Source organism: Falco cherrug, chromosome 7 (genome assembly GCF_023634085.1).
Source record: "Falco cherrug isolate bFalChe1 chromosome 7, bFalChe1.pri, whole genome shotgun sequence".
NCBI lineage: Eukaryota > Metazoa > Chordata > Aves > Falconiformes > Falconidae > Falco > Falco cherrug.
Window position 1 is genome coordinate 35,343,770 of NC_073703.1, and position 70,319 is coordinate 35,414,088.

General features: G+C 54.3%; 2 protein-coding genes across 5 annotated transcripts; both read right to left on the bottom strand.

Annotated features, from left to right (window-relative positions):
- Positions 1-1,857: 1,857 nt before the first annotated feature.
- On the bottom strand, positions 1,858-28,177 carry GNG2 (G protein subunit gamma 2). Of its 4 annotated transcripts, none has more exons than XM_055716655.1 (4): positions 27,959-28,177; positions 7,025-7,091; positions 5,696-5,811; positions 1,858-4,664 (listed from the first exon to the last, which is right to left on the bottom strand). In XM_055716655.1, the coding sequence occupies exons 3-4, from the start codon at positions 5,780-5,782 to the stop codon at positions 4,536-4,538; spliced, it is 216 nt and encodes a 71-aa protein (XP_055572630.1). In that variant the 5' UTR covers positions 5,783-5,811; positions 7,025-7,091; positions 27,959-28,177; the 3' UTR covers positions 1,858-4,535. The 4 variants fall into 4 exon arrangements, with proteins under 4 accessions (XP_055572630.1, XP_027659324.1, XP_027659323.1 ...); XM_027803523.2 differs by lacking the exon at positions 27,959-28,177 and adding an exon at positions 13,823-13,970; XM_027803522.2 differs by lacking the exon at positions 27,959-28,177 and adding an exon at positions 7,349-7,524.
- Positions 28,178-32,946: 4,769 nt separating this feature from the next.
- FRMD6 (FERM domain containing 6) lies at positions 32,947-53,383 on the bottom strand. The gene is given in 15 exon segments (XM_055716877.1): positions 32,947-35,942; positions 36,063-36,154; positions 36,868-36,993; positions 37,110-37,445; positions 38,326-38,419; positions 38,421-38,501; positions 38,683-38,751; positions 38,860-38,925; positions 39,736-39,891; positions 41,085-41,271; positions 41,974-42,050; positions 42,763-42,842; positions 43,112-43,202; positions 43,980-44,155; positions 53,265-53,383. Coding segments are annotated over 14 exon segments (1,839 nt in total). The 5' UTR covers positions 44,079-44,155; positions 53,265-53,383; the 3' UTR covers positions 32,947-35,657.
- Positions 53,384-70,319: the final 16,936 nt, after the last annotated feature.

Below are 70,319 nucleotides of genomic sequence, written 5' to 3' on the forward strand. Positions count from 1 at the left end.
CGCAGCCAGAGCCCATGAGCGCTTCGGCTCGTCGCCAACATGCGTGTGAGCGGTGATGTGCGAGGGAGCATTAAAGGCACAAAGGCTTCGGCGTGGTTAAGAGCTTAGGGCAGAGTCCCCGGGGTGTGCAGCCATCTGAGGGCACGTGCCCACAGCCACATGAGTGTCAGTCACACTGTCCACCCCAGCAAGGGTGGCCAGCAGGCAGTGAAACCTCTGTGTAGGGGTTGGGGGGACAAATAAAGAGCTGGTGGCTGGTGTGGTCCCTGCCAGAAGCAGGATGTGGCTCTCCACACTTCTTCTGCCTCCCCTGCCTTCATCACCCTCAGGCCAGCCCTTGCCCTTCCTAATCCATCCTGTTTCACCCCGGGTTTTGGAATCTTCCCCTTCCCAGGTGGATCTGACCCCCCCTGAAACATGCTACAAGTCCCCCAGGGCAAAGCCATCACCAGGAGCTGTGATGAGGGGTTGTGCTTCTCCTCTTCCCACTGCCTGCTGCAAATCTAACGTGCTTGTGTCTAACAAATGCAATTAGTGCAAATGGGTTTATTCTCATTAACGAGCCATACAGGGCCTTGCACCAACGTCAGGGTGGGCAGCAGTATAGCGTGCGGGGAGCAACATCTCGCCTATGCTTTCCCCGGGTGTTCCACACCTCCTCCGGCTTGGCAGATGCTGCTGGCTTGGCGGTGCCACTGCCACTCTGGAGCTGAAGCCTGGGGAGGTGAGGATGAAACAGAGCAAGCCTTGGAAATGGAGGAGAGCCAGCGAGGTATGACAACAGCTGAGTGTCGCCTGGCTTGGCACACTGAGCCGGCAAGACATTGCAGGAGTGGCAGTTGGCTCGTTCCTTTGCAGTGGCACCGATGCTTTTCTTTTCAGCTGGCCCAACGGACACAGCCAGGGATGGGGAGCTGAGAGTTGAGCCTGCTGGTGCAGGAAAGTCAGGGCATGCTGCTGCTGTCTCCCTGGAGTGGGCAACATTTGCCAGTTGCTGAGATGCTCTTAACGTGTGCAGAAAACTTAAATAGCTATACAGCATCTGTGCGGGGCTCAACGGAGGTGGGTTTCATTGCTGCCACCTTGCCCCAGAGATGATTTAAGACTAAGCAGCCTCAAACTTGTGGCCAGCTGCTTAGCCAGGAAATCATTCATCTGTGAGGACCTATGAAATGGGAGTGAAAATTCAGGATGCAGTAAATTTGGTAGGAACAAAGCATCTTTCTGGAAAGCACCAGGGAAGGGAGGTGGGTGGGAGGGGGAGCCCATAGGATGCTTTGCTTTGCTGCAGCCCAAGTGCAAGCTGGCCATGGGGCTGGGCTGCTCTCCTGCTCTCCATCACCCCTTCCCCAGCCTTCCACTGCAGCAAGGATGAGGCTCATACCCTCAGCCTCCCCAAAAGAGCCCCAGATGAGTCATTGCTGCTCTGGGCAGCAGGCTGGACCACAGTGGGCTGGATCCTGTGCTGGGCATGGTGGAGGTGGCACTGAGGAGAGCCTGGACTTGCTGCCAGGGGTGGGAGAAGGAAAGCGGGGGGAGAAGGGGTGGACACAAAAGCCAGAGCTTTTAGGTTTCTCTCCATTTCTGAACAATGGTGATTTTGAGCAAGGAGCAATGTCCCACCTTGAACTAGCCCTATCCCTCCTGAGCTGGCTTGTCCTGTGGTAACAGAAAGCTGCAGCTCAGCAGGGGCTGATACCGAAGAGGTTTTGCACCGACAGGCACCAAATCTCCTGCCAGACCCCACACCCCAGTGAGGAGACCCCCCAAACCCATTGGGAACAGGATCCAACCACAACCAGGATGGGAACTCACCTCCCCAGAGGCTGGCACATAGAGAGAATGATCTCCAAAAGCTTGAAACAAATCAAAAATTTTATTTCCAACAAATACACAGACCACGTGGGATGGGGATGCGCTACATCACAATGCCGACCTCCCCGCACTGGCTTTCGGTTACAGCCACCCCCTCCCCAAAAGCCTGGCAACAGCAGGTTGGCACCAGAGGGACAGACTTGCCCCGCCACCAGCAACCTTGGCAGAAAAAAAAAAAAAAGTCCTTTTCCAGTACTCCAGATATTTTTCTTTAAAAGCCTGGGGGTAGAGTTGAATGTCATTTGATACCACGCTGGAAATACAGCATCAGGATGGAGAGATGGCTGGTATTTTTGTTGCGGGGGGGTGGGGGGGTGGGGGAAACGGTCTTGGCAGGTGATCTCTACTTGGCTAACAAGGGCGTATCTGTGTAAATACAAATACTGGGGTGAAATACCTGGCAGCACACCAATGTCAACACCATTACCAACATAAAATAAAGACCAGCAACGTAAAACACCTTCAATGAGTAGTTTAGGCTAATTCAAAATTCCTCCCCCCTTCCCCCCTGCCCCATACTCTTCATGCAGCTTTATTTCTTCATTTATTTATTAAGAATTCAAGTTGTAAAATATGCAAGTAGTTAAAAAAATTATTACAAACCACTTCGTGACAGCATTTGAGAAGGGTTGGGGTGTAAGCCCCGGGTCAGACTGGCTACGCTTCACTCTCTGTGACGGTCAATCAGCATTAAAAAGAAAAGACAAACCCAGGACGGGGTATTTACACGTCTGCCTTGTAACACCAAGAGTGAAACCAGCTGTAGAGCAAATGACTTCATCCGTCCTTCATCCTAAAGCTACGTGAGCTGTAGTAAAAAGATTGAAACGGGGCGGGGCGGGGGGTGGGGGGAGGCGCAAAAGCCACCATGGGAAGCCAGGGACCATCTAGGCTATTCGTGTCATATAAACATTCCCAGATGCCAAAAGTTTTGAGTCCAGTTTAAGAACAACTGGTCTTCTCTGTAGAAGACTAGAAAAAGAGTATGAAAAGGTAGAAAAATCAAAATGCACTTGTTACGGGCTAGAAAGATTCACCGAAAGGTACCTAAAGACTATTGCCCTCTTGAATCCACAGGGATTTTTAAGCTGATACCTGATTCAGAACTACAGTTTAGTGGGGTCACTGCAGACCCCAACCCCCCTATGTGATACCCACCTAACTTTGTTCGCAGATCCCCAAGTTATGATTCCCAAAGTTTCCCAGGAGTGTGGACGAGCAGGGAAAGCCAGGAGGTGTTCAGCAGTGGAAAGGAGAGGCAAGCCACGTCCGCAAAATTATTAACCTCAGGCGGACCCAAAAAAGGTGGCATGTGTCCCCCCAAAACGCTGATGGTGGATGAACTGGACCTGGGAATAACTCCCCAGCCTGACGCAGAGTTCAGGCTGCATGTAAACAGGGTATCAGGCACCTCCGTGAAGGGGTGGCCCCACGGCTCCCCACGCTGCTCCCCTGCCCCTACCTATTGTGGCAGGGTAGCAGCAGGAACAGGAGAGCTGATGGGTGCAGGAAGGGGCAGAAGCATTCCACCACAGGGCAGCATCCCACTGCGGGGCAGCATCCCATGGTAGTATAGCATCCACCCATGGGGCAGCATCCCAGCCCAGCCCCAAGAGGAGGAGATGCTGCTGGGAAGCTGAAAGGGCAGGACACAGACCAAGCGAGGAGGGCAGAGGCACAGAGGTGTAGGAGAAGAGGAAAGACCCGGAAAGAAGTGGTCGACTTTGATTTTCAGATTTCTAGCTACCCTGTGACACCTGGGGCAAGGGCCACCCCGAGCCACCGTGCCTGGGGGGCTGGCACCTACCCTAACACAGGAGGTATTTCAAGCACGTCTAAGGCATCGCAGGAGTTGTCTTTGCTTTCAGAATCACCTTGGTTTCCTCCCTACAGCTTCTTCCACCAGCACGTGGTGTCAAACAATAGAAAAGAAAAGTCTGGAGCAGATGAACAGAGATAAACGTTCATGCACTACCACCGAACGTCGTCACAGGAGTATGAAGCACCAACCACAACACATGATTCACTTTTACTTGCAGAGCGAAGCTAACCATATACAAAATGTAAGAAAGTGGGGTTCACTAGAAACATGGAGCTGCCAGCACGTGGGGGGCAGGCAGGAGCTGCCGGCGTCCTTGCTAACCCACCGTGGGACTGCTCAACCCCTGTGCTACCCTACCGCCAGAAATTAAAAAGCACAAGACCGAACATTGAGTAACATCATAGTCATCTAACCTGTCGCTATATATCTGACAACTTAAATAAAAAATAATATTTTGGAAAGAAACCAACAATATCATTCCAAGAAGGTTATACACATCCTTAGCAGTTACTTTGCTCAGCACAGCTCTGGTGCTTTAAATATGGAACAATTGAACAATTTTGTGAGCAGAAAAGTGACACAAATTTATTCTTTACATGTTTTTTTTTTCTTTCTAGGCAACTCTACAGACTTCAGATCTTTTGCCTCGCAATGCAGATCATCTTATTCCCCCAAAGGTGGCCAGGTTCTTTAAACATGCACATCTCTGTAGCTTCCAGGCCATGTATTTTTACTTATTTTTGTTTTAATTTCTGCAGACTAGCAGGTTGTTCCCATTCCTAAAAACTCTACATCAGTGTTCAGGGTGGCCTGAGTGCCGGTCAGGCTTCTCGAGGGTTTACAGGATCACGCAGAAGAACTTCTTCTCTCTAAAGGGATTTTCTGAGGCTGGGACAGGGGTCAATAGAGGGTCCTCCTTGGCGTGGGCTTCACAGTACGCCATCAGGTCTGCTGCTGCTTTTGACACCTGGAATAGAAGGAGCCCCACATTAGGGACGGGCTGTTCTGGGGACATCCCACCTCAAAAGATTCCATCACTGGGTCTGGGCTTGCAGCATCCCTGGGCAGGTAACATCATACCCCCACCAAAAAGCACATCCCTGGTGAGGCTGGTTTTTCACCTCTGGGCTCTAAGCTCACCCGTCAACATGCGCTCCCGTGAGCATCCTTCATATCACCCATTCACATCCTTCACCTGATCCATCATAGCGAGGACCGACTTTAGTAGGCACCGCATCCCTGCCAGCTCTCCCCCACACCCCTCGGCAGGGACATCCGCAGCTGCTATAGCAACATTTGCTGCCCTCAGCCACGGACCTCACTATTTATTCAGGACACAGCAGCAGCTCCTGAGCTGCCAGAGCTCACCCTGGCCTTGAGAGATGAGGTTTTACTTGCAAGCACCCTGACGTGCCTGCAGCCAGCAGCCAGCCCCAGAGCACCTCTCTCCCTGGGACCGGCTGTTGTCTGAAACAACCTCACTGGAGAAGATAAATCATCTGGGATCTCAAGCTTGAAGCCAATAAAGCTTTTGCATGCCCAGAAGCATCAGTTTCAGTGCCGCAGAGCAGAAGAAACATTTCCCAGGAAGGATTGGACTTGCAGTAGGAAAGAAGCATCAGGACAAGGCTGCTTTCAGAGTTTCCCCGCTAACCTCAAGCCTGAGCACCAGGCACTGCCCAAAGGACAGTTTTAAGAGCAAATGTGACAAATAGCGTGGGTTTAACCTGTTTCCAAGAAGGTGAGATGCCTTGGGGAGAGTCACAGCTTCCCACCCCCCAGCAGGGCTCCAGGTGATGCTTCCAGCTGCTTTCCATGGGCGAGCATATCCCGCAGCCTTCAGCCACAGCCATTGGGATCACTCAGACGAGCATTCTCCATAAACACTGCCCGCCACCGCATTCCAGCTCCTGCAGCATGCTTTTGGCAGCTGCTCAGCAGCAAATGCCACCTCGCAGCATCCCTCTGAGCTGACAGCCAACTCCCAAGCCACGCTACCTTTATCCTGTCGATGTTAGCCTCCATCTTCAGCTGCTCCACCAGCTTGCGGGCTTGCGCTATGCTAGCAGTGTTGTTGCTAGCCATGGGCAGGCCAGGTGTGCTCTCTGGATGGGCTGCGGACACAAATGCATGGGGGTGAGCTGTTGGTCTGGGCAGAGAGCTGCTCCCAGCCCTGAAACCCCCACCTGATGGGCTGGGGTTGCGTGACTAGAGCTGTTCGAGCCGAGCCATGTGAATGAGGTGTAAGGATGGGAGATGCAGACCCAGGCATTTCAGTCAGCGTTTCATTCTATGTTTAGACCCTTGTCTAAACCCAGCAAGCTGGCAGCCTTTGTGGGTGTGTGGACAGTCACATGCTGCCTGTGGTACCCTGCTGTGCCCTCCCCATCATCCTGCAAGCCATGCTTAGGGGACACTGGGACCTTCTAGAGCATAACCTGCAGCAGCAGGACCTCAGCTGAGCTGTACCTCAGCTTCTCCTGTTACATTAAAGGCTGTGGTGGCAACAAGGCAAAAGGAAATCAGAGAACAGGCTCTCCCTGAGCAGCCCCACACTGCCCAGAACTGCCGTGCTGGGCTCATTCCCCTGCCACAAGCCAGGCACATCACCCAGCCCTGAGCCGGTGCCCAGCCTTCGTCCGGTGTCCCTTGGCCTCCCTTGCTTTGTCCCTGCTGCCAACTTGAATATTGAGATGCTAAACAGGATGCTGGAGTTTCCTGTTTCTTGAGATTTCGAGCCCAGGCAGGCGGGGAACGCTCATTAAGTCCACGCCGTCTCAATCACGGATGTTCTTCCGTTACCTTATAACAGCCGTGAGCTCTGGCAGCAGCGGCCAGAAACCCAGCGTTCAGCTTCTCCAGCAAGTGATGTTTTTACAAGCAGCAAGTATTTCACAGTGGAGGCACAGCCATGCTGCACCAGCCCCTGCCTGGCTGGGGCTGCCTGTGAGCTCAAAAATGGGTTTTTTTTCAGGGATGTTCAGAAATAGCAGGGTGCAGCGAGCCCACGCCCCCCCCCCCGGCCCCTTGGGCGATAGTCCAAGGATGGCACAGCCCTAAAATAAGGAGCTTGTGGCATTTTAGGGAGGACACGGAAAAGCTGTGGGCATGTTTAGCTCAAGCCCATCTCGGGGGATATAAGGGTGTTTGGGCAGAGGCTCATCCTGGGACCTACAGAAAAAAGCAGCCTGGCACTGAGCAAGCTGTCCATGCTCGGAGGTGACTGGAGAGCGAGTCGTGCTGGGGTACAGTCGGAATTTCAGGATGAGAGCCCCTTCCCAGCCACCCCCTGCCCATTGGGGAGCACGAGGAGGAGTTATTTTTTACCAGAAGCAGGTCTCTCCGGTGATTTGTGCCTCTAGGGGAAGATCTGCTCCTCTTGGCTGTTCGCTACCTTTAAATAAAGAGAATATAAAAAAAAAGGAGTCAGGTTAGGTTGCTGCTTATGTGATGCCAGTCAACACAACAAATACATTTTTTATGGCACCAGGAAACCCAGAGCCCTTGCAGACACTGAGTCCCATGCCCTGCTAGGGAGGCCGAAAGGCTGTGGGTTTCCTTCTCTATCCCCCCCGCCCCCACCATCCATTACCCTCCAAGCACAACCACCCAGCAACATTATGTGTTCACATGCAGCAAGGTTTTCAGCACAGGAGGAGGTTTCAAGTCAGCGGGCAACTATCCGAGAGCTGTTGGCAGCCAGGCTTTTAGCTGTTCCCCAGCTTGTGACGAGCCCTACGGTACATCCGAAGACGCTGTAAGAATGCACTGTGAGTGGGGATGCAATTTAACTGTCTGGTGCGCAGAGCACGTGGCAGGGCAGAAAGGGCATCCCCTGGGGAAGGCTGCCAAAATCCTGCCCGCTTCACCACAGCCTAGCTCCCACCGAGCACCTCTGACAGCCTGATCTCCTGGCTGGGTCTGCTGTCATCGGGCAAAGCTCCGTGCCATTGCTTGAGGTTTCACTAAAGCATGTGCACTGTTCCACGCTGGTTTTTTCTCAGCTCCCTGCCACATTTTGTTTTGCTGGAGACGCGGTTGAGCAGCAAGCTATCAGGGTGCCCCTCTCCTGCTTTCGCTTTCAGTTCTCCCTGCAAAGCCACGAAGCGGATGGCAGCGGTGATGCCACCGCGTTTCTGGCATGACAGCCGGTGCTGGGCTGGTGGGAAAGCTGGTGGCCATATAGGTACACTGAGGCGCACATCAACCAAGACACCATTGTGTGGTTTGGATGCGGCAGAGACTTTTCTAATGCAGCAAATGTTATTCTTGGTGATGCTGTGTCATATCATACAGAGGACTGTGGTCTGTTGGTGTGCCAGTAGCAGGGAGTCACTTGGGACTGAAGGTTAATGTCACGGAAGGGAGCGGGGAGGACTGCAGAGAGCTTCTGTATGAAGCAGAGAGGCTGCTACAGTCCTGATCTTTTTTTTAAAAAACATATATATCCAACCCTGCTACCACGCTGATGCAAGGAAACCCTCCCATGCTCTTACTACACGTAGCCCTAGAAGCACTAAGGTGGAAAAGACAGCTCCAAAAACAAAGCCGGAGAAGACCAAGACCCTGCTGGGACAGAGGAGGGGACATCTGTGTGAGCACTCTGCCACGCACAGGGCTGCAGGGCTGATGCTGGGGATCCGGTGGCAGCTCAACCGGCTCACAGGACCCTGGCATCGCCAGGAGCCAGCCATGCTCAGCCCCTCTACAGGTACTTCATGGAGAAACTTGAACCAGTTTGGGGCTAATGATGGTTTTACAGTGTTTCCACGCTGCAAGCAGCCAGGCATGCTTCCTTCAACATCAATAACAAAAAAATAGCATGTGACATTTTGAAGTGAGCTCATGAATATCCCCAGCTGAAAAACAACCCCTCCAACAGCGCAGGCACCACCTGGGCAGCAGCGAAACTGTTCAAACAGGGCACCCACAAAAGCAGCTTTTTTAGTCCCAACATGAGGACACCCTGCTGTATCCCCAAGAGGGTGTGGAGCCACCAGGAATAAACCCCAGGCCTCCATGCCTTATCGTTTGGATTTGATTCAGGCCAAGCCCAGCTGCTAGAGCATCCACTTCTCCTTCCACCCACAGTGCCTCTGTACTACTAACTGCAGTCACCAAACCACCCCATGGCAGTTCCTCTGCAGCACCAAGGTGACTAAGATGCTTGCAGGCAGCTGCCCGCTGCACTCACCCAGCTGCAACGCTGCCTCACACCAAAGCAATATGTGTATTTAATTCTTTTCCCCAGGACTCAAGGAGGTGCGGGGCTGCCTGCCGCTGGACTACATGCTGAACTAGCAAATGCTTGTTTAAGTAGATAGTGAGTAGATGCTGAGAGCGTCAGACTTCAGACAAATTAAAACCACCCCGGAAAGTACATAAATCATCAGACTGGAGGAAAAATGCCAAAATATTTGAGAATGGCTGTTAGAAGGAAATTTGCTTTCCAAGGAGCTGATTTCCTAGCAGTGTCACATCCCTCTGTGGGCAGGCACTGGGACAGAAGCTTTCAGAGCCAGGGTTGGAGACACGGTGGAATGCAGCGAGCCCGCCTGACCCCATTCAGGGAATCCCGGTATTCCCAGCATGGCGGGGTGACGGCAGCCCTTGGACACAGTGGGTTTGTACGGGGACTGATGGGGCTGAGCAAGCGCAAAACGAGCCATCACACAGGAGGGACACATGCCGATGCCTGCAACATTGCTCCCATTTACCCTTAGGTCCCCTCCAGCTGGCAGAGCCTGGCTCCTGAGCCTAGCCATCCCCTGCACAAAGCTAAAAATCACTATGCTTCCCAATATTTCCCCATCCCCCCATTGTCACGGGGCTGTTCTCACACCCGATGCTGTTGTGCTAAACTTTGTCTGCAAAGAAAAGGGTTTAATGACACTGACAAGGGAATACAGATGGCATCTTATTTCACCCACTTAATGGCATGTGTGCCTGGATAATAGGATCCCTGCCTTGGAGCCAACAGGTTAATGAGTAAGGATGCTATTTGATTTTCATACTAATGATGTTTAGCATGTACAGTACATGAATATTGTCTCTTTTGGGTGCTCTACTGTAATTACAACTCAGGATGTTGCCAGGTTGTTTTGATACTTGTCTGTTGTGCAGAGGGGTCATGGGTTATTTACTGCATGTGGCAAGAGGTTGAATTCATTTAAAAGGATGCAAAAGTGCTTGTAAGAAATGTCTGGGCTTGGAAATTTTACTGCTACGTTTTGCTAGCTGTACCTGTGCTCCAAAAAACCACCTAATTTGTCATTGCCTCTGTTTAACGAAGAGCCATTGACATATTTGAATGACATTTTCTGCTTTCATCAGTGGCACCCAGCCAAAACAGGCACCAAAACTTGGGATTTAGTTGGGCGAAGGCTAAGGGATGCCCCTGATGTCAGGGCGCTGATCCAGCATTAATGGCTGTGTCTGTTCTTGGTCTGTTTGGTCTGGCTTTGCTGAAATCTTCAGCTTTTACCCACAACGGAGCAACAAAACCGAGCCGGCAAGATGCCCACTGTTGCTGTCCCAGCGTGCCCACAGCGAGCTGCTGCATGATGGGATGAGACTGGGGTTTAACTTGCTCTACATTAAAAGGCACCAATGCTTTGGGACAAGGGACAACCAGCCCTCCTCCATCCCAGGAAGCTAATCACATCTACCTTGCTTTCTGGATGCATTTCTCCCTCCCAGCACATTTATGGATCTTGCACCCCCCTTCAATATTCTGCTAACCCAAGGGAGGCCGTTGGCTCTCCTCCCATGCCCCCCCATCCTCGAGCAAGCTGGCACAGAGGCACTGACCCCCATCCATCCTCCCAGCACACAGCTCAGCCTCCAGAGACTCGTTTAAGACAGCAGTAAATTCATTTACTAAGTTGCCTACTGTGCCCTATCCAGCTCCAGCCTGGTGAGCCACCAGCACTGCCTTCTGGCATGAGCTGCATCGCCACGGCACCACCTCAATTGAGAAGTGAGGCAAAATGCCGAGTACAACCCAAAAAACCCACTGCAAAAGGAGCATTTCTTGACACCGGAGCAATCGTGCCCTCCTGCTAAGCTGCCATGCTCCTCCTCCTCCCTCCCAAACAGGGCTCCTGTGGGGCTCTGGCATCCTGCAGCTGCCAGCCCTGCTTGCAAGAGTAATTAGCCTTCCGTTTGCCAGCTCCCCATGAGCACAAGCTGCCGCCTGCTTTGCACAGGGCTGTGCTGAGAGGCTGCCGAGCAAGCACCTGGGCGGAGGGGTTTCCAGGCTCCACAAGCCTTGCAGCAGCCCCATCGCCAGCCCCAACCCCACAAAATCTGACCAAACCTCCCCCCTGGCATTCTTCCCCCTTTCAATTGGGTTTTATCTCAAGTTGCACGTGGGTGGAGACCAGAATTCTCCTGAATGTTTAAAAAAATGGCATTTTAAGGGTCCAGTAACCTGAAATAGGCAGCTATCATTACAGAAGGGGTATCTTGAAGCACATTTTGCACTGGCTTGGGTCCGTCACTGTTCAAAGGCAGTGCTAACCCTGGCTGGGACACTGGCACCCTTGCAAAGCATTTCTTAAAGATGCAAATGGGCATTGAGTGAGGTTTTACTGGTGTCACAAGATACCTCCTGTGTCCCTGGGCGCCTGCAGCCTTTGCCCACTCAACTGGGGTCCCCTGCATTTTTAAACCTGTGGATCACATCCTCTCTTGGCACCCAATTTTGCAGACTTTTTCACCCCCCAGCGGGTTTTTCTCTGCTTTGCAGAAAACCGTTCTCCCCACACCTTCCAGCCGAAACGAAAGGAAAAGCAGTGGCTCCGCAGGAATAAATCTGAAAGTGCTGACATCTGCCAGGGCAGAACTCGCCATTCCTCACTGTAAGGACTGAAAGCAGCTCCCAGAGCACCGCACGGCATCACCCACCACTGAGAACGGCTCCTTTCCAAGTGAAAGCAGGAGCCTCCCTGCTTCTTGGTTTCCATTGAAAAGTCATGCTCTCCATCACGGCTGCACCAGCATTTTCCACCCAATTAGTAGCAAAGTGGGTGAATGCCACCGGCGCTGCCAGGATTGCCCCCATGCCCTGACAGGCTGGAGAGGTGAGCCCATGCAAACCTCATAAAGTTCAACAATGCCAAGTGCACATGGGTCAGGACAATCCCAAGCACAGATACAGGCTGGGCAGAGAACGGATCGAGAGCAGCCCTGAGGAAGGCTCGGGGGTGTTGGTGGACGAGGAGCTCAGCATGGCCCAGCCCGGAAAGCCAACCGTACCCTGCGCTGCATCACCAGCGGCGTGGCCAGCGGGTCGAGGGAGGGGATTCTGCCCCTCTGCTCCGCTCTGGTGAGACCCCTCCTGCAGTGCTGTGTCCAGTCTGGGGCCCCCAGCATCAGGGGGACATGGACCTGCTGGAGCGAGTCCAGAGGAGGCCACGGAGATGCTCAGAGGGCTGGAGCCCCTCTGCTGTGGAGACAGGCTGAGGGAGTTGGGGCTGTTCAGCCTGGAGAAGAGAAGGCTGCGGGGAGACCTGACAGCACCTGCCAGTACCCAAAGGGGCCGACAGGGAAGCTGGGGAGGGGCTTTTTACAGGGGCCTGGAGTGCAGGACAAGGGGGAATGGCTTTAAACTGAAAGAGGACAGATATAGATGAGATATGAGGAAGAAGTTCTTTACTGTGAGGGTGGCGAGGCGCTGGCACAGGCTGCCCAGAGCAGCTGTGGATGCCCCATCCCTGGGAGTGCTCAGGGCCAGGCTGGATGGGGCTGGGAGCAACCTGGGCTGGTGGGAGGTGTCCCTGCCTGTGGCAGGGGGTTGGAACTAGATGGTCTTCAAGGTCCCTTCCCACCCAAATCTTTCTATAATTCTATGAAAAACCAGGTGTGATGTGGCATCCAGAACGGATACCGGAGCGTATGGCCGTGCTGTCACTCCCTGTAGCCAGCACTGTGGCTCACCAGCCGGCTGGAGCATGGGAATCCCTTGCACAGGGCTGGCTGGCTTTTCCAGCCATCCTGTTGCTTTTGCTAAAAGTCATTGCTAAAAATAGGTGACTCAGCTGAAAACCAATTACTAAACATATACAGAAAAATATAAAATTATTACAGACAAAAAGAAAATAGCAAAGCCATGCTTCCAGGGGGTGGGAGCTGGTGTAGTCACATTGATCTCAACAGCAGTTACAGGCCTGGCTGGGAAAGGAGCCTTAATACGCCCAAATTACATGTGTTTCGTTATTTCCTTAAGCAAAGAAAATGATATGAGCTAGATTTGTGCCCATGGGCTCCCATAACTCCGCTTTGCTGGGGCAGAGGACCCCAATCCTCAGTGGTGGCTTCAGCCACAGCTCCCACCAGCCATCCACAGGAATTTTATTCCCTTTTCCAACATCCATTTTTTATGCTCGACGTCCAATACAGTGTTTAAATCATCAAAAAGCAGCTTGCAGGTCAAAGACATGCTGGCCAATAAATAAATAAATCGGAACACACTGGAGTGGAAAACGAGCCAGTTTCCATGGGAACAGCTTCGTTATCACACCAGCATCCGATCTCTCCCGCCAAAGAGGGGCGAGGTGGGATGGGTGCCCGTGTTGGCCCTGATGCCAGTGTTTCGGCCAGGTCAGCAGGTTTCAGTGCCTGACCTCCCCCTGCTTCTGCGGCAGTTGGGGAGGATGCCCAGTCTGTTGCCTGTCTTAACCTTGTGCAGCCTTATGCAGCCATATTTCACCCCAAAAGCAGCACCAGAGTCAGACCCAGCCCGCTGGTGGCTCAGCCAGCCCTGGCTCCCCTGGCAAATCTCATTATCAAGGCAGTGCAAAGCATACGGAGCGAGAGGGAGCTGCAGCAAAGATTTTCCTCTTCCCTGATTTTGCTGGGGCATTAAAAAAAGAGCTTGGTGCTGGAGCTGGCTTTGCAGAGAGCCTGGTTCGGGATGTTCACTCCATCCACCTCGTGCTGGTGCAGCCAACTGCAACTGCAGCCCAGACTTCATTAATATCTGCAGTCAATAGTATGTTTTTCCATGAAGTTTGCAAGCAGTAAAGGTTTTAGCATCCGTCTGGAGAGCTGAGCGTGTCCCAGCACAGCCCGCCTGGGCTGAGGCTCCAGGAGAAACCTCCTTCCCAAGAGACACATACAGACCTGGAGAGGAGTGGCGGGGGGCAGCTGTGATGGAGCCAGGCAGTTCTGACCCTATGGGGACATTTTGGGTCTCGCAGGGCCGTTCCTTTTGCCTGGAGAAGTCACCATGCCGTGGGTGTCACACATAAGTGAGAATCTCAGCTTTTTGTTTTCTCACAGGCATCCTAACGGCTCAAAATGAAGGCAAACAGGAACCAACCTCAACTTCCTTTTTTTAGCTTGGTTTTTTTCATATTTTTTTTAAGAGGTTATTTGGGTGAAGGGCCAGCCACCAGACAGCACAGCCTGGGGCATCTGCTCTGGAGCCTCCTGCCATCATTCATAGGAAATAGTGTCTCTCTCCGGCTGGGTACCGCAGGGAGGGAGCACCAGCCTGCTCCGGGGTCGGCACAGGGCTCCAGCACCAGGGGAACAGTGCCAGGGTTGCTGATCCTCGTGCTGCAGGTCAGGGCTTTAACAGCAGCATTGTTACCCTGGCTGAGAAAGCTGGAGATTTCGCGCATGCCAAAAAGCTGTGCGATGCCCCACCCCGCCCTGTACCCAGGCGTACCCCCGGGAAGGAAAAGCTGCCCCACCATCATCTGGGGGAAAACCCTGGGAAAAAGCATTTGTTTTTAATGCACGAGGGACAAACCCAGCAGTGTGCGCAGATCAGGCACTGGGAGGATGGGTGCAACTGGGAGCTTGGCTATATACTGGGGCATAAGGATGCCCAAATATGTGGTCCAGGGGTCCAAGCAAGTAAAGCTGCAGCTGAGCATCACCTTCTTCCCACAGCCTGAGTTTTCATTCAAATTAAAACCACTCGTTGTTCCGCTGACTCACTTCTGACCTCTGGTCAGCCCCTCATCATGCTCTCAGAGCCCACACAGGCTCACGGGGATGCTGCCTGGGGACAAGCAGGGGCAATGCCTGCTTGGCTCCCCACTATCTGCTTATGCTGCGGCACGGAAAGACAAAGGCCTTGGCTGTCACATTTTGGTGTGACACACCAGAAGGGACAGATAAGGGCACACATCCTGTCACACCATCCCCAGCCCTGCCTGTCAGGCTCTCCTGCAGCAGCAGGTTGAAGCACAGACTACACTTCTGCGGTTTCCACCAGAGCTGAGCAATGCCACCGCTGCACTTCACTGAAAATGAAAATGATTTAAGGGTTAGGTGGGGTTTTTTTTTGTTTTGGGTTTGTGTTTTTTTTTTTTAACAAAACTTTAAAACATACGCAGAGGCCAGCAGAAAACTGAAGGCTCGCTACAGTGCACATGATCAGAGGAGTGGGAACACAGCAAGCCCCTGCCCTGCAAGTGAACGACATGGCTGCCCCCTGTGCAAGCTGCAATTAGCCTTCATCCTGCCCATATTTTAAAAAAACACTAACATGTTGCATTTTATTTTTATGCAACTTGCCTGAGAGGAGAATATGCAGCTTCAGAAATTCCCCCCAAACACTGGTGCTCCCCAGAAAACCTGGGTTTTTCAGAAATGCTGCACTGGTTACCTCCTGCAAAGCAGCACCCACACAGCCTAGGGCATCCCCAGCCTCTGTGTCACGCTGGAAGATGGAGACATCTCTCAATCTTTGAAGTTCCCTGGATAGACAAAAGTGTCTCCAGCACACAGATGGCCCAAGAAAGACGGGAAAGAGAAGGAGGGAATCAGGCAGAGAGGAGAAGTGCCGAGGAGGGACACACGGATGGGTCACACTTTGCCCTGCAGTCCTGCAGGTGGTTTTGGGAGCCCCCCAACCATCACCCACCTCCCCTTCCGACATGCCTGTTGTCCCAGCACAGAGATCTCACTTGCCCTCCTCCCCCCACCATGTGTGGGGCTCCTCTGTGGTCCCACATCCTCCCACAAGTCAGACACCCAGATTTCTTCCCATCAGGTCCATGGAAGCCTTGGAAACGCAGCTGCTAAGCTCTGGGGTACCATAAGCCTGCAGGTTTCTCCTGTGCTCGAGGGTCTCTTCCCTGCACAGTGTCAGCCCAGGCTGAAGAATAATGGCACTACCTGCAGCCCTGGCCAATGCACCTTTTAACATTGGTTAAAATACTATGCAGATGTCCTTGAAAATATTTGAGTATATTATTTTGCATTTCTACTGCAGGAACGGCCAAGGAAAAGACTAGTTCCTCTTCTATAATGCACCGTACCCATGCTATATAACACAGCAAAGCCTTCCTTTAGAATTATTCCTGATTATTATTAGCATTATATAATATAGGATATTATATTATCTATTAATATATAATAATAATTATTAGGATTATTATTATGCCAGGCTGACTTGGCAAAATACCAAGGGCATGACTCTTCCCAGGCTGGAGTGACCCTGATATAACCATGTCAGGGGCAGCTGGTGGTAACCCAGCACTACAAACACCCATGCAACGGTGGAGCAGCAGCTAAACAGTAAAAGAATGAATGAATTCGCCAATTAAAAAATTGCCATTGAAATCCAAATCGCCTCTTGACTACCAAAATCCCTGCCCTGAAACCTGTTCCCTACCGATGAAGTGGCAGCACGCTGGGTAGTCCCTTACTTCTTCACAGGGCAGAAGTTTCTGCTGTAAAGGAGCCTTTAGGTCTAGGGAACATGCATCACTTCCTAGCTAGCCAGAAAAGAGCAGAAACTCTCAAAAAAAAGCTCCTTTTCCCCCATGGAGACACCTCTAGCAAACCAAAATCACCCTTTAATTAGAAGCATTATCGTACCTATGACTTATCAATTCCTTCACTTCTTGATTCTTTCCCCAAATCAACTCAAATTGACTCTGAAATAAATTCTTTGTACGCACCTTGCTGAGAAATCCCTGTTCGCTGCTGCTTGTCCCAGGAAAAAGAGAGATGGTTAAAGCCGCCAAGGAAGCAATGAGCTTCTGTACCAGGAAAAGGAGCTCAACATCTGTTCATACAGCTTTGAACTCCTGACCCTTAATTAAGGGAAGCAGCCAAGTGCTATTATTTCATGTTAATTAACTGATCCATTCTTGGGTTTCAGTTTTTAACATCCTGCTTTTAAGTATTTGCCAGGGTCAAGAACAAGACCTTTAGGGGAAGGTGCAAAACGAGGTTTGAAAGCAAAGGGAAAAAGCTGTAAGGCAGAGGCATTTCACCCAGCACCACATTTGCGAAACGATTTGGCTATTTGGCTGTGTCAACACTGCTCCCAAAGGGACAAACCCACCCCGAGCCTCACACAAAGCCACCCTGAATTCAAGGCCACGGTGACTTACCAACTGCCTGCCCACCAGCGCAGAGGTACAGCCACCCCGAAGGAACTGGGGCAAGCCACTCTGTTGCCCTGATTTGGCTAAAACATCCCAATTTTAGGGGGTAGCCTCCCTGTGGCTTTCCCAGGAATTCGGAAGGAGCACGTGGGTTTTGCCATAGCTCCTGCCATGGTGCCAGGCTGCTCGGCTCATCCTGCTGCAAAGTATTTTTCATCCCAGCTAAAATAAACCCCAAACTGCTCCTTTGGCTGACAAGGCACCAGCCTCGCCTTTTTGCCCAAATAATTTCACCAGCATGTGAAGTCCTCGGCTGCAGAAATCGCTGCAGTGAGAAATCATTCTCCAGTGATTTCACCCAAATCAAACCTTTATTAGAATTTTATTTTAAGTAACACTCACATGAAGCCTAATAACCCTTCCCAGCCGCTGGGAATCACCCAGCAACTTACATCAGCAAAGAAACAACACCCTTAACCATCCCATTAGTTTTTAAGCCCCCCCAGGAATTACCTTAGACTGCTTTAATTAGGTATCCACTGTACAAAAGAATTAATTAATTAGTGATAAGCACCTGAACCACATTACTCATAAGGCTCTATTTCAAGCTTCAAATACAGCAAACAGGTCACAGCCTATCTGCTGTAGTAGAGCAAAGCCTTGGAGCTGCTGCCTGGTTTGGTTGGGTATTTTTTCCCATCCCTGCCATCAAAGCAGCAAGGCTGAGAGCTTTTTATTCCTTCTTTTCTTTCTTTTTTTCAGTTTTTTTTTTACAGCATCCAGAGCTGGTGCCTTTAGAGCCATGACTCAAATGGTGGATGCACCACGTGGAGACAGGAGAGCTTTGTAATTGCTGTCTGAGATTTGGTGTGCTTTAGGCACAGGTTATGGAGTAACCCCTTGTATCTTCCAGCTATAGTTACCCTGCAAAGGTTTCACTACAAAGCTCTTGTGTTACAGCATCACTAAGATGCCTGGTTAAATGAGTAGAGCATATGCTGATGGCTGGATCTCAAGCTGCAGGTGAAGGATCACCACTAAATGTGGGCAATTTTAGCAGGTTTCTGGGGGTAGGGGGGAAGGAAAAAAACCTCAAAACTGAAAAAAAATTTCCTATGTGAAAGTACAGAATAACAACCAATAACTTTGAGAAGTAATTTGTTGCGGCTTGCACTGGCTCCGGCATTGCACGGCCTGCAATCTCCCCACTGGCAAGCTTGAGGCTACCAGGGGGGTTTCTCCGAGCTGACAGTCCACGGCAGGGATGCGGGCAGGGATGCAGAGCCCTGGCAGTGCTGCAAACCAGGTTAGCTGGGGCTGGCTGGGGAGAAATAGGTTACTCCTCTGTCCTCGGTTGGTGAGTTGACCCATATTATCTCAATTAAATTTAACTTCTGTGGCCCACGGCTGCTGCTTTTTTTTTTTTTTTTTTTTGCTTTTTTTTTTGCCCCTGTAACCTAATGAATTTCTGTCTAAAGTAGGACCCAGTTATGGAGGCAGTGAGTACACCTGGGTCCCTCCCGATGCAATGAGGAGAGGAGGGCACGGCTACCACAGCAGAACTGGGACAGGGACACGGAGGGAGATTGGGAGTCGGTAGCACTGTGGCCGTGGGCTTGGCAGCTTCCCATTGCCCAAGTTGTGATCCACCTGCGTTTCTGTTGACCACAACAAGCTCTGGCAAAACAGCAAAATTCGCTTTTCTCTCCAGAGCTGTGCCCTCACAGCCTTTTTCATGCTATTCCCCTGGCTTGCTGAGCCCGTCTCCATCCTCACCCCCTCTCTGGCACACTCATTGAATACTAACCTCCGCACACATCATCTTGCTTTTCCCACGGAGCCCAAAATCCCTGAACCAGCCTGTTTTCCCCTTAAAATGCAGGCAAAGCATCCCTGCCACTCCTCCTGCTGAGTCAACGGCCCTGCTTTTACCACCACACATTATTCTGGCTGTATCGTGAAATGACACATGCCCAGCAAACACTGATATTACGCAGACGGGAGGAGAAAGCCACCCCAGAGCTGCTAGGCTGGGTGGTGTTTTCACACTTGCAATATCAAGCATTGGGAAAAAAAAAAAGGGGGGGGGGAATTTAAAGCTAAAGAAACTGTGCAAACCCCAGATTAAGCAGCACAAGACGGCGTTGCCCCTGCCGGCTCACCCTCCCTACCCATGCATTGATACCTCCTGTGCCGGCGAACAATCCATCCTGGCTGTGCCATGGGCCCCACGGGCTTCATTTATCCCCCCTACGCCTGCTCCCGGGTCTTTAATCCTGCAAAATACGCTGGAGCCGCTGTGTTTTGGCCCCGCTGCTCTGCGAGCTGCTTTCACAAGGGCAAGTGCTTTTCCCTGCCTACCTGGCTGCTGGGAGACCTCAGCGTGGGGCTGTGCAGTTGATTTCTGTATTTTTCCCAGCGTGAGCTATGAAAATCAGTGGAGGCAGCTGCTCTTTGCAGGGCCAGCTTTTGGTTCTAGGTAGGATGGAGGAGCAGCATCAATTCAAAGCCAGCCTAACTTTTACATCAATTAATGGAAACACTTACACAGGGCTTAGATTTAGGCTTAAAAAAGAAAAATCAAAATCAGTGCCACCCTTATTTGTTGCTTATATCTCTCCATAAGCCTGGGCTGCTGCATTAAAATAATCTTTTTATTCCCCTTTCGCGCAGTGTGGAGGGAGGAAGCAGGGTCCCCCCTGCCAGCATTAGCTGGGGAGCGAGGGAAGCACCGGACACGAATACAAACCCCCCAAGCGAGGATGTGAGGCTGAGCAGCAATTATATTAAATCAGCTGATAAATAATGCAATGTATTTTGATGGTACCAGCCCTGCAAGCACTGCACAAACACCATCACGTCTCCATGATATTAAAAATACAAGGGATGAAGCGCAATCAGGTCAGCGTGACTTGAATAATTGAACCTAAAGCCCTTCTGAAATGCTGTCCTCGGGGCACGCTGGAGCTCTGGCCCCACGGAACAGCCACCAGACCATGGCATCTTTGTCAGGTCCTACACAAACTGATGGACTCCACAAGACCTGGTCACCACTCAACACTTTCCCATCCAAGGTGAGAGACCTCTGCTTGGGCGCTTGCCAGCTGGAGCGGAGCTACTCCATCAGCAGACACACACTCCTCAAGACTGATTAGAAGAGGTCCAAACAAATTTACAGGTTGTGAGTGGCTGATGACCCCCTCTAAGGGCCCCAAACCACTGCAGACCCAGCGAGGGAGTAGGAAGTCCCCAAGAAGGAACATACAGACGTGAAGACCTGGCCACTTCTGAATGACACCCTGGGGGCACCTGGACCCACATGGGCTCATATGATGCCCATGGGGACAGCACTGATCTGCCCATGATGTTGGCCCTGCTCTGACGTGGAGGTGAGACCAAAGACCTCCTGAGGCCCCCTCCAACCTAAACGAGCCATTGACCATGCTGGTTTGTTACCAAAACCCCTGTTTGCTCACTGGAAAGACCCTGAAGATCCAGAAAACAACAGGAAAATGAAGGGAGGTGGCACAAATCCCTGGGCAGCTCTCCCCATGGCCACCAACTCTCAGGACTAACACATCCCTGCTTGGTGACAGCCAAAAACATAGCTGGAGACTTTTTCCATAACACACCTTCCCAGTATAGGCAATCAACAGCCTGAACTCCATCTGCAAAACCAGCCATCCCACTCCTTTATCCCTGCTCAAGATGTCACAGAGAGGTAACCATCTCCCCACATCCTTCATCCAGCTCCTGCCAAAATGAGTCAAACTCAAGAGCCGACACAAGCAAAGGAGCCCTTGGAGCCAAAGCAACCATAATGCAAGTGAGATAAAACCACAGGATGTGCTGATGTAGCATTCTCCAGAGCAGCTAAGGAAGCCAAAACCCAACTGTAAGGACAAAACCCATCCTCTTTGCACATGAGTGGCCATGGGTGAGGAAGTCTCTGCTGTGCAAATGTGATGGTCAGATGCTTTCTGCACACCCGCTGGGCCCTAGGAACCAGGAGGCATCCTATAAAGGATCTGCTGTCCTGCAGCAGCTCAGGGCTCATGAGAACCACGTTGTGGGGTGGGGAGGAAGCACCAGCCCAAGACACTTTCCATGAGCAGCTGTGGTTGGAGCAGCACAGAGCACAGCTCTGCTCAAGAGAAACTTTATGGAGATCACGAGAGGTCTGGTTTTGTCAGATAAGAAGAGCGAGCAGGAAATGTTATGAAGTTTACAACCAAGCAGCTAAAGATTGAGTCAGCTCACCTCAAGGGTGAATAATGAGCTTTGTGCAGCTCACGGTACATTCAGGCCACACTTCAGGGCTTTCCAAGGCTACAGAGAGGAAACACTTGTGATAATCCCCCTCCCAGCAGGTACTAGCACTAGGGCTGCCCATGCCCCCATAATGTCTTAGAAAAATCATACAATCATCGACTGGTCTGGGTTGGAAGGGACCTTAAAGACCATCCAGTTCCAGCCCCCTGCCACAGGCAGGGACACCTCCCACCAGCCCAGGTTGCTCCCAGCCCCATCCAGCCTGGCCCTGAGCACTCCCAGGGATGGGGCATCCACAGCTGCTCTGGGCAGCCTGTGCCAGCGCCTCGCCACCCTCACAGTAGAAAATGTTTTCTTCGTATCTCATCTATATCTGTCCTCTTTCAGTTTAAAGCCATTCCCCCTTGTCCTGCCACTCCAGGCCCCTGTAAAAAGCCCCTCCCCAGCTTCCCTGTCGGCCCCTTTGGGTACTGGCAGGTGCTGTCAGGTCCCCCCGGAGCCAGCAGATGATGGATGAATTATTTACTCTCCTGCACCCCCAATACCCACCTGTTCCTCCCAAGGTCTGCTTGAGGAGGAACACATCGAAATGGAGAATAAACTCTTGCAAGGTGATTTCTGCCTTGAAAGAGCTCACGTGTTGCCTTCCTCCTGCTGACAGCAGTGGGGAGAGCAAGCTGGAGCCTGGCCCCCCACCCCAACTTGGCTGGTGATCACCATCCCACTCTTCTCCACCCTGCCATGGGTGATGGATCACTCACCGCGGAGGGTTTGAGGCAATCCAGCCCAGCCCCATGGCAAGGCTAAGGCCAAGGCAGCCATGCCACAGCTCTTCAGTTTGGGTTCAGCCCTTGGAAAACACAAACCCATCTGATGGTGCCAAGGAAGGAGAGCGACAAGCCCAGAGCCCAAAGCTCATCTCGTTGGTGATCCTCACTCCACCTCTACCCCAAACCGGGCATCTCGGTTGTAAACACAACAAAGCCCTGACAATGACACCTGCTACAGGCAGAGACACACTGGCATTGTCCTGGCATCCCCTGCTGATTATGGCATTGTGAAAACACGTTTCTGAGACCCCTGTTGCCTTTGAGATCCATTCTCTGACTCTCAACACCTTCTTTATCCTGCTTCCCTCCCTTCACTGTACCTACTCCAAAGCAAAACCAAAAACAATGGGACCAAAAAGGAATTAAATCAATACCGAGCATCTTGCATCTGCTGGTGGCTGGTGCTTCCTCACCCAAAATGGTCCAAAAAGCACAACTCCTCCCAACGCACAGTTAGCACAACACACCCAATCTGCAAGAATTCATGGCTACAGGGAAGGTTTTAAGATGACTGAAGCTTGAAGCATCCCTTCAGCATCCCCCTTAAGGGGATCAGACCTCAGGCTTGGGAGTCTCAGATGCCTGGCAGTGCTCCCCGTACCATCCCAGGGGGATGCTGCAACAGGTTAAATGCTCCTGCACTTCATCCAGCTTCAGCTCCTGGTCTCCTCTGGGACACAGCTCAGATGGGAGAAGGCAAGAGAGAGAAAACACGGCTTCTCTGCATCCCTGCAGGTGCTGATGGGTGCACAGGGATACCCTGCCTGTCCCCAGGCTCGGGGAGCTGTAAGTGCTCCTGTCCCTGATGCTTTTCCCTGGCTGCAAGGACCCAAGACCATGTTTGCTTATTGGCAAATAAGCCAATAAAAATTTTTATTAAGAGAATCAGCAAACTTGGGTGTCAGTGTTAGCACATATCCTGCCCTTGCACAAGCCCGGAGCTGGAGTGATGCTGGTATTCACTGTGACTTAGCATAAAACCCAAACCACTGGTGAAACCCTCCCCAGTTCCCACTCTACAGTGGTTTCAGAGCCCCGAGGAGGTGCAGGACCAGGACAGCCTCATGCCAGGGATGCTGCAGGGACCAATCTGGCTGCAGGACTCAGCCCATACCCAGCCCATTGCCAGGGGAGCACAGGTTTCCTGAGACAGCAGGGCTGACACAGAGAGGCATGGTAGCACTGAAATGACCCAAATATAATTAGTGCACAAACCCACCCAAAAAGCATCACTATTTTCCCCAAGGTGCCAGCTAGGGAAGCGCCATGGCTGCTGAGCTGCTCCTGTGTGGGCAGGCGGAGGAACAGGGTTTCTCAGCACCGACTTACTCCGGGCATCTTCCATAATTAGGTCTGTGTCTCTGCGCAAAGGCACCGGCGGTGGCATGGGGCACCGATGTCCCTGCGGTCCCCCGCTGCAGCTGGCGGCTCTGCCCACAGGGATGGGCACAGGCAGGGCAGGGAGGCAGCTCAGGCCACAGCAGGCAGCGGCCAGGTTTTGGGGCTGGGGTTTAGCCGCCCCGGGGTAGAGGCGGGATGCTGTAGGCAGCAGGAGGAGGGATGCTGAGCAGTGCGGCATGGGGTAAAACCAGCAACACAGCAGTTTACAGTGGGAATATCCCATGCTGTGCCAGGGATTTTTCCCCTTTGGTACAATCTTATGCGGTCCAGGAAGGAGCACTGATACTTGGGATCCCTGATGAGCCCCAAGGCTCAAGCAACGCTGCTCCTTCCCACCCAAGTTGCTCCCTCTTACAAACCCAGCTGCCCAGCCAGGACCTTCCTGGCCAGGAGAGCCACTCATAGGGAGCATCATGAGAGGGACAGAGCCAACATTCCCTCCCAAAGCCCTTGGGAGTGCAAGCAAGAGCAGGATGACAACCCTGTTAAACCAAGGCACCAACTCAGACAAAGGAGGTTATCCACCATGGCAGCACCTCCACACCGTGCCAGGTACAGCACTTCGGGGTTCACAGCAGCACCCTGAGAGTAACCAACCCACAGCTCAGCTGGCTTTTGGCTGCCAGATGAAAGCATCAGCCACCACCAGAGACCTCCTCACCATGCCGTTACGCGCTGACCACAACAGAGCAGCGCCTGGACCTTCCCTTGGATAAACTGATTAGCCCGAGTTACAATGATGACAACAGACAACAGGGGAAGAAAACAGTTGTGTAAAAAGCAAGGGAAGGATGAGATAAGGTGAAAACTAATTATGTTTGGTGGATATGCAGGTCCTGGTACAGCTGCTGCCCAGGAATTGTTGAGGGTTTCTCAACTATATGCAAATATCAAGGTGACAATTTTTTTAAGGTTTGGTATGATGCCATTTCAGGGATTTTTTTCCCCGCTGAGCCTCTGAAAAATTGGGTTTGGTGCTTTTTAGTCCATCATACCTACATGAAATGCAAGAGGTGCATGATTTTAGACTTCAGCCTTAGTACGGCCGCATCCTTGCACATCCTCGCCCAGCCCAGGGGCTGGCTGTATTCAGCTCCAGCTGCCTCCCAGCCTGCAAAGCCCTGGTGATTCACCTGCACAGCTCTGATCAAAGCCATTGTTAATTAATTACTGGCCTGACCCAAAGCCCAGGCTCAACGGACACCATCCCAGTGACTTCGGATGGGTTTTGGAGCATGTCCTACTTCTCTGCAGAGCCAAATCTGTGCTGTCCCAGCAGTTGGAGCCTGTCCTTCTCCCCAGCTCAGACCTGCCTCTGAACAGGGTGAGTGCCAAACGGCTTGTGCCAAGCATGTGTGGAAAGCCAGAAGAGACAGACTGCGTTCCCCCACAGCCATCAACGCGCTCCCCCACGAGCAGCAGAAGCAGCCCCCCCCTTTCACTTCTTCCCATGAGTTTGGGGGGGAGCAAGTTTGATCCTCTGCTTTAAAAGGACCAGGTTTGGGGGTGTTTGCACCATGCATGTTGCACGCAGAAGAAAAAAATATGCGTGAGGAAGGGCTGAAGCCCCACTGGAGGTGAGCAAGCAATAAAACTGTACAAGGACAAGCACAAAAATCCCCTTGCCAATGAGCCATGCTGCACCCCACACCCAGCCCTGCAGTAGCATCTCCCTCTACCTTTCATCCCATCCCCCCTCCCAGCAGCTCCCAACAAACAGCTGAGCAAGAAACTAGAGAGGAAGAAACAATGAGAAAAGAGCCTGAAAAGACAGAAAAATTGAAAACCCACCCTAAACCCCTTGCTTGTTCCTCCCACTTCTGCGCCGGCTGTGAATGCACACGGCCATATCCTACTCCCGCATCCCATTCCAGGCACAGGAATGAAACACTTGGAGAAGTCACGCTGAGAACTGATGCAACTCATGCTGAAAACTGTTCTTTCCTGGGGCAAACCCCTTATTCCCAACCCAAACCGGGGCAATGGGCTTGCGGCAGGGAGCAGGCGGTGCAGCCCTGTGGTCCCCAGCAGCAGCATACGCGTCACAAGCGTACCAGCTTCCAGCATCCTGGCACCGATGTGCAGGACGGAGAGGCATGGCCACCCCCGGGCAGCGCTTTTCTGGGGTGTGGGGGGTCTGCAGGGCACTGATGCTGGCTCACCAGCCCTAATTACTATGGTAACAGCCTGCACCGGCGCCTGGCTGTCCTCCTTTGATGACTCACTGGGTTTCAAAAGAAGTGGAGCCTCAGCCACCACTGTTCAGAGGCCAAAGCACTGGAAGCCTAGTGGGCACATTGCAACTGCAGGGCCACCAGGTGGGAAAGCATTGCCCACCCTTGCAAAGTTTGCCTTTTTATCACATCTTCCACTCACAGACACCCTGTCACAGGGTGGCAAAGCAGCAGGTTACCTTGCAGATTAAAAATAATAGTAATTGAGCTTCGTCACCAGCTCGCAGCCATCTACCCATGGGAAACCCATCGGGCACCACACTGCAATTGCCTGCTCGTGGTCTCGATAACCCCCGTGCCGCGTGGCAGCCCTGTGCCAGGTGCTGATGCACCACAGTTATCATCTCCTCTGGCGCCAGCCATGCCACGGTATGGCCACTCGTCCAAGCCCACATGCAAACCATGCCCCACACAGGGCCAACACCAGCTCATGACTACAAGGAGCCAGGAGAAAATGCAATGAGCATCCTTCATGCCAGTACATGCACTGCTGGGAGCAAAGCTTGCAGCTCCCAGGGAATGTGGGAGAGAGGATGGGTGCACAAGGGTGTCATGCTAGCGGTGGGGGGACCTGTGGGTACCCCCAAGCTAGGGATACCCTGTTTCAGATGTGAGGCTGACTCCAGCTGTCATCCAGGCAATGCTGAGACTGCCAAACTTGTGTCACAGGTGAACAGCCAGCAGCACGTGGTGCCAGCAGCAGCCCTTGCTTCCTCTTGCAAACAAACGCAAGGCTGAAAAAGCCAAAAAAAGCACCAAAACTGGTACTGAGGGAGCAACATGGCTGATGCCTGGCCTGGCGGGGCCAACACAGGAGCTGGGGCAGGATGGGGCTGAGCCACGTGTCCCCGTACCCCACAGCATGGGGTGAGAAAAGCCCCATTATAACCCTGGGTACATCTCAAAACATCCTCCCAGAGAAAGGCTTCGCCCCAGGGCTTTCCTGGCAATAATTAATTGAGTCATATTTAAATCCAGCCAGCGGCCATATGGTAGAAAAGAGGATTAAAATCGCATGCTCCAGCTGCATTCAGGGAAATCCAGTTATAAGGAAAAATCCTCTGTGCCTGGCCCCAGCCTGCTGCCAGAGTACGTGCCGCTGCCACCCCTTTCCCTCTGGTGGCCGGGGAGCATGGGCTTGCTGGCGGGGCGCTGGCTGGTTGGTAATTCGGGGAAAAAGGGAAATAAAAAAACCTGCAGGGAGCAGGTACAACAGCAGTGGCAGATAATACATGCTCTGAGTCACTACCCTTCGGGGGTAGCATGCTTTAAGTTCATTAGTAACTCATTAGTAATGGGCGGGGGGTCACTCTGCTTCGAGATTTTCCTTAAATATAAATTAATTTTCCATCGAGGAGGCAAGAAGGCAAAAGTTTTTTGCCAAATTCCTCTCCTGATGGCACAAGCCAGCCCTAGCCTGGCTTTCCCCCAGCACATCTTCCCAGCTGACCGACGATTTTCCCAGGATTACTTTACCTGAACCACTCACCCCACAAACCACCGCTGGGAAAAATCAGGATTTTCATTGAAACGATGAGAGGGCTACCGCTGTGGGGATGGCGGGGTGGGGTGCCCCTCTGCCTGCACGGCCATCACCCCCAAATCGCCCCCCCTAAGCCAGGCTGGGTCAGATCCATCCCTACTGAGGCTGCCGTGGGGATTTGGGGTTGGGAAAGTCTCACCCTGCCTTCCCAGGGAAGGAAAAAAAAAAAGAGAAAGAAAGAACACTACGTCTCATTCATCCACGGAAAAAGCCTTTCCTGTGATGGCAAATCAGTTGATTAACTGAGGATCAAACCCTCTAAATCCAACCTTTGTTGGGGAGCCTGAACTCTTCGTGCGAGGTACCGAGGTACCTCTCCCCTGCGCCCAGCCCCGCAGCCGCCCGCCCCGCGGGACGGGGACCCCGCGCCCCCGCAGGTGCCATCGCCACCCGGGACTGGAGGTCCCCGTGGGGCAGCGGGGGTGGGGTGGGTGGATTGACCCCCTGGGCTATTTGGGATGGGGATTTTCTGCTGGTTGTGGAGCGGTTCGGTGCCCGCTGGCAGCGGGTGGCCGGGGCTCGGGACCGCCCTGCCCAACCCCAGTGTGCCCCAGGGCTGCCAGTCTCAGTCCTCCCAGTGCTCCCAGTGCCCCCAGCCCCGGCTTCCCCCGTGTGCCCGGCGGTACCTGGCGGCGGGCGGTCCTGCCCCGAGTCCCCGCGGGGCGGGCGGCGGCGGCGGGACGGAGGGACGGATGGATGGATGGATGGCGAGATGGATGGATGAATGGATGGCGAGATGGAGGGAGGGAGAGTGGGAGGGGTGGAGGGGCAGCGGGAGGAGGGATGCGAGCCGGAGGCAGGAGGAGGGTGGTCAGCAGCAGCCCCGAGCGGCGAGTCCCCACCCAGCTTTGTCTGCGCTCATCCCTCTGCCTACAGGAAGCGGCTCGGCCCCGACTTCCTCCTCCTCCACCTCCTCCTCCTCCTCCTCCTCCTCCTCCACCTCCTCCTCCTCTTCCTCCTCCTTTTCCTCCTTCTCCTCCTTCTCCTCCTCCTGCTCTCCTCTCCGATTCCCCGGGTTTTGCAGCTCGCTTTTCTCCAGACCTCACTGTCTCCTGCCCCTGCCCCTCACCCTGCCTCAGGCCCACTCCCTGTGTCTACCCTCCCCGTGTCCCTGTCTTGGTCTCTATCCCCGACCCCTTCCACGGCCCCTTGTCCCTGTCCCCACCACTTACCCCCCCGACCCTGCACCCCACACATGCTACACACCAGTCCCACAAGCCTCACCCCCGCACTGTACCTCCATCCTGCACCCCACGCCCCTTGCATCCACCACACCCCCTACACCCCACCCACCCACCGCTGCATCCACAGCCCCCCTGCTCCCATCCCTGCCCTTTTTCACACACCCACACCCACTTCACAGCTCCAAACACCCCATGACTGGCTCCTCTCTTCTGTCCCCCAAGCCCCCCAAACCCTCCAGTACTCACACCTCTGCTCTGACTGACCCAGCCCCCAGCCCCCTGGCACCCCTAGCCCCCTCCTGGCCCCCTCGAGCCCTTCCAAGCTCACAAGCTCCCATCTGAACCCCTCTGCCTGTCCCACCAGAGCCCTGCTCGGCACAACACCCAGCACTCAGAATTTTGTATTTTCTTTTTAATCAATGTGAGCCCGTATGCCTAGTTTTTAGGATTTCAGATGGAAGATTTCGGAGGCACAAGTGAGCTGGTGAGCACTGGTTGGGCTTTTATAGGGTGACCTTTTCCTTTCACCCCATCTGCACCCCAAAACATCCACAGCCAGCCCGGCTGTGTGCTCATGGCTGTACCTTGTTAAAATAAATGTATTTCGAATTAAGAAATTTCAGGTGCTGAAGCTGCTAACTGGCAGGTCTCTGGAAGGCTCAACAGCCCCACAGTACGTGTATACATCGACCCCGGGCTGGGCTGGGGCAGGGGGCAGAGCAGGGTTGGGGTGCAGCTCAGGCCCCCAGAACAGGGCACTGTAAGCCGTGCCAGTGCCCACAGCAGCAGCAGCACAATGGGATGCAGCTCCCCGCAATTGGTAGGCATGGGCATCCCACAAAGGGTGGCAGCGGGAGCCCCCTGGGGCTGGCAGCAGTGGGCATGGGGGGCTGCGTGTCCCCCCTCCGCTGCCCAAGCTCTGCAGGGTTCCTGGCAGAGAGATGCTGGCTGCCATAAACCGGGTTTCCCCTCCTGTTTCCACAGCAACACTCGATGACTGATTTCCTTCACTGCCCTATAAGCGGGGCACAGGAGCTCAGCCCTAACATGCCACCCTGACACCCGCAGAGCCCACCCGCAGCTGCCCCCGGGGCCTTGGCACCCCCCTGGGCAGCACCCACATGTGGCTGGGGGTGGCAGGGTCCCCCCACCCTATAGACATTGAGCCACTGACCCCAAATGCAGCGCAGGGTATGTGTGATGCTGCTTTAAATAGAAGTGTTGCAGCCAAAGATAATTTCAGGGTGCAGAAAGTCCCCAGCTGAAAGAGACACCAACACATGGGGTATTTTTGCAATTATCACCAATTAGTTGGTGGTGCCTGACTGGGTGATGTCATACCAAAGGGTATGTCCAGCGATGTTTTGGAAGGGCTGATAAAAAGAGGATGCTCTGCGAGGCACCCACCTGGGGACAGCTGTTGCTACTTCAAGGCAGGAGAAAGCACCGCCTGCTTTGATCTGGAGGCAAAATTAAAAAAAACCCATAAATAAGGATACTGCTACATTTCCCTTTTTTAAAGTACATTTCGCAGTTGGCTCCATAAAATTGGCATTTGCATGTGGTCGCCCTACAAAATCCCAAGTCTTCAACCTCTTGGGCTGCCATGGAAAGGTGACAGGAGATGCAAAAATCTGGAAGTGAAGCAACTGGAGATGAAATGGCCTGAGAGCAGCCTTTTTGTGAGAGCTTAAATTCATGAAACGGTAATGCAGAGCAGCAGAAAGGCTACCGGCACTGGGGAGCATCTCAGGGAAAAGGCCAGTACGGGTGCAAGGCTGCCTGGGGACATGCCGGGATGGGAACTGGAGGACCTTTCCCCCTGGGGACCTGTCCCGCAGTGAGATGAAGGAGCAACGGAGGCCAAGCCATCATATGTCTTCAAATGGAGGGGAATTAATTTAAAAACATAGCTGGAGGTACTAGGCTTTGCTAAACACAGCCTACGGGGAGGGGAGAGCCTCCTCCCTCTCCCCCCCTCGGTGGCAGGGCTGGCTTGCTCTGCGAGAGCCTGCAAAAAAACCCATTCAACATCTGGTTTTAGGAAAATGTAGGGGTTTTATAGGCCAAGGATGAAATCTGGAGGCTATTCTTAGTACAGACAATGCAGTCCCCCTCCCAGAAGTTGCTCGCTCCCTTGTGCTCCTCCCTCCTGCGTGAGGCAATTAGCTGCCCCAAAAATGCCCAACATTAGCAGCAATCAGCAATTAGGCACCAAGACTCACGGCCATCCGAAGGTCAGCGCCTGCCTTGCTGAGGGCAAGGACTATTTTTAAAGGACAAAGGGAAATCGCTTGGTAACATGCAATTATTTTCGGAGCCTGTAGAAAAGGCACAGGATGACCTGGCACCGCTCCACCGCAGGTGCCGAGGGTGCCAGGAGTGGGGGACGGTGAGGGTATCCCACGCCAGAGGGGCACAGCCCCACGTCTCCATCCCCGCCCCTCTCCCAAGGTGTTTGGAGGAGGGATGGATGGCAAAGGCAGGCAGGCTCCAGTGCAGGGTGCAGGGATGCCCCAGGCTCCTGGGGCGTGGCGGTAGCCCTGTTGGTCCCAGCATTAGCGTGGCACATGGTCACCTCCAGGCCTGCAGGATGGTGGCATGTGCTGGGAGAAACCACTCAGCAAACTTTACTGATGCTGCTTCCCTGTGGGAGAACAGGCTCTTCATCTACCTTCACATCTCCATCTCCTGCAGGAAATCAGGATTTTGCTGGTAATAATGGTGAACTCACCACATCAGACCGAGCAGACAGCCCTTATCTTCCTTCTCTACCACTTGTATTGGGTGTGAGAGGATAAACAGGCTGAGGATCGAGAGCTGCTTGGGTAGCTGGGAAGGGGGACATGGAAAGACTGTGGTTATTAGTACCTCCTTTCCTTGGCTGAAGGAAGTAGGTGCCAGGATCAGCAAGCCTGGCAAAATCAAGAAGAAAAGAACTGGCTAATAATGTTCTGAGGAGTTTAATCAATGCTGGTGGCATGGGAGATGGAAGGGTGGCCCTGGGTTTTGGAGAGAGGATGGCTGCAGCACAAAGCCTCTATCAGATACTGGTTCACCCAAAAACATCAACTCGGGAAAGAGAAAATGAGTCTCCCCTGCCCACATGCCTGCAGAGAGCGGGGCCTCAGGAAGTCCCCAGCAGGCACCGTGAGAGGAGGTGGCAGTTCTGCCAGCATCCCTGCACTCGGCCCGAGGCTCAGGATCACACCTTCCACTAACACAGCAGAGCATCTTCTCCCAGCTACTCATCCCACCCCCTCTAAGCAGAGCATGGTCCAAGCAGAGGAGGGAGAAAGGGGGACTAAAGGGATGGAGCATGGCAGGCGGAGGATGGTCTTGCTCATCACACTGGTGACTGCTGCCTGAGGTGGGGATCTGAGCAATGGCTGCCAGCTTCCTCCAGCCCCAGGATGGCAGCGAATGCTGCTGCTCAGCCCTGCTGGCTGGGCTGAGGGGCAGTGGGGCTGGGGATAGGCTTATGCCCCCCCTAGCCCGCGGGGTCCCTGCACCCCAGGGCTCTGCTGTCACCGCCACCCACCCAGGCTAAGGGGTGATGCCCCTGCTGAGCTTCTCTGCTCTGGAAACAGGGGAGTATTTTTGAGGGGAATCATTAGGAAAAAAGCAAATCACATATTGCTCAGCACCCTGGCCGGGACCAGCATGGGGACACAGTGAGCCGTGGGCTACTGGCCCATGGGGACACTGGAACCTGCTGACCCCCCAGTACTTCCCACTGGGACTGCTGGGGCCACCCAGCCCCACGATGGCAGCCACCAAGGAGGGGCTCAGCCCTTGATCCCAGAGCAGAGCCCTGCTCCAGCTCTTACAGGTTGGGGACCCCCTGAGCAGCCCACACGGGGGGCTCACTGGGATGTGTGGCAAGAGCCATCGACGTAGCACAGCTGCAAGGAGAGCAGGCATTCCCATCTGCAACCCCTCCTATGGACACCCCTGTGCCCTCACTGCTATCAGGAGCTCCTGCAGGTCCCCCCACACCTCCTCCCAACATGGGAGTGAGTGCTGGAAGTGGATGCTATTTTTATAGAAATCATCAAAAAAACAGGAGTGAAAGGATCAGCCCATCCATCCCTCTGCCCACGGCTGGAGTTGCCTTAACTGGTTCTCTGCAGCAGGGCGATGATGGAGTGGAGAGCACAATAAATGTTATGTGTTCGTGAAATTCCTAAGTGTTTCATCCTTCACTTAAGCCTGTGAGCATTCTCACAGAATCATTTAGTTTGGAAAAGACCTTTGACATCCAGTCCAACCATTAACCCAGCGTTGCCAAGCCCACAAGTAACTCATTCTCTAGGCACCGCATCTACACGTCTTTCAAACACCCCCAGGGATGGTGATTCCACGACCTCCCTGGGCAGCCTCTTCCAACGCTTGACCACCCTTAAGTTTTAAACTGCCAAGAGTCAAAGTAATGCAAACAACTGTCACTTTATTGTCATTTCCAGCTGTACCGCAAAAGGCACACAACAAACTTCATTGGTACAAAATAATTTTGCTGCGGGGTTTTAGTAGAGTTTTCCTTGTGTTTTTTCTTTTGCAGCACAGTCACTGGCTCTCCCATCGCCCCGACGGGAAGATCCTTTCACAGAAAGGACTATTTCATTCGTGCAGACAGATAGCTCATTATTGCAGGGGGAGAGGCAGGAAGGGCAGGCGAGCACGGCCACCCTTGTCCCCCACAGGACCTGTGCAGCCACCCTGGCCACCTATGCAATTAAAGGGCACCTCTGTGTCCCCCTGCTCCCTGGCACGCCCCCGCTGGCTCGCAGGGCACTGCTCCTGCTTGCCCAGGGGTGAGCTCCATTGCAGCCCCCGACATCACTCCAACCCTGGCTAGGACACTTCGGTCCGGGTTCAGCTGCAGGATAACAGGGTGGGGGAAGAAACAGAGAGGCCCTGGTCTAGCTGCCCCCCACCCTGCAATGCTTTCTGACCAGCGTCAAGCATTTCTTTACACAATTTACCCTTTTTTCTCCCTCCAGCTATGTGTTTTGGCAGAGCAGTGGCTGAGGGTCCCATGGAGGGCACCTGGGGCTGTCTGGCAGAGGGGCTGCCAGCAAGACGCCTCAGCTGGGTGCTGTAGCCCTGCTGCCTCATAGGGGCTGGCAGAGGAGAAAAAAAAAGAGGCTGGGGATGATTTTAGGGGATTTTCCTGCCTGTACCAGCCTACGCAGTTCCAGCAGGGCAGACACATGTTGCTGGTGCACACCAATCCTGCTGCACACTGCAAACGCAGCCATGGATGGGATGCCGCTGCTAGCAAACCCTAGCACCCCAGCCTGGGACACAGTGCTCACAAGAGAGGCTTTTGGGGGGTTTGCTGAGGTTCCCCCCAAAACCAGAGCAGGGCACATAGCTCTGAGCCCCCAGGCAGCATCCCTCTGGCTGCCTGGACAGCTCTAGGGGAGACAAAGAGAGCCTTTAGAGGCCACCGTCCTCCAGCTTGCCCTGCCAGCATTTGGCTGTCTATATTATTTTCCCATAATATCCCTCATGCCAGGCGAGACCAAGCTCTGGGGTGGGGACACACTGTGCCAGTGCCACAGTCACACTGTGCAGAGCTGTGGCAGCACCCAAAGCTCTCCCCTACCAGCTCCCGCATCAGTAATGCTGAGGTTTTTTACACTGTGCCAATAGCTACGCTCCACTTCTTTTGGTACCAGCTCCCCTTTCTTGGCCCCCTTCCCCAACATTTCTTATAAAAATAAGATTGTGCTTGTTTATAAAATAATATTAATTTTTTTTAAGAAAAGTTTCCAGTTAAAAAAAAGGTGGTATATCAAAATATGGCAAAACTTTGGCTGTCAATCACTAAACTCTAATTAAAAATATCGACTAAAAAGGCATTGTGCTGTGAATATTAGCTGCTGTAATGCTTTACCCTCCGGGTACCGATGGGAAATATTACACCTGGACAGGCTGGCTTCCCTAGGACACACTCAGAAGCTGCCCTTGGGTTTTTCTAGCACATCACCATCATCCTTTAGCAGAACTATTCAAACTGTAAGTGACCTAAAGACGCATGAAAAGCCTTGGTAAAATACAACGGAGACTGCGCCGGGAAGAGCCACACTTACAACATGGTTGCATACATATTCTTCTCGAGAGGAAAGTCTATTCTCTCACCTTAGTGCTTAGAAAAAAATATGAGTGTTTATACAGTTCATTAAAGGAGAGGCAGATCCTTTGTATAAAAGGTATTTTAGAGCAGAAGTAAAATGCAAATGGGTCTATAAGATCCAGACATATATAAACATACATACCTCAATATATTTATATATGTAATCTCTATATATTCAAAGTCTGGGATGCGTTATTGCAATATCCTTACAGGTGACTTATTCTTTTCCATCCTCCTTTGCTTGCTGTTTTCTTGGGTTGGGTGGTTTTTTTTTTTGGTTTTGGGTTTTTTTCCTCAAAAAAAAAAAAGAAAAAAAAGAGAAAAAACAAGCTGCAAACGGCTCTGAGACCTCCCAGCTGCCAGCTGCCTCACCAGGACTGCTCTGGTCTGACCTCCATCATGTGTTTTTGGAAGAACTGGGTTGATGCTCTGCCCCAGCAGCCGCTGGTCATGCCTTCCTCCACGGTACATCACCAGTGCCCAGAGATCCTCGGCTGGTTATTGCTTAATTCTCCCTCCCCATACTGGCCTTTAGGGTATTTACATTTCTTTGGCTTGACTTGAACACAACATTCTGGCACTTTCTCTCCATCATCGGCTGCTACCAAGCCACTGCTGGAGCTGCTGGCAGCACTGAAGATGGGGGCAAGGAGGAGAAGAGGCCACCTCACCATGAGGTGATGAGAAAACATGGGTTGGCTTCTGCTAGCTCAAACAAGTAGTGCTTCTCCCAGTCGAAATAAAACAACTTGTGTTCGGCACAAACTCATCCAGAGGAGAAAGAATGCTGGGGGACCACCGGTGGGACTCCGCCATGCCCGGGGGTCTCCATCCCACCCGCCGTCAGAGCGACCCTGTGAGTGCCATGGTTTCCACGGCCCCGGTTTGCAGGGAGCGGTGCAGGGCCGGGGAAAGGCAGCGCTGACAGCCCCCAGTGCAGGGCAGGGAGCCCCAGCCTCCCCCCGAGGGCGGGCAGCCAGTCCTGCCCCCCCGCGGTGCTCAGACGACAAACTCGGGGACTTCGTCATGGGTGAGATCCAACGAGAAGTATTTACTGGTTCTTTTGACGGGGAAGGTCTCTTGGATGTTGATGCACTGCTGGGCCAAGCAGCCATTGCAGTAGAGCCCTTCCTCCTCCAGCCCATGGGCGCAGCCGAAGGTGTAGCTCTGGGCCGTGTCCTGGCAGAGGTTGGCCAGCTGTAAGAAGTCCTTCTGGTAGAGCCGAATGTCATCCAGGCTAAGGCTGTGCCGGTCCGTTGATGTCTTCGGTTTCCTGCATGTCGTCTAGGACAAAGCAGAGAGGAGGCTCAGGACCTGCCGGGGAGCCAAGGGGGTCTGGGAAACCCAAAATGCCAGTGCCAGCAGAGCTCCGGGTTTCCCCAAAGCCCCCCCAACACCACGTACCTGGGGTAAGGAGTCGGTGCTCTGCCCCCGCAGCTTCACCACTGTCTCCGAGGAGCTGGAGGTGGAGGAGCTGATCTCTTTCACGATAAGCCCTGCGCCAGAGAGGGAGGAAGAGGAGAGTGTGAAGGTTCTTTCAAGGCTTCTCAGCTCTCCATGCCTGCTGCCCCTGGGGGCTTGCCCTTGCTTTTGGGCAAAGGCACCCTCAGCGCAATGGGGTGGCATCACCCACCCCAATGGCTCCACTTGCAACCAGAGTTACCTACAAAGCATCCCAAATTTGCAACAAAACAGCATCCAAAGCCATCACCAGGGAGCCTGGCACCCAGAGACCTCCCAGTAGCTCCCAGCACAGAGCTGGAAATGCAGACGACTCTTTGGGTGCAGGCACGGCTCTGGAGAAGCCTGGCTCGTACATGCGATAACAGCACCCATGCTCATGGGAACAAGCGAGGCGTTGTGAAGAAACTGAAAGTGGGCCACAGCAACTGAGAACATTGCTGAAATTATGTCCATTGCCCCCGGGCCCTGGTATCTCCAAATAAGCCAGCATGCCTGGGCGTACACCTCTGTGCCACGGGGCGGCTACATGGAGCATCAGTCCTGCTCAGAGTAAAACCTGCACCTTTCCCGGGCAACCCCTTCTCTTTATAGTTTCACCAAATTTATCCCATTTCTCCTTTGACCCATGGGGCAAACGGCTTTTCCCAGCATCCCAAACAGAAGCCTTGGGCTAATTTCGTTCTGCCGAACACCAAAGGTGTGACTTGAATTGGAGACTTGGAAAGAAAAGTGGCTGCCACCTTACCGGAGTGCCCGTTGAACTTGCGTGACAGCAGCATGTCCTCCGTGATGTAGACGCACATGTCAGGGCTCACCTCCATCTCACCAGCCTGCTCCAGCTCCCGGGGGTCATCCACCAGCATCTCGATTTCTGCAGGCGAGGAGGAGGTGGGACAAGTCACTGATGTGCACCTTCAGAGCACCCTCCAACCCCAATTCACCTGGTGAGACCCAAGCTGGAAAGCCCATGCTCAACTGGTGTCTCACCATCATCCTGGGAGTCCTCCTCCAGTCGGTCCTTCCCACCGCTCTCCACCCCGGAGGTGTGGGAGCTGCCATGGCTAGTCATGGAGCTGCACGTCTTCAGCTTGCGGTGGGCACCGGCCCCTGAGAAGCCGTCCTCAGGGCCCATTTCCCTGGGTTTGGGGTCGGTCTCGATGCCCGAGGTGTGGGAGCTGCTGTGGCTGGCGGTGGAGTGCCGGGAGAGGCGCTTGTGCCGGATGCTGCCGGCACTGCTGCCGCTGGCCCGCGACCGCTTCTCCAGCTGCTCCATGTCCAGATCAAGGGTGTCACTGATGTACGACTCGCGGTACTGCTTCTTCTCTGCAAGGCCAGCGGCACACCGTTGGCACACAGCAGCCTGCACCCCAACCCCTCCAGGTGCCCTGGCCCCCCTGGGATGGGGCATGGCCCCTCCCCCAGCACCTAGGGGCACTGTCACCAAAGCCCAGTCACGGTGGCACACCAGGAGCCAGCCCTGTCCCGGTGGCATATGGGGATGGTGGAGTAGGGGGCCTCAAACTTGCTGTGCTCTGTGCTGTGCTGTCCCTCCAAAGGAGAAAGAGGAGGAGAGGAAGAAGAGAAGGAGGAAGAGGAGGAGGAGAAAGAAAAGGAGGAGGAGGGACAATGAGCAGGAAGAAGTTGAGGAGGACAAGGAGGAGGAAGAAGAGGAAGAAGATGAGGTAGAAGAGGAGAGAGAAAAGGAGGAGGACGAGGAGGAAGAATAAGAGGAGGTCAAGGAGGAGGATGAGGAGGAAGAGTAAGAGGAGGTCAAGGAGGAGGATGAGGAGGGGCAGGAAGAAGATAAGGAAGAGAAAAGGAAGATGAGGAAGGGAAAGAGGAGAAAGAGGAAGACCTTACACTTGCACAAGGGCTTTTCGAGCTTGGAGATGGGGTGTGGGGCACTGGGAAGTGCTGCACTGAGGCACTGGGAGGAACTGGGCCACCAGGGACCACAGCAAGGCTTGTGCTGGATTAAGCAGCTGCGGGGAGGGGTGTCTGTGGGCACTCAGCCCAGCCAGGAGAGGTCTGCCCATCAGGCAAGTCCAGGGTGTGCCGATGCACGGTCAAGGGGGATGTAGGGACAGCCACCCCCAACATGCCCCCAGCCATGGGGCTGGCACAAGGACCAGGCGCTTGTATGGGCAGAAAAGCTGGATGGGAGCCCGGCACTGGTGGGATTTACGCCCTGGGGGGCACCTACCCTCGTTCTCCTCCAGCTTGCGGACCTGGCGCAGGACGGGCTGCAGGTTCATGTAGAGCCGGTGGCTGCTGCTGAGCAGCTGCAGGAGGTGGCGGGGAGCGCAGCGGGCAGCCCGTGTAGTAGATGAGCTTTCTGGCTGAGGGCAGCCCATCCGGCAGGATCTCAAACTTCTTGCCCTGCGTGGGAGAGGGGGGACAGCAGCCCCAGAGAGAAAAATACCCTAATTGTTTCCCAGTCCTGCCACTGCCCACCTATTAACCACCCCACCTGAGGTCTGTGCAACAACACCCCATGCCCACGGCAGAGCCCAGGAGCGACACGGGCAGGGATGCTCTGCTTGGCGATGGCGGCACTCACCACGAACACCAGTTTCCCCACATTTGTCCAGGGGAAGTCATAGAGCAGCTGCTTTTCTTCATCCAAGTTCTGCAAAAAGAGGAGAGGTGGACATGGCTGAGGATGCCAGCAGGGGCTGCCCATGCCGGCCTGGCAGCGGGCACGGAGCCGAGCCATCGCCCTTGCTCAGCCACCTACCTGGAAGATCTGGATGCCCCGCGTCGTCAGCCCCAGTGTCAGGGAGGCTTCTATCTCCCTTTTGTCCTAAGGGAGGAAAAATCAGATGCTTTTAAACACACAATTTGCAACATGAAGTGGATAAATCTGCCCTCCCAGCCCAGGTATCCTCCTGTAGTCACCTCATCTCCCACGCAGCAGCAACGGCCACATGCGGTAGGTGCTGTGTTAATCACAGAATCATTTAGGTTGGAGAAGACCCTTAAGATCACTGAGTCCAACCATTTAATTAATGATGCACACACACTGCCCAGTCACATCCTCTAACATCCTCTGAGTCTCATCCCCCAGGCGCCTGCCACCCACCTCTCCACCCAGAAACACCCTGGCTTAAGGGTCTGGAAAAGCAGTTTAACCTCAGAAAAATTGGAAGAACCTTCGGAAACAGAGCTGGGGCACTTCTATGCCTGAGAACAACCTGTTGCTACACTGGCACTCTGTGCTCTCCCAAAGGCTTCTCCTCTTTAACTTAAGGATGCTACAAAGTGGTCTGTGAAGCACCACCTCCCAGTGAACAAAGTGCTTTGTGCCCAGGAGAAAAACCCAGCAGATATTTCTTAGGATGCCAAAAAAATAAGATCCCAGAAACCTCACAGCTGCCTCCCCACACCCTGGCCAACCTCTTGCCTCTCCTTCACTTGTAGAAAATAGCAGAAGTATAAAAAGTTGCCTCTGGGAGCAAAGCACTGCCCTCGAGACTGCTCTGCTCCAGCCAGCGAGTGCCAATTCAACCACAGCTCTTCCCAAAATACCTTAGAAATCACTTGGCCGTTGTTCCTTTCAATAAAAAGCATCCCTGAATCCAAAGCCTAGCCTGGGCTTGTGGCCAGGGCTCACCTTGTACAACCTGTAGTAGTGCACCGCCACGTCGTCCAGCCGGACAGCCTCCTTGATGTACTTAAGATGGGCTTCGGAGGCCGTCAGGGCAAACTGATCTTTGTGCATGTTCGGGACGTGCTTCAGGATGTAGTCCTTGCCCCTTTTTGCAACCACCTGTTTGGAGGAGAGGAGAAGCTTGTCTGGGGGAACTGCTCCATGCTTGCTTGGGGCCAGACACCAGCCCCGGTGATTTCAAGGGAAAAGGGAAATGGGAGCAATATGCTCCGTTATAGAGAGCTACAAGCAAAAATGAATTAGATACGGCAGCCAACAACTTCTCATCAGCAGGATTTCCCACTGGGAAGCACATGTTTGCTCTGCGTGCCCGTCTCGGGGAGCTCGTGCCACTGGTGACACCCATGCCGGGGCAGGCAGAACCACGCACGGGGTCCCTGCGTGGCTGGGGACACCAACGCTGGGCTAGCGCTCCACAGTGACATGTGTGAAAAAAGCAAGAAACTGGCAGATTTTGGGGCAAAACCCAGAAAACACATAAAGTGAGCAATGGTGCCCAGCATTTTTATTAATCTTCCCCTTGCCAGCATCTGCTGGCAGTCCCGGCTGTGGGGAGCCACTGGGGAGGTTCGCCTGTTTGGGGTCCAAGGGCACATCACATGTGGCCATGCAGCCCCTCATTGCTCCCCACTAACTAGTATTTACCCGTCTGGTAATAATTGGGCTTGTTTTTGGGCACCCTGCTGAGTCTGGGGACGTGCCCTCGCCATGAGGAGGGGTGGCCCTGCTGCAAGGGGTCCCAGCCAGGAGCTGTCTATGCTGCTGCCATGCCATACGGGATTGTTCCCCACCCCATTCCTGCGCAAAATCATTAGGATGGTATTGCCCCGGCTCTGCTGCCAGTCCGAGGTGACCTGGGGCTGCATGTCACCCTGTGCCCTGCCGCAGTTTCCCTCCAGGATTATGCCAGGAGCTGCCTACACCCATGGCTGCTGCCAGTAGAGAGGACACCAATTCCCAGAGGCCTGAGGGGGTGCACTTGATGATGGTGGGATGAAACCCTGATGGCACGTGGCATGCAGGGAAGCCCCCATGAGCATCCCTGCAGCACACAGGGAAATCCCCACCAGCGATATGAGCTGCTCCAGCCACCACACCGCCTCCAACCCTCCCTGCCTGCAGCTATTTGCAGCCCTCCAGTTGTCAGAGGTTATTAATAACTGGGACTAAGCCAGAGATAGGGAGGCAGCAGGAACACCATCCACCCGGGAAGCCTCCGAGCAGCCCAGCATCAGCAGCCTCATGGGGGTTCACATGAGCTCAGAGTGGGGATCCCGTCACAGTGCGCTTACCCAGGCAGGGAAATAGGCTTCAGGCTCAAAGTACTTCCCATAGTGCTTGTTGCGCTTGAAGTCGCCCAGGTCAGCTTGGAGAGCAAAGGCGGTGAGGAGAAAATAGGCTTCCTCGCGCAGCACGCACTGCGAGTGCAGCACTTGCTTCCGCAGGTGCCAGTAGTAGTAGTAGCGTGCGGTCCGGTCGCTGTGAGGGAGCAGAGAAGAGAGGGGAGGAAAGGGCAGTCACCCACCCGTGACCCAGACCAGGGGGTGGGAGACAATCTCACACCTTCCTCCCAGCGGGAAGCTCTTAGAGAGGGAGCAGGGCTGGCTGCTCAGGCATTTGCTCCCTTTTTCCCCCTTCATTAAAGCCGGGGCTCCCACTAGGCGCTGCAAAACCACAGCCGCTTTGCTGAGCTGAAATTTCCAGCCGGTGCCTCCCGCAGGTGGAACAACCCGCCCTGAGAGCATCCCTATGGGGCTGCAGACGTCACCGTCTCCCCACACACCCCACACCCTGAAAATCTTTTTGTCCCTGAAACAGGACCTGAAGCTCCCACCCGGCCACAGGCACATACGTGAATTTATATCAGGCTGTTCCCTGGGTTAAGCTCTGATAAGCCCCTAAATACGATATCCTCAGCCCCCTAAAAGGCTTTGTCATCGCTGGCGGGGAGCAGTGTCCCCTCCTGCCCCTGCACAGCAGGTGGCAGGGAGCAGGCAGCACCCAGCCACAAACAGCCCCAGCTTTTGGGACGCAGGCAGCATCCCGCGGCATCCCGAGGCTGTGCAGCTGCAGTAAGCAGCCCCCCAGCCAGGGGCACCCCAGGGTGCTCCCCTGCCAGCCACCTGCCCCAGCCGAGCCCGGGGGGTGCCCCCATGGTGGGGATGGGTGGGTGCGCCCTACCTGATCAGCCTGCCGTTTTCCACATAGTACTGCACTCGGAAGTGGATGATCATCGGGGGGCCAAACTGGTCGATCCCCTGGAACGGAGGAGATTTTCAGGGCTTCTGCAGAGACCCCAGCAGCGTACCCCAGCCCCTCACCTCGGCTCGCCCAGGGGCAGGTCTGTCACCACCACCCCTTGCCCCACCATGGCATTTTTTTCTGAATTAAGAGTTTGACACTCATTTTTTCCCCTCAATATGCTGAAACATGAAGGGGATTTAGATGTAAAGAAGCAAGTGGTTGGGCTCAAGACCATCAGGGGGCCAGCAGCCCCCCACCACTGCTGCTGTCGCTCTCCCACCTCATCACCCACTAGTCCCCATCTCAGCACCAGCACAGGAGCCATCACACCAACCCTCTTGGTACATTGCATTGAAAGAATTAAAAGGTGCTTTGGAGGGAAAAAAACCCAAATCTTGATTTTTAGAAACTGGAAGAAGGGACACCTCAAAAATTCTCCTGAAAAACAAGGAAATAAGGGAGGAAAAACCCCACAGCTCCAGGGTGGGGAGTGTGGAGGATGCATCCCCAGCTGGGGCACCTGGTGGCACATGGGGTGACAGCCGTCAAGCATCATCCAGGTTTCATTCACTTTGCACACCCGCCCCACCGCTCCGCGCAGGCTAACAGCCAAGTGCCCCACCCCGCCGCCCCTCAGCTGCGTTCCCATGTCCTGGAAGTGACCTGCGACGGGGACAGAGGTGGCCTTACTGCCGTCAGCTCTCCATGCAAGACCTCACCGCTGACCTTGCTGGCCTCCTTCTTCCACTCCTTGGGGCAGTACTTGTAGAGTTTCTGGGCCAGGTCCATGTACACGTGCTCATTGTCTGGATGGGACAAAGGTGGCATCAGCATCCCCCTGCATGCCCCCTGCATCCTGCCAAGCCCTGCCTTGGCCCCCACAACCCATCAGTGGGTAGTGCATGGGGGCCCATAACCTTGTCACCTAATGAGAGGCCACCAAAGGGCTGGGTAAATCTATACCCCCCTTTGGGCAAACACACATCCCTGGTGGCACTGCACCTTGCTGAGCCATGATGGCATCAGGCTGGACCAGCCACAGGCACTGAACCCACAGTGTAAGCCCCTGACTTACTCTGGATGACGCTGAGCCCGAAGAGGTGACAGTCCTTCAGCCTCAGGAGGTCACACACCTGCACCAGTAACTCATGGCACAAAATTTTCACCTGCAAAAAAAACCCCCACACATGGCACCTGCTCCATCTGTTCCCAGCTGAGCTGGGCAGGTGGCACCAAACCCCCCACACAGGGTCCCCAGGCAGGACCAGGGGTGTGACAGGCTGGGCTGTGAGGCTCATTTTTCCATGGGGCCAACACAGAAGTCCCCAAAAGCAGGGTCCCCCCTGGGGTGCAGGACCAGAGCTCCCCTAGGGATGGGATACACAGGGGACCACGGGGCAGCTCCAGAACAGTGCGGTGGTAGAGACCTCACCGCAAACCAGCCTGGCACCAGGGAGATGGCTTTGGGGACAGAGAACAGAATATTGGCTGGTGGTGAATTAAAAAACATAAAAAGCAAGGGAATTTCCACATTCAATACTACATCCGAATCAGAGCCAGACCCCCTCCTGTTTATTTGCTGGGGTACATGAGGCTGAATTGCCACCACCCACAATGGATGCGTGGAGTGAGGACTAAAGGAGGAGGGACTGCCCGCAACTCGTGGTGCTGCCCTGTGGGATGGCATGCAGCAGGTCACCTGCCGAAAACCACAGCACTGCCAGCAGCACATCGAGTCACGAAGAAGCAAGAGGGAGTAAAACACTGCCGCAGCCTTCAGGGGGAATAACTTGTGTGCATTTCTCTGGCAGGGGGAGAGCAGGCAGGCTCAAAATTAAAACCAGAAGCAAAACCAGAGCTTGCAAATGCAGCTGGTGGCAAGCCCCTGGCATGATGAAAACATTGGTGCTCAGGGGGTTTCCCTGGCCCCTGCGCTGCCTTACATTGATGATGATGTTGAGGGAGTCGTCATTGGGGAGGAAGATGCAAACGCTGCGGCGGTCCTGCATGACTCTGTTGTTGTGGAAGGTCAGTTTGTTCATCGTGGTCCGGGCTCGGGGCGGGCGGCAGGCACCTCACCAGTGGGCCAGGGCGGCCTCGGTCCCCGTGGGCGCCATCCCTGTGGGTTAGAAGGGTGCTGAGCCCTCCACACAGCACCCCCAGCTTCCCACACCCCAATGCAGGCATCCTTCCCACCCATCGCCACGTCCCCTCAGAAGCCGGGTGTCCCCCAAACCCCCCAAAGCGCACCCCACCACAGCCACTGCACATCCCAACCCCGGCGCCGTGGTTAGGGCAGTGCAGGATCGCAGCTGAGCCCAAAAAACCTGACCCAGCAGTTTTATTCTCCCAGCTTGGGTTCGTAAAAACCTCAGGAAAGGCTTTCCTGGCATAATTAAAAAAAAAAAAAAAAAGTCTATCTGCTGGGAACAAACCCGGCTGTGCTGGGGAGGAGCGGTGTGGCAGTGTGGGAGGTTTTGCTGTCAGCAACAGAAAGGCAAGGGGCTGGTGCGGGGTCCTATGGCATTACCCCCATGTCCCTTCCAGCATCGTTCCCCCCAGCTCCAGCTCTTTATGGGGGTTAAATAAAACAACCCACACACTAGCAGTGATTTGGAGATGGGAATTATCATCTCTTGCCATTTCCCAGTGTTTGCCTAAATCCATACCAGGGCCGAGCAGGTGAATCCATTCTAGCATTAACCCCAGGCAATTCTTATTCTCACAGGCAAATATTCCTTAAGCATTTTTTAGCCCTTGACCATCCCCAGGGGCACAAACGCACACATGACACCATAAAAAAGGATCCTTAAACTATTTCACCCTTTTTCTAACCCATAGATTTATGTTGGCACCGAGGACAGTGTAGCGTCTCCCTCTTCACCAAATATTTGCTTTGGTCTACATAAAAATGCCTTTGGCTTCCAAAACAGTTTAACTTGCATATTTGTACAGCAGGGAAAAAAGTGCCCCGAGGTAACTTTTTGTTAGGTAGTTACTGAGGTTTTGCAGAAGTTGGGAAATCCAGAGGTGATGCTTTCTGGCCTCACCACTCTGGGTTTGCACCACCAAGACCTTGCACAGCTGTGCATCATGCCTGCGCGTTGCACCTGTGTATCACAGACATGCAACACGGCCATGCGCTGCGTCCTTCCACTGTGGTGATGCATTGCGGCCAGCATTGCAGCTGTGCATTGCATCAGTGCATCATGGCCAGGTATTGCATCTGTGCGTTGCATCCTTGCATCATGGCTGTGCCTTGCGGCCATGCATTGTGGCAGTGCCTCATGGCCATGCATTGCATCCATGCATCACAGACGTGCATCATAACCATGCATTGGATCCCTGCATCATAGCCATGCATTGCATCCCTGCATGTGCATCATGGCCATGCACTGCAGCTGTGCATCATGGCCAGGTGTTGCATCTGTGCATTGTGCCCATGCATTGCCACCATGCATTGCAGCTGTACATTGCATCTGAGCATCATGGCCAGGTATTGCATCCGTGCATCATGGCTGTGCATTGTGGCAGTGCCTCATGGCCATGCATTGCATCCATGTATCACAGATGTGCATCATAGGCATGCATTGCACCCCTGCATTGTGGTGGTGTATCATGGACAGGTATTGCACCTGTGCATCACAACCACATATCGCAGCTGTGCATTGCATCTGTTAATCATGGCCAGGTATTGCATCCATGCATCATGGCTGTGTGCCTTGCACCCATGCATTCTGGCACTGCATCTTGGCTATGCATTGCATCTATGTATCATAGACGTGCATTGTGGCCATGCATCGCATGTGTGTATCATAGACATGCAACATGGCCATGCTTTGCATCTATGCGTTGTGATGGTGCACTGTGGCTATGCATTGCAGCTTTGCATTGCAACTGTGCATTGTGCCCACGCATTGTGGCCATGCATTGCATTTGTTCATTGTGGCCGTGCACTGCATTTGCGCATTGCATCCATGCATCACGGCTGTGCATAGCAGCCATGCCCAGACATGATTGATCCCCACTGGGAGCAAACAGCGCAGTGGATGGGTCGGTTTCAAGGTTCATTACAAATCACAGCGGTGAACAAAATGGGGCTGAAGGTATTTGGCAAACATCCTCACCCCGGCCAGGTGCCCGGCAGCTCTGGTGCACCGACACAGGGCTGGGCGTGAAGCGACTTGCGTGGGCCCTGACAGGGAGGGTGCTGCATCCCCAGCAAAGCACCCATGCCCTGGAGCACCATCCAGCACACTCTGCACCCCGCTCCCACCCAGAAGTCTCCTGCAGCCCCAACGCGTGCATGACAGCATCTTCCCAGCGCAGCCCTGTGGGCTACAGCTGGCTCAGAACTACAGCCACAGGCACAACCCACCTTGGATTTCTTGGTAAACCCGTCACCCGGAGGTTATTCTGTGCTGTCAGCACCACAGCATTGGCCCTGCACACCCAGGGCCCTGCAGCACCCCTGCTGCAGCAGCGAGCATCGGGAACGGGTCCCTCCTCCACCACAGCCTCTGCACCAAGCCCTGCTTGCAGCAGGGTCCCCGAGGAAAACCCCTTCTTAAGAGCACTTGAAAATGAAACCAAGTCTTCAGGGCACTGGCAAAGACCCCAATGTCACAGCTTATCACCTCGCTGTCTTCAAAAACCAGGCAGAGGCCAGGCATCAGGCCCCACCGTGCAGCTTGTGTGTCCCCCAGGAGAGCTTCCCTGTGGTACCATGCTGCTCTTGGCATCCTGGGGCTGTTCATCCCCATGCCGGTCTGTATATTTACTCCTCTTTCTGCAGCGTGAATCAGTCCCTGAGCATCGGGGATTAAAGCACATGAGCTGGCGTCAGCAGAGCATGGGCATGGTGTGGCTCGGTGGGGACTGCACCACCGGAGCCAAAGAAAACATCTCCCCCAGCAGCAGCTCTGCAGGACCCTACCTCTGAGAGCAAGGAAAACACCAGAGGAAAAAACCCCACAACCTCATATATTTTGGTATTTGTATAGAAAATGCTCCAGTTCTGGCTGCTGAATGATATAACACCCCATCAGATGACACACAGAGCACTAGAGGGGTGGCCAGCAGCTTTGCACGACCCTCCTGAGCTCCAGGAGCTGCCCCTGGGGCTCTACCAGATCTCTGTGAGCTGTCGCAGATTTAGCAAGTGGGCACAAAAAGCCCTTTCCAGGGCGATGTGCCTCCAGCAGCCTCAGCCAGACGCCGGCAAATTCTTTCCGAGCATCTGCTGCTCATTCCTACAATGTCAGCTTTGATTCCCTGGGACCCCGCGCTGCTGCCCTCACCGAGTCGCTTCTGCTCTGGTGCAAGCGCTGACAATGAGGCAGGAACATGCCCAGCTCTGAGCTGGAAAGAGCCTGGATTGCAGGGAGAGCCCCCCAGGAATACCATGCCAGGGGGGTGACGCAGGTCGCCCCAGAGCCCGAGTGGGAACCTCCACCCTGGGAGTTTTGCAAGGGGTTTTCTATAGGGAGAGCAAAGACAGCTGGAAAAAACACTGGGAATGAGGACTTGGGCACGGATCAGCCCCCACAGCACCAGGAGATCCAGGTCTTCCAGCCACATTTTCCCTGCCATAGGGAAAAGAGCATTAAACCTCCATAGGAAGGCACTGCAAGTGCCTTGTGTGCCTTGTAACTCCCGGGCTATGTGCAGAAAATTCCTTGATCCGCCGTGTTTTTCACAGCCAGGCTGCTGGAATACCATCTTCCTCCCTCATACCAACGCCACGGGATAAACCCCATTGCAAAGCTTTGCTGGAAAGAAAACATCACGCAATAAACCTGCCGGCCGGCGCAGCTTGGAAAAGCAGCTCGGGCTGTCGCTGCTGACTCGGCGGGGGATTTACTCAGCACGAGGTCTTGCAAACACGGCCCGCTTCAGGCCGAGGTGCCGGAGCAGCGTGCCAGGCTCTCATAGGAAATATAAATTTGGATGCAATTCCAGTGTCAGGGATTTAACATCGCTTGAACTTGCCGGCTGAGATGGGTTTTGCTTCCAAAGAAGCAAGCGTGCAGCTTCTGTGCATGAGAAGTGAGGCTGGTTTGCATGTGCACCATTTCTTCCCCCCCACACACGTTATTTCATTACATTTAAAAGATGTGTCTCAGCCTCAATGCCCACGGTCTTGGCTCCAGCTCATAGCCCCGTGGTACCCACCAGACCATCCCAGTGCTGACCACTCCACCCAGCCCCAGTCTGCAGCCCCTAGACAGACCCAGCCCATTTCTCCATCACCCAGATTCATCTCCTCCTTGCCAAAATATCCATTTGTTTTTTTTTTAAATTCTGTCGTATCAGATATTTAACCCATCACCAGGCTTTAGTTCTAGCGCTGCTGAGCCACAACAGGGGCGAGAGAAGGGATTCAGCACAGGACCCACATGTAGGCACAGGCTGTCCTGCAGCGAGAGGCTACCCAAAGTGCAGAGCGAGGTGGGAAGATGAATTCACGGGGCAGGAATTTCTTGTTTTTAAGAGTTTAGAGTCGGTTTTACCCCACATCACAGGGCGCAGGTATGCGCGAGCTGTTATTACAAGTTTTAAGGCCAACACTTAATGCAGCTTCTACTAACCCAAAAGCTAGATTAATTCCTGCTTGTGGTTGCCCCATAATTAAAATCGTCTCCAATTCTTCATGAACTCAACAGTTTCCTCCTAATGAAGAGAGGCAGATGAAAGAGACCTTCACTGGGAAAAAGGACTCGGTTATAAATATTACATTACTTCATCCGCCACAAAAGCTATTTGGATGCTGGAAACAGCCTGGGCAGCCGGGGGCCAGCCCCACCAGCCCCAGCAGATACCCCTGAGTGCTGGAGGCATCCAAAAAGCCTCTGCAAGGAAGGTTCCCCCAGGAGCTCGCCTGTCCCCACCTCTGCAACACTCCTCCTCCTCCTCCTCCTGCTCCTCCTCCTCCTCCTCCTCCCCTGTCCCCCCTTTGGCTACTGCAATGGGACAACAGCAAGGGGCAGAGCGGATGCTGGGGACATCCAGGGACAGTCGCAAAGGGCTGAGCCAAGGGCATCGTCCCAAAGACAGGATAATGGCTCCTCTGTCTCCTCCTATGTGCATTCCAGCTGCAATCGCAGCCAGTGCTGGGGATGAGCCCCATGGGACATCACATCAGGGCACGGACAAACACAGGCCGAACCACAGCAACTCGGGAAACCGCTCCCCCTGCCCGTTCTTCGGCACACACGGAGCCCAATCTGGTGTGGAAGTGCTGATTTACCACCCGCCTGCAATCCACAGCTGAGCCAGCCCAGGCCTCTTCATTCCCTTACTTTGGCGCACTAAAATATAAATAAAGCAGCCTGGCCTCTGCTGAGGATGCACACAGAAACGGATTTCGCCTGGCACAGGCTCCAGCAAGGGAGGGACGGCGCCTGCTCTTCCTCTTCCCTCTTCTGCTATTGAACCGGCCCCTTCCACTTTATTTCCTTCCGGAAAACTTTGCCTTGAGCCTTTGGGATTAGAGAAATATCTGCAAAGAGCATCCAGTTACATCAAGACTGGGTTGGGGTAGGTCTTGCTCAGGACACCCCAGCTTCCCCCATCCAGCTCTGAATCCTGTCCCCCACAATGTTCTTGGGGGCTTTATGAACCATCTCCCAGTGTCATCAGCAACAAGCCCAAACCTCCCAGAGCTCAGATGCTGCTTCCCGGACCACCAACATCACTGTGAAGGATGCATGTGGACATGAAGCATTGCCTTTGCTCCCCGCTCCGCAGGCAGGCTGCAGCCCACACTAGCAGCAGCATCCCTAAACCCCTTTGGATTTGGCTCCGGGCCTTTGCTGCAGGATCCCTGGACCACAAAACAGCTGCAAGGGCCAGTGGCACCATCCTGCATCCCCACATGCCACAGAGAGCACAGCCCCAGGTTTCCAAACCATGGACCTCCCTATTTAATAACCTTGCCAGGATGCTCCAGCCCTGGGCAAACCCTTCCTTCCCGGGAGAAAGCACTTTTGGGAAGCCCCATCCCTGGCACCCCGCTACAGGGCACACTCCCATACAGGGGATCAGTGCCCCAACCCCTCCCCGCTCTGGGGAACATTTAGTGCTTTGTGCACATGGGGAAAGTAAAAAAATAAAGGGTGCGAAGCACTCTGCAAACAGCCAAGAGCCCGAAAACCAGCTCCATTTTATGCCAAAACGCACATAACAGCACCGGGACTATCCAGAGCCCGCTCTGCCCCCACCGCAGTCCACGGCAGCCTCGTTTCCACCTCCTAATCTGGCAAAACGAAACCAAACCAAGTTACATTTTTTAATCCTGGAGCGGGCAGAGGGGGATCTGTCTTCCCCCCCAGCAGTGCTGCTCTCTGTCTGGGATTGCTCCTCCGCCAGAGCTTCCATAAACTTCTGCCCCAGCAGCAATGGGGAAAAGCTTTTTTTTTTCCCCTCCCTGCTTTGAAAAATATCCTAAGCACACTTTTCAGACAAGGGGAGAAAAAAAAAAAAAGCATAAAACTCAATTAAGAAGCAGGCAGATATTTTAACCACCGCCATCATTTGTGTACTCCATCTGGAGTCCAAAGGCTGCTTTTTTTTTTTTTTTTTTTTTTTTTAGCAGGAGGGAGCTGACATCATCTTAATTTGAAATTCACATTTATTTTTACATCTGGTCTGAATTAATCTTTTTCAGCGTACTGACTTTCATGTAATGGAATAATTGCTTACAGACTCTGGGTTTAAAGAGCCTGAATAAACTCAGTTTAAAAAAAGAAACCCCTTTACAAAATGATAGTGAAAAGCCAGTACCTATAACCAAACCCCAATACGCCTTCGGGACTGGGAATTTTAAACAAAACAACATCGCTTTCAAGCAAGAGAGCTTGAATTAATCCCTGCTCTACCCAAGAATCGGAGAGGGCAAACGAGCCCCGTGGAAAAACACCACCACAAACCAGCCCGGGAATTAGGCAGAGCAGCAAAGCTCCGCATGCTCAGCTCCATCAACGCCACGCCGAAGCATCACCGGGAAAAGCAGAGTTGGGCTCAGAGGGAAAAACATCCTCCTGACCAGAAACACATTGGCTGTGAGCAGAAAAAAACTGATTCAGGACTGCAAGGCGACAGCTAAGGTGGCAGGGGGCCAGGGGGTACAGTGGGACTGGGCACCACCTTCCTCCATGTACCAGTTAAAGGACATGGGAACACGGAGCACGGTCCTGAGAAAGCTCAGCTCCGACCTGGGAAACCTCGGCCCCGATTTCCTCCCTGCCACGAGGGCACGATGTCAGTTAAAGCCCTGTTTAAGAGCTGCGTGGGTTTGTCCTCACCAATTCCAGAACCTGGCGGGGACTCGCATCCCTGGTGGGAAACCCGGAGAAGACCATTAGTGGCACTGCCAGGCTGCAGCCCGCGCCCCGAGCCACCGACCCCCCCGGCTGAGCCGTGGGTGGGGGCACCCGTACGTGAGTGGGGTCCATGGGCAATGGGGTCCCACGGCTGACTGTGACCCAGGAACAGGAGGATCTATGGATGAGAGGACCCACGGGTGAGGGGACCGACAGATGATGGGATCCATGGGCAAGGGGACCCATGGGTGAATGCAACCCACAGAAAAGAGGGCTTGCAGACAAAGAGGTCCCACGGATGAGGGGACCCACAGGTGAGGGTGGCCCATGGGCAAAAGGACCCACTGGTGAGTGTGGCCCACAGGCAAGAGGTCCCATGGGTGAGTGTGACCTCAGGGTGAATGTCACCCATGGGCAAGTGTTATCCACAGGTGAGGGGACCCATGCGCAAGGCAACCCACAGCTGAGTGTGACCCATGGGTGAGGGGAGCTGTGGGCAAGTGACCCACAGATAAGGGAATGCGTGGGTGAGTGTGACCCAGGGGTGAGGGGACCCATGGGCAAGGGGATCGCAGGCTAGTGTGACCCAGGGGTGAGGAACCCCATTGGCAAGGGGACCCGTGGGTGAGTGTGACCCATGAACAAGGGGTCCCATGGGCAAGGGGACTCACAGGCAAGTGTGACGCTGGGGTGAGGGGATCTGTGGGTGAGCATGACCCAGGGGTGAAGGGGTTTGTGAGCGAGTGTGATGCACAAACACAGGATCCCACAGGCAAGGGGATCTGTGGGTGAGCGAGACCCACGGGCAAGGGGGTCTGCGGGCATGTGTGACCCAGGGACAAGGGGATGCGTGAGTGTGACCCATGGGTGAGGGGTCCCATAGCTGAGGGGACCCATGGGCAAGGGGGCTCACAGGCAAATGTGACCCAGAGGCAAGGGATCCCATGGGCAAGGGGACCTGTGGGTGAATGTGACCCATGCACAAGAGGGCCCACAGGTGAGGGGACCCTCAGGCAAATGTGATCCTGAGGTGAGTGGTCCCATAGACGAGGGGATTTGTCGGTGAGTGTGACCCAAAAGTGAGGGGACCTGTGGGTGAATGTGACCCAGGGGCAAGGAGTCCCACAGGCAACAGGGTTTGTGGGTGAGCGTGACCAACAAACAAGGGCTCCCACAGGTGAGGGGACCCGTGGGCGAGTGTGACCCATGCGCAAGGGAGCCCAAAGGCGAGGGAACCCTCAGGCAAGTGCGACCCTCAGGCGAGAGGTCCTGCAGACGAGGGCATTAGTGGGTGAGTGCGACCCACGCGCAAGGAGACCTGTGGGCGAGTGTGACTCATGCACAAGGGGTCCCACGGGCAAGGGGACCGGTGGGTGAGTGCCACCCGGGGCGAGGGGTCCGGCAGGCTCGAGGGCCCGCGGGTGAGCGTGACCCCTGGGCGAGGGGTGCGGCAGGCGAGGGGATCTGGGGGCGAGCGTGACCCACCAGCGAGGGGACCCGCGGGCGAGGGCGCCGGGGGCGCACCCAGCCGGCGGGGCCGTGCCGGGGCCGGGGCCGGGGCCGGGGCCGTGGCGGGCGGGTCCGGCGGAGCAGCCCCGGCCGCTGTTCGCCTTCACCTCCCCGCGGGCGGGCGGAGGAAATGACTCGCATTCCTGCAGCCGGAGCCTCTCGCACTTCTCCGGCACCAACTCATCCCCCAAGCGCAACAAGCAGGCGCGCCGGCCCCACGCCACCCCACGCCGGGCCCACCCGCGGCAGCCCCCGGGGGGGGGGGCACGCCGGGCCGAGAGCGCGGCGGCTCCCCCGAGCCGAGCCGAGCCGAGCCGGGCTAAACCGGGCCGGGCAAAGCCGGGCCGGGCAAAGCCGGGCCGGGAGCGCGGTGCGCGGCGCCGGGCACGCACCTACCTGCGGCTCCGGGGACCGCGCTGCCTGCCGAGCCGTGCCGAGCCGAGCCGAGCCGAGCCGCGCCGAGCCAAGCCGAGCCGAGCCTAGCGGAGCCGTGCCCAGCCCAGCCCAGCCCAGCCCGCCGCCCCCGCCCCTTTCCGGGCCGCACCGCCCCGAGCGGCACCGGCACCGCCTCCCGCCTGAGCGCGGGCTCCGGGACAGCGTGGGGGCACCGGGCAGCCCCGGCCAGGGGACCCGGGCAGCCCCGGGGGCGACGGCCGAGCACCTGTCCCCCGACCCCGGCCAGCATTTGCCCCGGAGGGGCCGCGGGTGGTCGGGCAGCCCCCGGTCCCGGGGGTTCCGCGTTCCCCGCGGTGAACACGAACCTGTTCTGGAAGGGGCGCGGGCACCCTCCCTGGGGGACGTGCGCATTTCCCGGGAGGGGGCCCAAAGCCTCCCCAGAGAATACAGCCACCCAGACTCACCCAGGGAGAGGAGCTGAGCTCCCTCCTGCGGGTCCCTCGCATCTCCCCACATGGCCCCTGTGGGGACCTGAGCATCCCTGGGGAGGGCAGCCCGAGCACCTGCAGCACCCAGCCCAGTATCCCCAGCCCTGGCTGTGCCACTGGTATATTAAGCCAGTACTTAAGAGCTGGGTTGAGGCAGGAGCAGAATTAGGGCTAAATCCTGTTCCCATTAAAGCCTCTACTGACGTGCTGGCAGCTGGATCAAAGGTGACTTGGGCTCATTCGGGCGAGGGCCAGCCACCACCCAGCACACATAGCAGAGCTAATGTGCACATGGGTCTCTCCATAGGTGACCCAGGATGGGAATAGCAGCAACAGCAGCAGCAGCAGCACCATAAATTGGCAGCAAAGCATCTCTGAGCCACTCCTTCTTCAGAAGTGCCATCTGGTGAGATTGTTTTTGGAGTAGTTATTTATTCCTCACTTTTAAGTGTCTATAGGCATTTTTCGGGATGACCTGCGAGGCCGGCTTTGCCCCCACAGTCTCTACGAGGCTCCAGGAGAGAACAGCCGCTTGTTCCCAGACCTAAATAAAGAGCAGCTCTGCTGCAAATACCCTGACACTCCTTTCTGAAATCTGTTTGCAGCTCAACAGATCGTGCCGGGTAATTACATTATGCGAGTGCACGGTACCGGCAGTGGGAATCCAAAGTGCTGCTCTCCTCATGGAAAAAAACAGCCTGGCTTTTGGCAGAGCCAGGGCTGGAAAACCCTTAGCTTTGGGCTTGCTCTTGTGCTCTTATCCATGCCATGAGCAATTTGGAGAGTATTTCCACCCAGCAGCTCGCCCCTGCTTATGTCATGCTGAGTCCCTGTGAAGCCACTCGTGCCGAATGCCACCACGGCCGAGGGCAGAGGCAGCATCACAGCTGAGTAGGGACCACCAAGGCCAGCCAAAAATCTCTTTTTGTCCCACAGAATTCACTCCGGAAAGACCCCTCCTGCAGAGAATGCAGGGGGATAGCCAGGTAGGGGCCAGGCATGTGGCAGAGATGCCATTTGGCTTGTTTAGTCCAACTCATAAAACATATTAGAGGTTGGGGAGGGCACAAGCAGGACATGGCCCTGTCACTTTGTGTGTCGCTGAGGAGGATGAGTCAGTCCTGCTGAGCATGTCCTACACTGTCCCTGCCCCATCGCTCGCACCCCCACAGCCTCATGTAATACAGAAATACAGTAACACAGCGCCTGCTTTGCCGCAGAGGCTAAATAAAGCAGCAGGAAGAGCTCTTGGATACCAGCAAGGCGATATATAAACATGTACGTGGATGGCACGTATGCTAATGCTGTTATATAGCCTAAGAGAAATGCCGTGTCTCATGTCGACGTGAGATGCTCCCATGGCCAGAGGAGAGTCTCTGGGAAAAGCCACGCTTGGCATGAGCTGCCCCAGGCTCCAACGTGGGGAGAGCTCGGAAAGATGGACATTAGCCAGTGTCTGGTCTGCCTCTCTGTGAAAGGAAAAGCCCAAAGACTCTGGTGACATTTCTCTTCAACAATTCTGGGATTAATCTTGCTCAGAGTCCCAAGAAGCGGAAACACAGATGGAAAATGTAATAAATGCACTTTTTTTTTTTTTTTTTTTTTGACAAGGTTTAACTGAGCTAATTGCATTGCTAGGCATATCTCAGGAAAAAAAAAAAAAGGTGTTGTGGTTATGACTGAAAATACCATTCACATAAAATATACAGATTTTTCTCACACTAGATATATTTATATTAAGAGGACGGGAAATAGCAGCTGTTCACTGTGATCCTGCATTATCACCAGCCGAGTATCTTCCATTCCTGCATTTCAATAACAGCATTGTTAGTGGCAGGGATGGTTGCACCAATGCGCGCACTCTCTTATCTCATACATAGTTTCCCTACGATTTTGCTAATGGGATAAAAATTATAAACAAAGTAACAGAGTAACAACTAAATCCCTCTGGATCTCAGCATCCCGCTCCCTTTCCCAAGGGCTGATGCTCTTTGCAGATGCCCTGGGGCTGTGCTGACCCATGGTGTGCTGCTGTTGGTGCTCAGCATCCACCCGAGGGGTTTTTAGGATTTCCTGCTGGGAAAATTTACCCTGGACCAGCAGCATGGGGACCTCAGCATCTGCCCGTGATGCTTGGCTTTTGGGAAGGCAGCCAACCAGCCTTGTGGGGTGCATTCGGGGACAGGGTTGTCACTGCTGTTCGACGATGCCTGGCATGGCATCAGGGCCCCGGCTCTGGCTACAGCTTGAGATTTAGAAATTCTTCCCTAGAGCAGATAGGAAAACAAATCCCAGCTACTGTGAACGGGCTGTGCTCGGGCTGGGAATGGTTTCTTAGCCCATAAGGGGAAGAAAATAAATAAATAACCCCCGGCACAGAGCCACAACAGCCGGCGCGTTGCTATAAACTCCAGCGAGGAGCTGGACCTTGCGCCATTTCTTGCATTTCATGGGGGATTTCCAAGGAAGCTTTTCCTCCCGCCCCATCCAGGCTGGGGCAGACACGTCCCCCCACCCCGGCTCAGCAGCAACTGGGACCGAGGGACCCAAGCTGCGTTCCGGGGAGTGGGTGCTTCCTCTGGCGTTTTCTGGGCCCTTTAGGAGAATGCCAGTCTGATTTTTGGCTAGAAATACCCACTTTACAAAGACATAATCAAGCATCTGCTTTAATTAGGTTTATGATGAAATGCCTGGGCACACATCGGGACCCCTCCTTGGGGTTTTTGCCCCGGTGTTGCCCCACTTTGCTATTTGCCTGGGTGTGACTCCCTGGGGCAGCAACTCTCTGACAGCCTCAACTCCATGCATCCCAGTCCATCCCAGCTGAACAGCCAGTGAGCTGGGAAAGCCAGTAACCAGCACGCAGGACCCAGCCCTGAACGGTGCTGAGCATCCCCAGCTGGCCCTAGGGAAAGGAGCATCTTCCTGGGGGGGGGCGGGGGGGGGCGGGGAGTGGCCCGGGGACACCCCAGCTCCATAGCTGGGTGGTGACCAGGAACAGGAGTGGGATGGCTGGCTGAGCATGCTGGGGCAGCTGGTGGTGGCACACAGCCATTGGAGCCAGAGCAGGAATGCCAGCAATGCAGAACCACCCCTGGCTCCCTGGCCATCCGGTGTATCCCGGGGACCCGGGGGATGCTCACAGACGGTGCTGCTGTCAGGATTTGGCCAAGGGAGTGTGTGTTAGTATGGAACCCCAAATCTCTCTCTATTTACCCTGTTCTCCTCTCTCTTTGCCCGGGAAGTCAGCAACAATGAAAATAAAAAGTGGTTTCATGAGATCTAAGTCAAATGGGGCTGGAAAAAGAGAAAATCCAGGCTGAATACACAAGTATTGGAAACATCAAGAAAATCTAAGCGTGCATCCCGGCAGGGAGGCATCCCCCCATGCTCGCCACTCTGCTGGTAGTGCTGATCCAGTATATTCTGCTAATCTACCCTGCAGTATTTACAGCTGTCTATAACCAGGATTCTCTTTAACATCAAGTTGCAGCAGCCGGATGCGATTAGAGCCTGTGAGATTCCTTGGGATGGCCGGATGGAAAAGCGGGATTGCCTCCCCCTGCCAGACCCCTGGCTCCTTGCCCACCCTGGGACCCCGAGCTGTGTTTTATTACCAAGTTATTGATAAACCTGAGGTGAGATGGGCAGGGACTTGCCAAGGGGTAGGTGTGGCTTTGCTGCAGCCCCTCCAGCCCATTGCATGGCCAAACACAGGCTGCCCAAGCCCCCCACCCTGTCCCTGCACCCCCATCTATTCCCTTTTCTGGGGCCCTAAAGGGGCATTTTGGGCCTCTGGGCCTGGGGGTTAGTCCCAGGGTTTGCTCTCAGCCTGCCAGACTGAAAAGCCCATGGAAAAGTGTTATAAAGCAGGAAAGGCAGCGGCCGGCGGGGAGGGGCAGACGGAAGATCACAGAAGTGCGGGAATATTTTTAGCCTGTCTGTGTGCCTGCTCACTGGCTTCCCTCAGCGAGCCTCAGAGCTGCTTGGCTGACTTCAAACGCATCTGATGGAGGGGCAGATGTCTCAGGGCTGCTCCTGTCCCCTGAAACATGAGTGAAACCCTAGGAAGGGCCCCTTCCCAGGGGGGTCACCAGCAGCCCCAACGCTACAAGACATCAGAGAATCCACACCAGCGTGGTGGGGTGGGAGGAAAACTGCTCTGTGAATTTCTCAGCTGAAAAATAATTGCATTTCATGCCCTTGGGGTGATGAAAACCTGCAGAGGCCCAGGGCACCCCGAGGTCCTGTAGAGGAAGGAGGTGCGGGAGGCGCATCCCACCCCCGGCAGTCCAGCGATCCGGCTCCTTGCTCAGCGCTTGCCGGCATGCACGTGCGTCCCGTCACAGCCCTGAGCCAGCGGGTTTTGATTACAAGCTTGCAGAAGCCAGCTAACCTCTCTGCAGGGTGAACTCTGGGAATGGAGTTATGAAGCTGCATGCTTCTCTGCAAATCTGATCTGGAGGTTCCCCGGGAAGGGGGAAGCATCGTGCTGGGATAAAACTGGGGTAAGGGGCCAGCGCTAAGCTGGGCTGGATTTGCTCTGTCCCTGTGCAAACTGCAGCAACATCAGGAATGAATTGTGCACGAGGGGTCATGGACCAGCCTCCATTCACACTGGGGAAACTGAAAACGCGCTTCCTTTGCCAGAGCAACTCCAGTTGCACCCTCATGCCCTAAGCCAGTTAGATTAGGCTCTTGCCATAAATATATTTAAATCACAACTCCAGAGCAAGAGGACATGAAAGGCCCCATTATATGGGGCATCGTGGGCTGGGCATCACCTCCATTCCCAGCACCGTGCCCTGGGGCTGCCCTGGCATTTCACGGAGATGCTTTTCTTTGCACAGCGTGGTTTAAAACAACCCACAGCTGCCTGTTGCTAGCGCAGGTTTAAGGCACGCTTTGCAAGGTGAATGATGCTGTTTGTATCCCCAAGGGAGGGCGGGCAGCTGGGGGTGCAGGCAGGCACCTCTTTGTCCAGGGAAACAGGGCTTTGGCCTCGTGCTTTATAACTACACAGGACTGCAGCAGGTAAAAGCCAGCCCAGGCCACCCATGTCCCCTCCAGAAGCCCCAGGGACAAAGCACCCCAGGGAGCCCGAGGCAGCGAGGAGCTTGGCCATGGCCTGATGTATCCATCACCCATCTATCAATGATTTACTGCCGCTGTGAAGTGCTATTTGTGCTGCCGGGGCTTCCCAGTGGCCCCAGCCAAGGTCAGTGCTCAGCTTGGCTCAGGGACAGGCGGACGCCACGGGGGTGAGTGTCTGGGAACCTGCATGCTGCCGGTGGGCATGAAACAGGGTCAAAGCAGAACCTCCTCACACCCCACCGGCACAACGGGCTCATCCCAGGTATCCCTCCTCCCGTTGTGCTTGAGGACCCCAAGGCAGCCAGGGACATCCACCTAACCCCACTCTTACACCCCGAGGGGTTACTGGGCTGGGGCAAAGAGCCCTCATCAGGGTTTGCATCACGGTGGGGATGAAAACCCCCTTTTGGAGACAGCAGCTGGGAACCACTCCTCGCCGGGGTCACCGACACAGCGGCCAGCACAGCCTCAAACCATCCCTGCTGTGCTGGCACTGGCGTGTTGGGGCTGGACCGTAGCCAGCATCTCGCACAAAGGGTTCTAAAGGTGCCGGCAGTGCAGGGCAGGATTGGTGCAATTACTCTGCTTTTTGAAGCAGCCACAGCATCCTTTAAATGCTTGGCCAAGTACAAATTGATTTTTAAGAAATGGATTGAGCAGGCCTGTTCGAAGATCCATAGCTTGGCTAATATTTATCTAATGGACTCCCATGAATAGCTTATTAATCCCTTTGTATTAGGGACTGTAGATGTAGGATGTAGAGGGAACCAGCCGGCTGCAGGCAAGCTCCCTAGGCATGTTGCTGGGGTCCCCGCAGCCCTTTGCTCTGGCCACCTCCTTTTTTCTCCCCACTCTACCTGGCGACTCTCCCCGCCCCCCGCCTCCATCCCACCCCCACCTGCAACCCAAGGAGATCCCCCTCTGATCCATCACCCCTTGGGGCTAAAAAAGCCATTTGTGGGGCTGTGTGGTGAACCAGTGCCAGGCACCAGCACAGAAACAGCCACGGGCTTGGGCTGAGCTGCACCCGGCTCCAGTTCCCTGGAACATCTCACCAGAGAGGTGTCACCACCAAGTGCTCTGGCACCCACAGGGGAGGCTGAAGGGGGGGCTCCGTGTCTGCCCCCCCAACCCCCAAAAGGTTTGAAGCCCCATGGTTTTAGGTACTGATTGCAAATATCCCACTACTGTTGCAGCAAACGCTTTATTTATCTATTTTTAAAAATTATTTAGCTGTGAATTAATACGGGAGGCTTGAGCATGCTTGTAAACCTTTGACAAGTGAGCAAATACGTTTGAGGGATTGCAAAACCATGCTGCATTATTTCAGTGCATTTGCCAAGGCAGTATTTTGGGTTGTTCCTTTCGCAGGGAATGCCTGTGTGTTTGTGTATACACATATATACATATGCACACATTACATAAAACCCAGGGAACCCAGCATTTCTCCAGCATCTGCAGCTGCGATCTCCCCTGCCAATGCCCCCATCTCTTGGTTTTGCAAGCAGCTCATGCCAGCGTGCCGGGAACCCTGCCACCACCAGCCAAGCTCTCCCAGCCCACAGGCTCCCCAAGACCCAGCTTTGCTTTAGCAGTGCAAGGGCAGCTTTGGAGTGCAAGGGGGGCTTGCCGCCCTGGCAGAGGTAAGTGGCACTGCTGGAGGATGGCAGCCTTGCTCTTCCAATTACTGGCTGCCAAATTACTGGGTGTGATGCTGCTGCCAGACCATCACCTGACACGAAGGCAGAGGGTGCCTGAGATCAGAGCAGCGCTTCCAGCACCCACTGCCCTTCCCTCCTTTCTCTGCAGCACCAGCAGCAGAGAAACACACCGTGTTGTTTTGGTTTGAAGGGCAATTTTCAGTGGAAACATTTCCCAGACACGCCATTTCCCCGGGAAGCAGCAGCTGTGCCGTCTCCGGCCGGCTGTGGGTTTCCCCTGCCAGCTCGCACATGCAACTCCCAATTAATCGCACAAAGAAAAGAACATGTTTAACTGGTGAGTCAGGCGCAGGCATGGCCCCACTCCAACATGATCAACCCCAGCTTTCCACCCAGTGTGGTTATTCTGCCCTGAAAAGCACATACCCCTTGGGAAGCCAGTGAAGCCCCTGCAGCAAGATGGGGGAAGGCAGGATAGGCAGGGCAGGCCGGGCTCGGGCAGAGCACCGCTTCTCAGAGCATCACTGGATTTATAAACTGCTGGAAAACAAGCCCCTGCAATGCCATCATCTCCACTTGCATCTGGAATGTGCAGGGTACCCAGATAGGTCAGGGGGATACTGAGGCTGCGTCAGGCTTGGGGATGTGCCGGGGACCAGCCTGCTTGGGGAGGAGCAGATGGTTTCTGTCCCGGATTCCTTCAGGATGGGCTGACATGGATGGGAGGCCCCAGGGTGAACGCAGTGCCCAGGCCACCCACCAGGTGCTGTGGGTCCCCCTGGCATCCTGCAGATGGAGGAGTGGACCCAGTGCTGATCAGCCTAGGGTCCTACATCTCCAGGAGGGAGTTTTCTCTGTTTTCAGACTCCTGACAACCTCCTTACCTCCCTCCTCGGGCTCCCCAGTCACCCCTGGGCTGGAGGACGCCGGGTTGCTCAGCGGGAGCCCAGACTCTGGTTTTGCCAAAGCAAACTGGGAGGGAAAGAGCTGGCTCACCCTTCCCCAAGGCTGTGTTTGGGAGCCAGTGCGGGGCAGGAGGGAGGTACCACTGCTCTGGGGACCCACCTGGACCACACCAAAAATGCCCCAGCCCCTCACCACCCCAGCAAGCCCCCTATGCCTTTTTTGGGCTCCCACCCCAACAGTGGGTGCTGCAGCTCTCGCCTACGTGCCTGGCGGAGCAGGTATTTGCACTGCAGCACCTGTGCCTCCGGGCAGGGCGTTATCGGTGCAAGCCCTGATCAGCAACACCCCAATCCGCTCTCATGTGTACTTACATTTTCATGACACCCTAAAAATCCCTGGGAGGCTTTGGGGGTGCTGCCCATAGCTGGGTTCCCACCACAAACACCCTACAGCCATGGCAGGAGCCAGCACCACACCACTGGTCCGGGCACTCTCCACTTTGCAAAACCAAGCTGTTTATGAGCTATGTGAGCACAGTAAAGCAAAAGCAGCTGTGGCTACTACCTCCTTTTACATGGTTCTTTTTTTTTTTTCCTTCCCTCTCCTCTGGATTTTTATGATCCAGACATAAAGTACTGGGAAATACTGGTTTAGAGTAGAGCGCTGACACCTGTTAATGCAGGGGCATGAAATGCAATGCCCTTGACTCTCATCCATTCCAGGAACTGGAGGAAGGGATGGGGATTGCGGCAGTTCCCACCATGTCAGTGTGCACAGAGCCTCCATGCCCCAGGATCCTGATTTCCAATTAACTTTTTTTTAAAGAGAATAGTAAAAATAAAGCACCTGGAAACCAGTGATGGGCAGCAGAGGAGAAACCCCAGGTGTTTCTCCTTTGGCCCTGCCATGGCTCATGTTTGCACAACACTGCCCTGTGCCAACATTTCTTTGCCCAAGGCCTTACCCAAACAAAGGTGAAGGGGTGAAGGATGCTGCAGGCATCCCAGGAAAGGGCTGGGAAATAGTATTGTCACCCTCACTGCACCCCTGCTTTCAGCACTATTGCCAGCTCAGATTGCTCTGTGAGCACTTGCTGTGTTTAGGATTAGTGTATTTTTGCTCTTTTTGGCTTTTGGAGAAGTGCAGTCAACTTTGGAGCTGTGAGCGGGAGGGGAAAGTTAAAGCAGGGGTAACCCTGCTATGCTGGGGTGAGGGTGGCCAGTCACTGAAGCCACACCCTGGGGCCAGGGACACCCTCAGGGAGCAAACACAGGATGGGGTTTGCTGCCACCAAGCCAGGCTAGGGGCTCTGGCCTGGCAGGGGAAAGCATGCTGAAATATAGAAATATTCAGCATTAAGCTGATATCCCCCCTGTCCTTCGCACCCCAGGCTGCAGCAAAGCTGCTGTTTGCTCCCCCAGTGCTGCTTGACCCCAGGGCTGAGCTGGCTGAGAGTGGCACTGCAGGGACCTGGGCACCCCAGCTGGGACACCAGCTCTGCCCCAGCACCTGCCCTCTTGCAGCTGTGAAATATTGCAGCTTTTCTGTCTCAGCTGGGCAGGCTCCTAAAATCTACTGGGAACCTGCCTAGGCTGTGGGTGCGTACCCCTGCAGGTGGGCTCAGCTCTCCTGGTGCTCCCCCTCCACCATCTCAGTGCTGTCCCCTCCAGTGCAGGGCAGAGCAACCAGGGTCCTGTTGCATTATCCCACCCAATAACCCCCATCCTGGCTGACCTACACCCCCCATCCTGCTCCAAAGCCCAGATGCAGATGCCTCCTTCACGTCCAGCCACGCTTGTCTCTGGCATAGGGCACCCTCTTTGCAGTTTTTTGCACCCACTCTTGTGCAAACAGAGCCCCTAGACCCACACTGATGGGGTTCATTCATTTTGGTGCTTTGCAGGAGAAGGGGGTACCCTCAAGCACAGCTGTCCTGGCTAACAGAGCCCCCTACGCCAGCTCCCCCTGATTTACACCTCTCCTGCATTGCATTTGGCAAAGCAGCGCATCCTGCTCCCCTGATTTACACAGACCCTTCAGCACAAACTTATGGCTGGCAGAGTGACATTTTTTATGTCACCGGTGATTAGACAGATTCTGCATTGCCCTGTAGCATAATTAATTATGGGAACTCTGTGCTGACCTGGCACTTTGCATCTGTGGAACTGAAGCTGCGCTGCCAATGCCGGCAGCAGGCTGTCTCCAAGCCCCGGATCTGGCTGTCAGCGAGTGGCTTCACATTCCTGTGGCTGGGGCATCCTGACCCTCCAGCATCAGGCAGCAGTGCCGGTGGGATGTGGCATCTTGCCCCTGTGAAGGGCTGGAGGTGGGCTAGGAGCCTGCACACGCCTGAGCATCCTGCAGCTTGCAGCCATGTTATGTGAAATAGCATCTCCTTTGGCCCTTTAGTCTGTGGTTTAGGTTGGCCCTTGCTAGCTTAAGTGGATGGGCACTGGTTCCCTGCAGTGGGATGCAGCAGGGTCCAGCACCCCTGCACATGGCTGCTGGGATGGACCCTCCTCCCTCGGCACAGTAGGGCAGCTGTCCTGTGCACAACCCCTCTCCCAGTTCGGCCTTCCCCTCCCTTTTCCATGATTAACCCCACAGAAGGGAAGGATTTGGTCTGTGGGAGCAGGTCATGATGTTCTAACCAGTACCAGATGGTACTAACCAGTACCACAGTGCTCCTGCGAGCCTGGGGGTCCTTGGGGCTACCCTGACATCAGCCGCTCTGGCTCACCACCCACAAACAAAAAAGCCTCTCAAAATAAACCTAAAACATCAGAAACACCCAAATTATATGCTCTGTAGGCAAGGAAACAGTAACAGCATCATTCCCCGGAGCCGCCGGGACCCCTGTGCCTGGCACAGGCTGGACCCCTGGGCTGCACCGGCGGCTGCTGGCTCTGCCAGGGTGGCTGTCCCTGGGGTGAAGGTGCCCCTCCCCGCCACCCCCTCATCCGACCAGCTGGGCCAGTGGGATGTGCTGATGCCGAGAGGCTGTGGGTGTCCTTGGCCAGGCTCCGTCAGCCCCATCAGAGACCCCCCGCCAGCTGCCAGGTTTCAAGAAGAGCCTTTTTATGCTGGTACCAGTGCAGGGAGCTGGGGCAGGACAGTTCCTCCCACAGTGGGACCCCCTGGCTGCTGCACCCAAAAAATCCCTCAGTAGGGGATTTCCCCCTTTTTACAGCATGGCCAAGAAGCGATATGTCCCTTAGCTGAGGCTTTCTTAGCTTTTCAGGACTATAGGATGTTGCTACAGACATGTACCTGCCCAGCCAGTGATCGTAGTAGGTGATCAGATAAACAAAGTAGAGAAAATAATGCTTACAATGTATTTTTCTAAGTATAAATTCCTATTTTTCAGGTATAATCAGGCCAGTTTCCAAGGCAGAAAAGGCCTTTTCCATTTCTCCATCACTGAGCTCAGCAAACAACACTACCTGTGGAGCAGGATCAGATGCTTTCTCACATTCCCCTGTTTGTGTTTATGACAGGGCTGGATCTTAAGCTGTTGCATGAAAAATACCAGGCCTGCCCTCTTTTGTGTTGGGTTTCACACCCAGCCTAAGCTGATACCATCCTTCCTCCTGCCCCTGTCCATCAGACACCCCAATTCCCCTCCAAAGCAATTGCTCAAAGCTCTTCTGCCGGCACCGGGGCTTGTGCTGTTCCTTTCTGACCCACACCAGCTTGCTCAATGCAGGCGATGGAGAGATGCATTCATCCCCGACCATCCCAGTGACACGGGGAAGGGATAACGCATCTGTGGGACCAGCAGCATCCCATCCCAGCGTGGTCCCATCCCAGCACTGCCCCATCCCAGCAGCGTGGGAAGCTTCCCGCAGCAGTGCCCAGGCCAGCCGGGTGGGGTGAGCATGGAGGAGACATTTAATTACACTGCACTGGGTGTTTTTCCAGTTGCAGAGGGCAGGCTGCATTCGCTCTATCTGTGCCGGGTGCCATTAGTCCTGTTTGACAACTAATAGGCAATTAATAATATCTTTGCATCATACAAATGGATTATGCATGTTATGCAGATCGATTTTTTTTTTTTTTAATGCCTTTACATTTACTTCACAGTACAGTGGTGTTTTGGGGCTTGGATTATATTTTATTTTACTACGAGCTAGAAAGGTGCATGTTTGGGGATGCAAAAGCAGGTAATCCTTCCCGCAGCACCTAGCGTGAGTCCACAGCCCAGGGGATTGCTGGCACGGGAATTTCCACAGCTGACCCAGCACTGGGCGATGGCTGTGAGGCAGGGCTGAGCCTGCTGGCAGCGATGCTGCCACCGCTGCCACTGCCTGGCTGATGAAAAGCCACCGGGACACGTCTGTCTGCCCATGCAGGCAGCCAAGACATGCCGGGCTGGCCTCGTCACTGCTGGTTAATGCTTTAGGTGGCATGGCGGAGCAGGAAAGAGCATAAAAATAGCCTCCAATACCAATAGGAGCAACAGCTTAGTGCAATCGAAAAAAGAGTTTGCAGACAGCATCCAGCCAGCTTAGCTTTGCTTATGCTAATTGGGGAGAAGACAACTGCAAACAGCTCGAGGTGAGAAGACTGGGTGGTGAGCGAGCTGGGACTTTCCACCGGCAGGTAGCCAGCATGATCCTTTTTATCTGCTGTTGGGAGCGTCTGGTTCCTCAAGGGGGGGAGGGGGGGGGGGGGGGGGCGGCGCACTGCCTGGCTGCCCCTCACCTGGTTGGTGCCATGCCCTTGTGCTGGGGCTGGGGGTGAGCCACGTCTACTGCCCACGTTCCTGGGTTGGGGTTAGCAGCAAGGTTTGGCTGTCCCTGGGCATCTCCTACCTGCGCCCATCTGCAAGAGGCTGGAGACAAGTTGGGCAACTGGTCCGGGGCAACCCACAGTCCTGTGGCAGCTTTGGAAATGCTGCACATGGGGGTTTTGGGAGGGACAGGAAACACAGCGTCACTTATTTTGTTTTCTATTTCTAGGGGCTTTAATGGGGAGAACTGTGCAGGGTGATCCTTTCCACTCCATCTTCAAAGCTTTGTCACAGCAGGACCAGCTGTGGCACTGGGATCCCCTGGGCTTGCAGTAAGTAAAAGCCATGGTGGTAATGACCACTGCCCAGCAATGCTCTGCCATTTCGCTTCTTTAAATTCATTGGGACACAAAGCTGAGGTGCTTTTTTGTAGCACAGTCTACTTTCATATGCTCAAAGTTGAGTTCCTACATTGCCATTCCCTTTAATTTTAGGGGAGCAGATAGTTCACATCAGCCATACTAATGCTGCTGGTTGCCCAGCAAGTCTTGCTCAGGGCTTAAAGAGGCATCTTTAAGAAAGATAAGCAAGACAAAGCAATCAAATACCACCACCACCACCCAAAAAAAAAGAAAAAAAAAAAAAAAGGCATGCCGAGTGCAGTGTGAACACCTGCATTTTTGTCTCCCTGACTCTGGGACTGGTTTTGCAATCAGATCTCCCAGCATATGAACTTACACAATGAACATGGAAAACCAGCATAGGCCCCATTTTCCCCCGGTCTGGGCAATTCCCAGCAATAAGTTTGCAAAGCTGGAGACCAGGAAAATGTAAGTCACTTGTAAAATTGGCTGCATGATGCTGTCAAGTGCTCAGGGAGATCTTTCACAGGGTGGGAAGTCTGGGAAAAAAGCAAAGGTAATTTTTTCCCTGGCTCTGCCCAAGCATTCTGCCTTACACTGAGCAGACCCTCCTCAGAGGAACAGCTCGATAAACACTTTGCTTCCCAGGCTATGCGTGAACTTCTTAAAGAAAAGAATCTGTGTTCCTTTCTTAAATTGTTTGCATTCAAAGTAATTAAACTTTAATCAGCAAAGCCAAAGAAATTGAGGTTTTTTTCCAGCAGAGATATAGAGAGACCTGATTACCTATCAGACCAAACATGCCCCATTAAAACTCCCCAGCTCCTGCAGGTCTCACCTTCCCTCATGTCTGAAACACGATGACAAAGAGCAAAGAATGACGGGAAACAGCAGGAAAATTCGTGCATTTTCCAAATGAAATGACATTGCTTACTTCATGGGGATAAAAACTACCTGCTTGTTCCTGTCTGCTTTCTTGTGCCTCAGTTGCAAACCCTCAGTGCTAGAAAAATCCTCCCCACCCAAGCAGGGAAGCTGAGGCACAGCTAACCTGCTTATTAGCTGAGCTGGATGAGCCAGTGAGCAGGCAGGATGGCAGGCAGCCCGTGCACCGAGGGCAGGAGGGTGCTCCCTTTCCCCATCCCTATCCCCATCCCCATCCCCATCCCCTACCCCTGTTCCCATCTCCATCCCCATCCCTGCCCCTGTGCCTGTCCCAATCTCCTTCCCCATCCTCCTTCCTGGGGGGGACAGACCCTCTCCTCCAGCAGCCGGAGTGAGAGGTTCTGCAGCCAACCCTGGTTTTTATCTGTTTTTTTAGCTAAAGGCCAGGTTTTCGCAGGTAGGACAAGGGTGGTCGATGCGCAGGGCTCAGCCAGGCACCTACCCTGTCTGTGGGACCCAGCACATGGGTGACAGCCCCGCTTGGCCACTTCCCCAGGGGGAAAACCTCCTGAATGGAAAGAACAAAACCAGCTCTGGGAACAAGCTGTTTGCAACACCACTGAGCACTCCCCCTCTTCCCTGCAATCCTTAACGTTCGTCTGTCTTTGCTAATAACTTGTTGGGATGCCAGAATAACAGTGTGCACCCTTCCTGCATCACAGGGCACACCGGCTCCTCGGCCAGCAGCCTCGTGCTGGACTATGAGCATGCTGAGAAGGGCCAGAAAAGAATGGCCAGAAAAACAAGTTAAAACCCGACATTGCTGGGCTTCTTTGAAAGGCCAAAAGTGGGTCTGAGGGGGGAAAAAGACTGGCAGAGACCCCAGGATCTCCTGCTAGGAGCAGCACAGGTCCCTTCTGCTGCCCACTACATGGACAGGGGACCACAAGCTGGTGTCCCAGGGCCTCTCTGTGGGAAGCTGAGCCCGAGGGTGATGCTTTTGGGAGAGGGTGCTGGGGGTGCTTATGGGGTGGAGGGCCCCGGAGCACCGGGGTATGCTTTGCCTGTTTTCGAGAGGGGCAGGTGAGATGGGGAGAGGGCTCTTTGTAAAGGGAAGGAAAGAGAGGAGGAGGAAATGAAAACTAATTAACTAATGAATGTGCTGGGTTGGCTCGGGGGCAGCAGGAGAGCAATCCAATCCAGTGGGCTGACTCACTCTGACTCAGTCTGCAAAGAGTGGGTTGAAAGCTGGCGCGGGTGCATCTCCTGCCCCGGCCACGCGGCCGGGCTGCAGGCACCGAACCCAGACCTGCCGGGGCCCGAGCATCCCCGCAGGGACCTGCTTTGCGCAGGCGCCGCTTGCTTTGCAGGAGGGAAATCGCTTTCTTGAGGGAAACGAAGCCAGATTCGCCGGCGGGAGCAAGCAGCTTGGATGGAGCCAGGCCTTTTGGATGCAACTCCCTGTCTCCCTGTTTTCACCATAAAACTGGCTAAGTGCAGGGTGGGTGGGAAATCCCCCTCTGCACAGCCAAAGCCACAGCAGCTGTGGGAGGAGAAGGTCTTACCACCAGTGCAGGGATCCCAAACACTAAGCCTAAAGCCGGCAAACATGTCCAGAGCCAGTGGGATGACCAAAGAGGTGGCTTTGAAGGGATGGACTGAACCTTGCCTGCCTTACCAAGCAGGGACCCTGGCAGGGAGGCAGTGCCGGTGCCACCAGCCGTGCCACCTGGCGTGTCGGTGCATGCTCGTGGGGAGGTGCTGCCTTCCCCTCTGCTCCCGCGCACCCTGGCTTCGCCTCATTCCTGCCTGATGACTGGGTGCGATTGCTTCACCCCACAGGCTCTGGCCATGGGGTGAAGGTCCCCCTCGCCACCCGTTCCCTGCTCCCTGGGGTGCTGCTGCAGGGGGACCACAGGGTGTGTGGCAAGGAGAGGGGTGCAGGTTTAGATGCAGTCAAGAGCATTGTTCAAGGCTGGGGTCATCACCTCTCTGCACCCCCATTTCCGAGGGGCTGTGCCTGAGGTTTTGGAGGAGATGGGGCTCCTCCAGGCAGGGGGTGGTGGGGTGCATAGGGGCATAGCTCCCATCTTCCCCCTCTGACCCGCCAGGGACCAGGCTTAGCTGGCACTGCTGTTTGAGACAGCTGAGCTAGGTAAGAGACATCCTACCCTCTACACAGGCACGAAGAACAAGAGAAAGAAAAAAAGTTCTGCAGCTGAGTTGGTTTTTTCCCACCCCTGGAGGCTTTGGCACAAACTTTTATTTTATTTGTTCTTGCTCGCTTTTTTTTTCTTTAAATATTTTCAACCAATGTGTTACTGAAGTCTTTCACCTCCTGACAAAACCCGGGCTCCCTGCCAGCACATATTTCTGATAATTCATCCATTATTAAACGAAATCAAAGATACAAGTTTAAAAAAAAAAGACATGAGACTGTTTGCATCCAAGAGAGGCTGTTTACAGCTGGGCTGGGAATTTCTTTAACTGCAAAAGGATCTGCCCAAGGAAAACCCACCCCAAATGCTTGCCCTGTTCCTCAAACTGCAAACATCTCTGGGTGGCCATGCCAAAACCTGGGGATCCTACAGTGTTTTCCTGCCTGGGTAAAGGTGCTTCCCTCCTTGCTGTGTGCTGGGCTGATAGAAGCCCTAACTTGGGTGGGTGCTGGCTGGATATGTCACCTCCCGGCAAGCGGGCTCCCCGGGGAAAGCCTGCAACCCATGGCCAGAGACAGCCTGACTGGATCAGCCAGTCCTCTCCAAACCGGAGAGAGAGGAAAATCTGATGGAGAGGGAGGGGCACAGCAATTACAGCCTTTTCGCTTTAATAACCCTCACTGCTTCCCCAAGTCCATATTTACATCCTTCTCAGCACAGAAGTAGTAATTAAAGTCTCTCTGCTCAGATTTAAACAACAGCAGACCC

Bases quoted from the DNA above. Each gene is read 5' to 3' on its own strand.
- GNG2 (XM_055716655.1), bottom strand. From the start codon at position 5,782: ATGGCTAGCAACAACACTGCTAGCATAGCGCAAGCCCGCAAGCTGGTG. The intron at 4,665-5,695 runs GTAGCGTGGCTT...CTTCTATTCCAG, and splicing joins CTAACATCGACAGGATAAAG to GTGTCAAAAGCAGCAGCAGA.